Genomic DNA, 72,089 nt, shown 5'->3' on the forward strand with positions numbered 1-72,089 from the left:
AACATAGAGGAAACAAAAATCCTCACAAGTGGACCAATAAGCAACATCATGATAAGCGGAGAAAAGATTGAAGACGTCAAGGATTTCATTTGTCAACGCTCATGGAAGCAGCTGTCAAGAAATCAAAAGCGCATTGCATTGGGAAAATCTGCTGCCAAAGACCTCTTTAAAGTGTTAAAAAACAAAAATGTCATTTTAAGGACTAAGGTGCACCTGACCCAAGCCATGGTATTTTCAATCATCTCATATGCATGTGAAAGCTGGACAATGAATAAGGAAGACCAAAGAAGAACAGATGCCTTTGAATTATGGTGTTGGTGAAGAATATCGAATATATCATGGGCTGCCAGAACAATGAACAAATCTGTATTGGAACAAATACAGCCAGAATGCTCCTTAGAAGCAAGGAAGGGGAGATTTTGTCTCATGTACTTTGCACATGTTATCAGGAAGGACCAGTCCCTGGAGAAGGACATCATGCTTGGTAAAGTAGAGGGTCAGCGAAAAAGAGGAAGACCCTCAAGGAGATGGACTTACACAGTGACTGCAACAATGGGCTCAGGCCTAATGATCCTGAGGATGGTATAGAACTGGGCAGTGTTTCATTCTGTTGTACATAGGCTCACTATGAATCAGAACCGACTCAACGACACCTAAAAGCAACAACAACAAGAAGTGGTATTTATACCAGGAATGCAAGGGAGTTTAACATTTAAAAGTTACCAAAAAACCAAAAACCAAACCAAGTGCCGTCAAGTCGATTCCGACTCATAGCGACCCTATAGGACAGAGTAGAGCTGCCCCATAGGGTTTCCAAGGAGAGCTTGGAGGATTTGAACTGCCGACCCTTTGGTTAGCAGCCGTAGCACTTAACCACTACACCAGCAGGGTTTCCATTTAAAAGTTAGGTCAATATAATTCATAGAATTAATTTATAAAGGAGAAAAATCATATGATTACCTAAGTATAGTTGGGAAAATTATTTGATTAAATTCAACAGCATTTTGGATAAAAACTTTCCATAACTAGAAATAGAAGGGTACATTGTCAACCCGATAAGGGACATCTATGAAAAACATACAGTTAAATAATACTTGAAGATCAAAGACTGAATGCTTTCCTTGTAAGATGAGGTACAAAGGCAAGGGTGTCTGTCTTACTACTTCTCTTCAACATTGTGTTGGAGGTCTCAGCCAGTGGAATAAGACAAGAAAAAGAAACCAAAAATCATACCCCAAAATCTATTTTTATTTTTTAGGAATTAGCACATTGAATCTAAAATTTATATGGGAATGTAAAGAGCCTAGGATAGCCCTAACCATTGCAGAAAGTACAGTGTTGGCAGACTAACAATACTTCATTTTGAGAGTTTCTATAAAACTATAATTATCAAGACAATGTACTATTGACATAAGGGTAGACAAATAGATTAATGAAACGAAACAGAATTCAGGAGTACATCCACACATAAAGAGTTGATGATTTTTGACAACGTTGTCAAAGCAATTTAATTCAGAAAAGAATGGCTTTTAAACAAAACAATACTTGAACAACTGCACACCTATATGAGAAGGGACCTTGATCTGTACTAAATTGTGATCCATACAAAAATTATCATTTGTGTTGGGTCATAGGCTTGAATTATAAGCTGTATTTATAAAATAAAGTACTAATTATAAACAAAATCGATAATTTGGACTTAAAACTAAAAATTTCTTTTTATCAAACAATACTAGTAAGAAAATCAAAATGCAAGCTAAAAATCAGATAGAATATTTTCACTACATATATCTAGCAAATAAGTTGGATTCAGACTATATAAACAGCTACTACAAGTCATTAAAAATCAGAAAACAATAAAAATAAGCAGAAGAATTGAACAAACGTTTCACAGAAGCAGCTATATGCAGTCAGTAAACATATGAGAAGTTGCTCAATGTCATTAACCATCAGAAAAATGCAAATTAAAAGCACAATGAATAACTTTATGCTTGCTAGAATGATTAAAATGAACAAATAACGCCAACATCAAGGGTTGGCCAAGATATTGGACAACCTGGGAGTAGTCATCCATCACTGGTGAGAGTACAGAGTGGTACTTTGGAAAACCATCTGGCAGAGTCAGTTAAAGTCAAGCATACATCTATCCTGTGATCCAGTAATTCTACTTCTAGGTTAAAAAAATATTCATAGCAGCTTTATTCTGAGTAGACAAAAGTGGGAAACAGCCAAGATGTCCAAAAGGTAAGTGGTTTAGCAAACTGTGGTATATTCATACAATCTAATGGAATACTACTCAGAGATAAAAAGGAAATGCATTTTTTTTTTTTTTTGGAAATTTTACTGATACGCATAATGTGAATGAATCTCAAAAAGATTATGTTGGGCCAAAGAAGTTGGACACAGAAGAATACATTCCGTATCATTTCATTATATGAACTTCTAGAACAGCAAATTGAATCCAAGGTGATCGAAATCAAACAGCGGGGGAGCAGAAGTATCGCATGGAAAGGGGCACAGGGAAGTTTCTGAGGCTGTGAAGATATTCTGCATCTTGACTGTGGTGGTGGTTATACTGCTGTATACATTTGCCAGAGGTAATCATTCTGTACACTTAATGTTGTTGTTGTGTGCCGTTATATCAATGACAACTTACGAGTATAACTGTCTCATAGGGTTTCCTAGGACATAATCTTTATAGGAGCAGATGGCTAGGACTTTCCTAGCTCCTGGTGGGTTTGAACCTTTTGGTCAGCACTGCTCTACCAGGGCCCCTCGTACACTTAATAGATACTTAATATATGTGTATTTTATTTCATATACCTCACTAAAAAAAGTGGTTTAGGAAAAAATTAAAGCCATAGCAAATACAGTCTCAAATAGGATGTAGCCAGTTTTCCTGACTTCTTCTATAAAAAAAAAAAAAAATTTTTTTTCTTTTTTTTTTTAGTTTCGGTTAATTATCTTGGGGAGTAGACTTTATTTGCTAATCTGTGGCCTTGGATTGTCTGGCAACCTGAGAAAATTGAGTCTATTAATCTTATGTGCACTGAGCCCTGGAGTGAAGGAAGAATCACTTAGACGACTTCAGATTAGGTAATCTCGGAGAATGTGGCTTTTCATACCTTTACAAATGGGGGACAGGGCAAGGTGGGCCCTGGGACCTCATTTCTCCTGAACAAGTTAGGTGTCTTTATATCCACAGTTCCTGTGCTTACCCTAATCATAGTAATTTAATTCTGCTTGGCCACTGTGTCCTTATATGTTTGTTTTCTCTAACAGTGAGTGGTCAACTTGAGAGGAGGACTTTTGGCCTCATCAAATCCATACACCTAGATTTTAGCAAAATATCTGACCCACAGTACATGCTCAGTGAATACATCAAAATTCATCTTCCAGAGAACCTTCCCAGAGTGACACTACACTTTGTTTCTTATTCCTTTGCACAGTTTGCCATGATTCTTCTTCATTTCTTGTTGTCTCTATGGCCCATAACTTAGTGTTCTGTCTCTGTCTGTCTTATTTTGTGTGTGAATCCTAGTCAGACTCTGTGCTCACTGAGGAAGGTATCCATGTATCCCTATAAGAGTGGGAATACCTGCCTATGGATGAGAGGTTATTTTGTCAGACCAGTAGCTATATTTTTCTCATTTTACTAAAGTCTCCTGGAAGGTGGGAGACACATCAGAACAGCAGGGTAGGATTCTCTGGGGGGCTACCATCAGGCTGGTGGCCATACTATCCCTTAGTCAGAGGTTCCTTGAGTGTTACACCCATATCTACCTCACAAGTAGGAATCACTTGGTGGTTTTTTTCCCCCATCTGACTTGTGCTATGTCCCCACTGAAGGTGGGTTTCTGTCTTGTAGTCATGCTGGGAACCACAGGTCTCTCAAACATTGTCCAAGGCTGAGGGAAGGAGAGAGTAGAGTCCCAGGGCTGGGTTGAAGACTTTATGACTGAGCAGGGGCCCATTTCAGCAGTCGGATGGCTCCCTCCCGGATCTGCTTGGTCTTCATGCCATAGGTGATGGGGTTAAGCATGGGTGGCACGACGAGGTAGAGGTCAGCCAGGAGGATGTGGATATGCCGGGGCACATGCTGGCCAAAACGTTGTGTGTAGAATGAGAATAGCCCTGGTGTGTAGAAGAGTAGGATGACACCCAGGTGGGAACCACAAGTGCCAAAGGTCTTGGCCCTTGCCTCCTTGGAGGAGAGGCCTAACACAGCCCGCAGGATGAGTGTGTAGGAGGCAGCGATGCAGATGGAGTCAGTGCCCACCACTAGTGTGGCAGCTGTGATGTCATAGATATTGTTTGGCTTTGTGTCCCCACAAGCCAGCTTTACCACTGCCATATGCTCACAGTAGGAGTGGGCTACCACTCGGCTACAGTAGCTCAACCGTGCCAGTAAGCAGGTGAGTGGGGTCATGAGCCCCAGGCCACGAAACACAGCAGTGGCCCCCAGCTTGCTTGCAGTCTCTGGGGGCAATAATGACCCATAGTGCAAAGGTCAGCAGATGGCCAAGTAGCGGTCAAAGGACATTGCTAGCAGGATGCCAGATTCTACAGCTGAGAAGCCATGGATAAAGAACATCTGGGCAGCACAAGCCCCAAAGGCGATCTCGGCAGCATTTGCCCAAAAGAGTGCTAGGAGCTTGGGCATGGTGGAGGTGCAGAGCACCAGGTCAATGGTGGACAGCATGCATAGGAACAGGTACATGGGCTGGTGCAGGGCAGGCTCTGAGCGTACCACCAGCAGCACTGCCATGTTGCCAAGTACTGCCAGAGCATACATGGCACAGAAGGGAAATGCAATCCAAAAGTGGGATGACTCCAGGCCAGGAATTCCCATGAGCAGGAAGGAGGCTGAGTTCTGATGGCTGTGGTTTGTGTGTTTCAAGCAAGTGGACAGAGAAGACCTTACTGCCTTGCTCTGAGCCCTGGGAGGCCCTGAGAGATGAAATAACTGGGATTTATCCTCATGATTTGACTGAAACTAAAATGGCAGAAGGAAATATTTGAGTTAGACCTCATGAAAAACATTCAGAATGAGAAGATTGTAGGACATTGGCAAATGATGCAAGGCACGATGTGGGGTTACCATCACACAGGTTCAAAGGAGCCCTTGCCAATTCTATTTCAGTGATCTCTAGATTGGCAGGCAGCGTGTATGTGTGATGGCCGCAGAAACTTCTCCATGGAGAAGGTGAGGGGCTAGAGACCTTTGCAGGTTTTTCTGTCTGCCTGTAACCTCTAGTATTATTTTCTCCTGATTCATATACCTTTCTGACAATATAAGGATAAGGTAATGATCAAAGTCAGGTATGCTGGGTGTCAGGCTCCAATGTGGAGAGATCAAAACTGAGGGGAAGAAAGGGAAATCTTGGAAGAATTTTTCATGCCATTGCCAGAACCTGGGTTCTGACTAGGAAGAGCCAAGTACATGGTGAGGGACTGAGTCTCTTGCAGTCTGCCACAATCATGAGACTGCTTGGCTTATATTTAGTACTAGGATTCTGTGTTTGCCGCAGGTACCCTATATTGATAGGTAGAAGCAGGTAGAATCATGCATACCTGGTCAAGTAGTGAGGGGTCAGGCTGATCTGGTCATGTTATCTGATAAAAATCATTGAGAGATGATTGTGTACAAAGGTCTGTCAAAAAGGGGATGAAAGGGAATTTTAGTCACTGGGAACACAGAATTATTTCCTGTAAGCAAATACAGAGACCAAGACTGGTCAAATGACAGTACTGAGCATATCTCTACCTCATCTCTTCTGTACACTACCCACACAATCTATCTCCCCGGATCTTCCCCTCATGCATGTGTTCCTTCTCATTTGTCTGTCGTCCAGTAAAAAAAACATGCTGTCATCAAGTCGATTCTGAATCATAGTGACCCTACAGGATACAGTAGAACTGTCCCATAGTGTTTCCAAGGAGCGCCTGGTGGATTTGAACTGCTAACCTTTTGGTTAGCAGCCAAGCTCTTTACCACTGTGCCACCAGTCCAGTAGGCAGTCAGTAATTGAGGATTTGAGAGAGAAGGGAAGAGTAAACGAAAAAAAGTGGAAATGGAAAGGCGACAAAGATAAAAAGGAAAGATGAGAACAAGAATCAGAAACACATAGAAGAGGGTAGAAAAGTAAAGAGAAAGAGAAAAGAACATTTCTTACAGGGGCTTCTAATGGGATGTGACTGGGTTCTGGTTGCCAATTGAAAGAGAGATTGTGGAACCAACTGGACCCTATGAAGACAGAGTATTTCTATTCCTTATCTTAAGCTTCAATACTCCTTGTAATGCCTAGCATCAGGTGCCCATACCCGGAGATCACAGGAAACTGTCTTGGGGACAGAAGCAGGAAAGGAAGGACTAAGGACTGTAATGTGATGTGGGGAAGGAACTCCGGATCAGGATGTCTGGCTGGGTGTCTACTATAGCTGTCACTGGGATATTGAAACAAATCATTTCACCACTTCCTGTCTCATCATCCCCTCTGCCACGTGCTTCCTGTTTTTCCTTCTGTGCTAGGCTCCTCCCTGAGTTTCTACCACCCAGCCTGGGTTCAAAGCTCCCCATAGGGGAGGTGAGCATTGTTTTTGGAGTCATGATTTTGGAAGCATGGGCTTCTAGGTGCCCTTCCTTTGGCGTAGAGAATTGAGAGCTGAATAATGCAGTCATTCCTGGGACAACCATGCATTGTTTCCCTTCCTTTCTCTTCCTCCACCTCTGTATTTCCATAATTGAATCAGGTTTCCTGAGCTCCTGCTGCCACTCAAGGAACTTATATTCCCTCCTTGATCTGGGAGCCATAAACTCCCTTTGCCCTAGCCCCATTTGTACGGATGGGAAAACAGAAGTTGGAAGAGCACATGTTGAGCAGGATATGCCCAGGATCCAGAAAAGAAGTTGAAGTGAGGACTTTGAGGTTCTGACTTTCTCACCTATACCTATACAAACTCTGGAGATCAGACAAGGAAAGTCTTCCAGACTTCTACAGGTTACTCTCACAGAACAATTCTACTTCACATCCTGGCATTTGGTATAGGAAAGATCTTAGTAAAATGTATAATAATAGGAGCTGAAATACCAGGAACAAGGCTGCCTCATAAGGAAATGAACAAGTTCTTCATCACTTTCCCATATGTGTTCATGAACACCCAGAAACCACCTGCCAAGAAGTCAGCATTTATTAATGGAAGACCAAGGGTAAACCAATTCAAATCCCAGCTCTATCACTCTCCAGCTGTGTGATCTTGATCAATTCGCTCAACCTCTCTCTCACCCTGCTTTATTACTTGTGATCTGGAGAGGTTTATTCTTACTTCATAGGCTATCAAGGAACTTCCGTATGAAGATTATCATGGAAGATGCTCATCTGAAGAGCCAATCACATTACATGGGACACACCAGTGGTAAAAAGTATAATTTATCTGTTAAATTCCCTTTATCTGAAGGGGAGACTACCTCAGTGAGAAAATTATCTTAGTGGTGGTCAGGTCTTCGGTCTGCTCACAGTGTGCCTATTGTAGGGTTGAGCACACAGACAGACAAACTTACTATATGTAGGACCAGGGAGTAGTAGTGGAGTCTCAGGTCCTGCAGGGTTTAGAGTGGGAGTGAGTAAAAAAGCTGGAGTATTTATCCTGTTATTAAGGCCCCAGTTGAGAGTGGGGATTCCCTGGGGACACTAAAAAAAGACCTCTGGGATGCTGGAAAGAGTTAGCAAAGTGAGGCCAGGAACTTTGGGCCTTGATGGGGGAGGGAATGATAAGATAGCAAAGATCTTTGAAAGTTTAGTGCAGGTAGGAAGGGGGTAGGCAGATAGATCCCTAAGTATAAATAATCTAAAAGGCTTTTTAGCATAGGAACAAATTTTGGGATATTTTCCTAATTTGGGATATTTTGCTAATTCTCTCCACCCCAAATATTTGCTTCCCTGTGTTTCTTTTGGGCAAACTACTTAATTTCTCTGAACGTTAGCTCTTCATCTGTGAAATGGGAAGGTGATAAAGATAAGATGATATATGCAAAGCATGTACCATTTCGCCTTGTGTATGCCAAGCAGTCAATAAAAAGTTTGAATTATTTTATTATTTTATCCAACCCAGCGATCATTCTACTATATGCAAAGAACTATACTAGATGTTAGGGCAAGGAGATGAAGGATTGTGTCCCTGTCTAATGAAATCACAGTTGGGCTTGGAGAAATGGCAGACATGTAAAAACTAATTACAATTGAATGAGCTATATGTAGACATATGAAAGACAAAGAGGCTCATTTGTCTGAGGAAGAGTTAAGTCTGTCAGAGAGAGTTAAGGATTTAGAATTTAGAAGTATAAGGTGGACTTGGTGGGAGGGACACACCAGAGAGAGGAGATAGCATGTGCAAGGCAAGAGACAATGGGAATGTTCTGGGAACCAATGGAGTCCAGTTCAAAGTCAAAATATTCACAAATCTTTCCTAATACTCTGAGCCCCGATGGCTATCCTTTTTCTCCTCTTGCCCATACCACATCTTATCAAATGCTGTTGTGCTACAGTCCACTTTAAGTTCTGCTGATGTAATGATGGTGTGTAAGTTAAGTAATAGCTCTTAGCCTCTTGTTCCTCATGTGTAAAAACGGGGCATGTATTACCTACCTTGTGGGGTTGTTGAGAGATATCATATGAGAGATTACATAAAAGGCATTTAGCATACTGCCTAGCACATAGTAAGTCCTCAAATAAAACAAAAATTGCTTTTGAGTCAATTCTGACTCATGGCAATCCCAGGTGTGTCAGAGTAGAACTGTGCTCCACAGGACTTTCAATGACTGAGTTTTCAGAAGCATATCACTAGGCTAGACTCAAACCACCAACCTTTAGGTTAACAGCTGAGCATGTTAACAATTTGCACCACCCAGGGACTTCAGGTCTTCAGTAGATTGTTATTATTATTATATTTCAGTTGGCTTCCTACACAATGGAATTTGTGAAGGAAGAGATGAATTAATTTTTCTCTGATAATGCTTAGAAGATGATCATCATGATACTAGGAATTGGGGGAAGAATGCTGAATGAATTGATGGAATTCTAATCAAATGTAGGCCAGGAAGCTTGATGTAAGACAATCAGAAATCAATAAATATATTTTGGTGACTTACTATGTACCTGACATTGTCCTGGAGATAAAGATATTTGAAAAGATTCTTGGTTTTAAGGAGCATTAAATATAGATGGTGAGAGAAGACCTAGTGGGGGCTGGCATGGACCAGATGATAAAGAAGAAGGAATGGGCTTTGTTCTCTGAGCATTTAGCTTCCCTGGTGACCTCACAGAGGACTTCTACTTCAGGAGTTAAAAGTTTCAGGAATCCTGGGTTATGGCCCCCACCCCATTTAGTTCTTCCAGAGACACAACTGGTTCTAATAGATGAAATTTAAGGGTAAGTGGCAATCACAGATCAACGAGACGACTCGAGTTTTCTAGCAGCCCCGCAGTGCTCAGAGCCAAACCTAGACTATCCAATATTCTGATGGGACTCAGAAACAGACATGGCTGCTCAGTGTTAACTTGGGGTACTACTGGATAGATTTTATGCAGCCAACAACATAAATTCTACAGATAATTTTTGATCACCTATTATGTGCCAGGAAACACTGGTGGCATAGTGGTTAAATGCTAAGGCTGCTAACCAAAAGATGAGCAGTTTGAATCCACCAGGTGCTCCTTGGAAATTCTATGGGGCAGTTCTACTCTGTCCTATAGGTCTCTATCAGTTGGAATAAACTTGACGGCAACAGGTTTTTTTTTTTTTAAATTATGTTCCAGCATTTAAGTATTGGAAATGTGGCAAAGAACAAAGAAGACAAAATCCATATTCTCACGGAAATTCTATGCTGGTAAGACAGACTTTCATTAAAAATTAATATATAATATAAAACAGGTATTGGAAAGTGCCATGGAGAAAGATAAACCAGGATAAAAAAAATAGGAAGTAGAAAATGACGGGAAGCACAATTTTAGACAGGGTGGTCATAGTAGGCCTTTCTGAGAAGGTGACATTTGATCAGGCATCTGGATGAAGTGAGCAAGCAAATCATCCAGCTATGTGAAGGACTATTCTCCAGGCAGAGGGAAGAGCGGATGCCAAAGACCTTAAGACCTGGAATATATTTGGTAAACGTGAGAGACCATCAGCCCGTTGCTGAAGTGGAGTGATTGAGAGGAGAGGGTAGGACATGAATTTGAAGGGGTAGCCAAGGTCTAAGTTTTGAAGGGTGTTGTAAACATGATTTAAACAAGATTTTATTTGAAGTGTGATGAAAAGCTACTGAAAGATTTTGAACAGGGTTCTGTCATGCTGTGATTTAAGTTTTAAAATATTCACTCTGGGTTCTTGATAGGGATGTAGGGGGATAAGGGAGAGTGGGAAGCTAGTTGGAAAGTTATTGTGACAGTCAAAGAGTGGTCTGGAGTGGCAACAGTGGAAGCAATGAGAAGTGATTACATTTGGGATATGATTTGAAGGTGCAGCAGACAGGATTTTCTGACAAAATGATTGAAATGTGGGGTTATGAGAATATTATATGATTCAAGGAAGGCTTCATTTTGAGCAAATGAGTGAGTAGAAGAGCTTTACTGCATGGGAAACCCTTAGGGAAGTGTAGATTTATAAGGATGGAAGGATAGGGGAATCAGAGTTTTGTTTTGGACATGTAATTTTGGAAATGTATGTTAGATAAGCAAGAGTAGATGTCTGGTCAGCAATTTATATTTACCAAGCTGAAGTTCAGAGTAGATGTCTGAACTGATAATTTGTGAGTCAGCAAGGAAGAGATAAAGTCATGAAAAATGAGATAATCTAAAGAATGAATATAGAGAAGAGACTCTGACATCAGAGGTTGGGAACAGATGAAGTAGTCAGAAAAGGATATTCGGAAGAAGAATCTAGTAAAGTAGAAAGAAAACCTACATAGAATGTTGTTCAGGAAGCTAGGAAATAGTGAGTACTCCACTCTGCCAAGTACTGCCACAGGGTTGAGTACGATGAAATTTAAGAATGGATTACTGGGTGTGTCAACACTGTGGTCATCGGAAACCTTGGTGCTGCAGTTATTTGTAGTGATGATATCTGTAGTATGGCAGTGGCAGTAGGTGGTTGAGGTAAGGTAGAAGATAATTGGATATGAAGAACTTGAGAGACTGAGAGACCAGAGATTGCCTACATGGATACTGAAATCACTGAGAATGATGACAGAGAAGAAGTGGGAGGCAGAAGTAGAAGCGAGTCTGTTTCTGAAATCTTCAATGGATGAAGAAGAGTGATCAGAGATATGGAGTGGTTTCGACACGATGGGATAGGACATAGTGACAAGGAAAAACAAGGGCAAATCCCCGTCTGTAAAGAACATAGATCAGATCATTGAATTTTAGATGTAGACCTGGGATCTATGTTAACCCTCAAAACTGTGCCTCATTGCTGATGCCTATCGAAAAGAAAAGGAGCAGCAAAATAAATGACCATGTTTCCGCTTAGCCTTAGACTGTGCCCCTCAGTCCTAGCTATATATCTCCTGACTTAGCCTATGTTTTCGGCCCACACTCCTCGGAACCACGGCCTTTACTTATTCTTGCCACTTCTGTTCTCTTTCAACTCTGTCTAGGCCCCTATGACCTCAGTCTGTGTCACCTCACCCTCACTCTTGATCACACGATCCAAACGTGGATCACTTTAATATCAACCATAAACTGCCCAAACCAGCCTGTGTTTTCTCAGCTTTTGTCAGAATCTTTCCCTAACCCAACCTGGGTATCTTCTATCTTGACTGCTCCCAATACCAGCTTGTGGCACCTCAAGTCAAGACTACCACTACCACATAGTGTGTGTCTCCCCAGCCTAACTCAGACATCAACAATGCAGGCCCTGTGAAGAAGCACCACATCAACCCAATGTGATCCAGACTTCAGGTGAGACAGATAAGTACTTATCACTGAGGAGAAGAGCCGGCAATCTAATGCAGGATCTGGATGTCTCTGTGGGATGAGAGGAGGAAGTAGGAAGGGAGGAGGAAGTGACCAGGTACAGGCTCAACAGGAGCTGTTGGGATGTATCTTGAAGAGTAGTTCAGGTCAAAGCGCATAGGGAGTTCCTGTGAAAACTGACTTCCCCTCTCAGGACCTGGCAGAACAGGAGGTGCTGAGATCAGTTGTGGGATGAAAGTATCCACCTTCACTGTTACTATTAATGGTTAATAATTCCGCACCCAGTATTAATGAGTAATAATTAATATTATTTACATTGATCCTCAAGTATCTCACTGGATCCTCTCCCAAATCCTGTGAAATGGGCAAGACCAGAATTATTGACCCCACTTAACAGACAAGGGAAAAGTCCAAGGAGTGCAGATGTTAAATGCATCACCAAGGTCACATATGGGACTCTGCCTACATACCCACCCATAACCTTCACCCACAGTTATGTCTCATATGTCACACCTAAGAAAACACAAAATGAAACAAAACAAAACATGAAAACTCCAAAACAAATCAGACAGAACAAAAACTAATAGATAATAGATAGCCTTGACTAGTTATGACTGAACCCCACCTTTCCAAATCACAATCAGAAAGCTCACAAAACAGTCATGCATTTGTGTATTCTAAGGAGGCTCTATTTTTCAGCAGGCACTGAAAGGAAGGTAGGCGAAGGTGGAGAGAAGCACAGTGATGACTGAGAGCAGACTAAACTCTGTCTCAAGGGAGGCATGATTGAAAGCCATACAAAGGGGAGAGAGTAGACGCAGGAGCTTGGGTCAGGAGTCCCAGAAGACTGAAGACTTGGGCATAGAGGGACCCTAGAATCACCCCTGGAGAAGAGACCAGGTCCTTCTTTTCCTCATGGATGGGAGCTGCTGTTTATTTTTCTTTTGGGAAAGGTAAGAGATTATGAGGATAAAGCCAGATCCTCCCTTTCCAAACCCCTCTTTCTCACCCTTCTCTCACTAAGAGAGGAATACTGCATGCTTTTTTTATTCCTGAAACCCATGGAAAATGCCAAAAATTGAGCCTCATGCAGAGGGGTGAGAATACCTTGGGGCACAGATGGTGTGAAAGGGTCAGGAGAACAGGGGACAATGAAAGAGCGAAGACTGATGAATTATTAGGCATCTAAAACAGAATAGGTAAATTGTGAGATCGAGGTGCGTGGGCAAATAAACTGGAGGGCTGATGAAGTTTAGCAGGAGCATATGGGAAGTAAGGAAGACAGGGGCACTCAGGCAAGATGTGACACTACTTGATAGGAGATGAAGCCAATGATTTAGGGAGGGAAGAAGCTTGTAAACATGTCTAGTGGTTTTTATGTTTCTGGTAGAAATGAGATCCCGTAAATGGTTTTCAGCAGGGAAGTAAAATACGTGTTCTGTCACACTGTAGTGGATGGATTGAAGTAGGGGGGTGAAAAGCTAAAGAGGAGGTTTTTATGCTGATGCAGGTTAAGAGATGTTGAGTTGTGAATTAGGGAAGATACTAAGTGCAATGATAAGTCCACAAAGATCTTAAGCAAGGCCTGGCGTGATACAATTTTCCTGTTGAAGTGGTCTTTGTCTATGGGGTTGCTATGAGTCGGAATCTGCTTGATGGCAACGGGTTTGGTTTTTTTTTGTCACCAGTATAAAGAGTGGATTATAAAGGTCCAAGATTCTTCACAGAGGCTCATTAGAAGGCTTTTGTAGTCCAGATAGAAGATGTTGCTGTTGTTCTTGCGTACTGTTGAGCCAATTCCAACTCATAGCGATCCTATAAGACAGAGTAGAAACTGCCTCATAGGATTTCCTAGTTTGTAATCTTTATGGGAGCAGAACATGAGGTCTTTTCTCCCACGGAGCAGCTGGCTGGATTCAAACTGCTGACCTTTCAGTTGGCAGCCAAGAATATAACCATTAGCTAGAAGATGATGTGACTTAAATAGGAGTAGTTAAAGGGGGAAAGAAAAAGAGTAGGGATCCAAACCAAAGGAAAAAAAAAAAAAAAAAGAAAGGGTGTGAAGGATGAGGTAAGGGTTGAATCTAGGATAACTTTTCAGTTTCTGACCTACCTACTGGGTGGTTGCCAGTAACATTTACTGAGACGGACAATGCATGGGGGAGGAAAAAAATTGAGAGTAGATAATATGATTTCTGTTTGGGGGTATATTTTGTTTGAGATGCCTGTGAGACATCTAAGTGGACAGGTCCAATGTTGCTGTTGTTAGGTGCCATCAAGTCAGTTCTGACTCATAACAACCCTATGTACAACAGAACGAAACACTGCAGACTTTTGCACCATCTTTTTTTTTATAATCATTGCTATGCTTGAGCCCATTGTTGCAGTCACTGTGTCAATCCATCTCCTTGGGGATCTTCTGCTTTTTTGCTGACCCTTTACTTTACGAAACATAATGTCCTTCTCCAGGGACTGGTCCTTCCTGATAACATGTCCAAAGTATATGAGATGAAGTCTCCTTATCCTCACTTCTAAAGAGCATTCCGGCTATACTTCTTCCAAGGTAGACTGGTTTGCCCTTTTGGCAGTCCATGGCATATTCAATATTCTTTGCCAACACTATAATTAAAAGGCATCAATTCTTCTTCATTCTTCCATATTCATTGTGGTGATTGAAAATACCATGGTTTGGGTCAGATGAACCTTAGTTCTCCACTTGCTTTTTAACACTTAAAGAGGTCTTTTGCAGCAGATTTGCCCAATGCAGTACATCATTTGATTTCTTGACTGCTGCTTCCATGGGTGTTGATTGTGGATCCAAGTAAAATGAAATCCTTGACAGCTTCTATCTTTTCTCTGTTTATCATGATGTTGCTTATTAGCCCACTTGTGAGGACTTTTGTTTTCTTTATGTGTAATGCATACTGAAGGCTGTAGTCTTTGATCTTCATCCGTAAGTGCTTAAAGTCCTCTTCACTTTCAGCAAGCAAGGTTGCATCATCTACATATTGCAGGTTGTTAGTAAGTCTTTCTCTAATCCTGATGTAGTGTTCCTCTTCATATAGTCCATCTTCTTGGATTATTCGCTCATCATACAGATTGAATAACTATGATGAAAGGATACAACCTTGATGCATACTTTTCCTGATTTTTAGCCATCCAGTATCCCTTGTTCTGTTCAAATGACAGTTTCTTGGTCTATGTACAGATTCCACATGAGAACAATAAAGTGTTCTGGGATTCCCATTCTTTGCAATGTTATCCATAATTTATTACAATCCACACAGTCGAATGCCTTTGCATAATCAATGAAACACAGGTAAACATCCTTTGGTATTCTCTGCTTTCAGCCAAGACCCATCTGATATCAGCGATGATATCCCTCATTTCATGTTCCCTTCTGAATCTGGCTTGAATTTCTGGAAGGTCCCTGTTGAGGTACTGCTGCAACTGCTTTTGAATTACCTTCAAATTTTTTCTTGAGTGTGATATTAATGATACTGCTTGATAATTGCCATATTCTGTTGGATCATCTTTCTTTGGAATGGGCACAAATATGGATTTCTTCCAGTCGGTTGACCAGGTAGCTGTCTTCCACATTTCTTGGCCTAGACAAGTGAGCACCTTCAGTGTTCATCTCAGTTGGTATTCTGTCAATTCCTGGACCTTTGTTTTTTGCCAATGCCTTCAGTGCAGCTTGGACTTCTTCCTTCAATAGCATCAGTTCTTGATCATATGCTACCTCCTGAAATGGTTGAACGTCGACCAATTATTTTTGGTACAATGACTCTGTGTATTCCTTCCATCTTCTTTTGATGCTTCCTGTGTCGTTCAATATTTTGCCCACAGAGTCCTTCAATATTGCAACTTGTATCTTGAATTTTTTCTTCACTTCTTTCAGCTTGAGAAACGCCGAGTGTGTTCTTCCCTTTTGGTCTTCTAACTCTAGGTCTTTGCACATTTCATTATAATACTTTACTTTGTCTTCTCGAGCTGCCCTTTAAAATGTTCTGTTCAGCTCTTTTACTTCATCATTTCTTCCATTAGCTTTAGCTGCTCTACATTCAAGAACAAGTTTCAGAGTCTCGTCCAACATCCATGTTGGTCTTTTCTTTCTTTCCTGTTTTTTAAATAACTTTTTGCTTTCTTCATGTATGATGTCCTTGATATCACCGCACAACTCAACTGGTCTTCAGCCACGAATGTTCAATGCATCAAATCTATTCTTGAAATGGTCTCTAAGTTCAGGTGGGATATACTCGAGGTGGTATTTAGACTCTTAAGGACTTGTCTTAATTTTCTTCAGCTTCAATTTAACTTGCATATGAGCAATTGATGGCCTGTTCTGCAGCTGACCCCCAGCCTTGTTCTGACTGATGATATTGAGCTTCTTCATAGTCTCTTTCCACAGATGTAGTCGATTTGATTCTGTGTTTTCCATCCAGTGAGGTCCACATGTATAGTTGTCATTTATGTTGTTGAAAAAAGGTATTTGCAAGGAAGAAGTCACTGGTCTTGCAAAATTCTATCATGAGCTCTCCTGCATTGTTTCTGTCATGAAGGCCATAGTTCTCAAGTACTGATCCTTCTTCTTTGTTTTCAACTTTTGCATTCCAACCACCAGTAATTATCAATGCATCTTGATTGCATGTTCAATCAATTTCAGACTGCAAAAGTTAGTAAAAATCTTCAACTTCTTCATCTTTGGCCTTAGTGGTTGGTGTGTCAATTTGAATAATAGTTATATTAACTGATCTTCCCTTGTGTGTGTGTGCAGGTGTATCAATATTATCCTATCACTGACAGTGTTGTATTTCAGAAGAGATCCTGAAATGTTCTTTTTGATAATTAATGTGATGTCATTCCTCTTCAATTTTTCATTTTCAGCATCCTAGACCCTATGATTATCTGACTCAAAATGGCCAATATCACTCCATTTCACCTCATTAATGCCTAAGATTTTGATCTTTATACTTTCTGTTTCATTTTTGACACCTTACAATTTTCCTAGTTTCGTACTTCGTACATTTTTTTTTATTATTATTAACGGATGTTTGCATCTGTTTCTTCTCATATGAGTCATGCCACATCAGCAAATGAAAGTCCTGAAAACTTTACTCCATCCATGTCATTAAGGTCAACTCTACTTTGAGGAAGCAACTCTTCCCTAGTTACATTTTGAGTGTCTTCCAACCTGAGGGGCCCTTGTTCTGGCACTATATCAGACAATGTTCAGCTGCTATTCTAATAGTCAGGTGGAAATAATAGCCTGGAACTCAGAGTAGAGTCTCTACATTTGAGAATTGCCTGACTAGAGATGGTATAAAAGCAAGGGGGAAGGAATGAGAACACCTCGGGGACTGTGAGTATAAAAGAAGAATAAAGGAGGAGAGAAGACGAGGAGAGAGTGAGGGAAAACAAGAAGAGATAAAAGGTCAGTACAAGGGAAGTAGTGGAAATGGAAGCTAGACTGAAAAGAACTGAAAACTAAATGAGAGATGAAGAAATGGAGATTAAATAAGGTTAAGTTTTTAAAGCAAGTTTTTCTGAGAAGGGGAATAGAATCAAGGAGTGTTGCAGAGGAATAAATAAAACTAAGGAATAAAGGATTGTATTGATGTTAATCAAGATGAACTTTTTAAAATAAGCTACAGATTTGCATGGGAGGAGGGAGATGGTAAAGCCTAATAACATTTGTAAAATGCTTTACAGTTTACTAAGTCTTTCTCATATATGACCCATCTTTTTTCACTAAAACTCCATAAGATGGGCATGGGAGATATGGTTATTGCTTTCATTTACAGGTGTGGAAGCTACAACTTTACACATATAAGTGATTCACATCAGTTTCTACAAGTACAGAGATGGCACAATCTTGAACGCAAGGCTTCAATTCTAAAACCTTTCCCTACACCAGGATAATTAGTCTGAGTTTTATTTCTTCTAAATTTAGCATGCTGGACATGATGAAGACAGTAGGGTGTCATGATTTACGAAATTGAATTTGAAGGGAGGAAACTAGAGTTTCCAGGCTGTTTTCCTAGGCACCTTTAAGTAGGTTTAAACCACCAACTTTTTAACTGGTTTTTCAGCGCTTAACCATTTGTGCCACCACCCAGGCACCCACAGTGAATTTTCCGGATAAGGATTTAACTTAAGCAGTGATCTACATCTTTTAAAAAGCTTCCCTGGGTGACATGAAGACCACAGAAATCTCTCTTTCCACTGTATACTCCCTAAAGGATTGCTGTATTGGTAATTAATATCCTGATCACCTAATTACTTTATAAGTGCCTTGCAGGCAAACAACAGGTATTATGTTTCTCCATGTATGTTGCACCTATTTTCTAATTTCTTTTAAGGTCTAGATATGGGAGCAAGGGCTAATACCCCCACATGGGTGATCGGAGTTTGGACTTGAATCCTGTACTTCTCCTGACCTTGGATGCCCTTGAGAAGGGATCCTGTGGAAGCAGACAAGCAAGAAGAGAATTCTCCGTGGATATGTCAGCCTCCAATACGACCTCAACTCATCCAGCTGTCTTTTTGTTGATGGGGATCCCAGGCCTGGAGCACCTGCACATCTGGATCTCCATCCTCTTTTGTTCAGCCTATACATTGGCTCTGCTGGGCAACTGCACCCTCCTCTTTATCACCTGGGCTGATGCAGCTCTACATGAGCCCATGTACCTCTTCCTGGCCATGTTGGCAGCCATTGACCTGGTCCTGTCCTCTACAACACTGCCCAAAATGCTTGCCATATTCTGGTTCAGGGATAGGGAGATCAACTTCTATGCCTGCCTGGTTCAGATGTTCTTTCTCCATTCCTTCTCCATCATGGAGTCAGCATGGCGGCCTTTGATCTCTATATGGCCATTTGTAAGCCACGGCACTACACCATGGTGCTGACCAGGCACCTAATCACCAGGATTGGCATGGCTGCTGTAGCCCGAGCTGTGACACTAATGACTCCACTCACCTTTCTGCTCAGACGCTTCTATTACTGCCGGGGCCCAGTGACTGCCCACTGCTACTGTGAGCACATGGCTGTGGTAAGGCTGGCCTGTGGAGACACATGCTTCAACAATGTCTATGGCATTGCTGTGGCCATGTTTATTGTGGTGTTGCATCTGCTGTTTGTTATCCTATCTTATATCTTTATCCTTCAGGCAGTTCTACAACTTACTTCTCAGGAGGCTCACTACAAGGCATTTGGGACGTATGTCTCTCACATAGTTGCCATTCTAGCCTTCTATAAACCTGCGGTTCTCTCCTCAATCATGTACCGTGTGGCCCGCAGGGCTGCCCCCCATGTCCATATTCTTTTTGCCAATTTCTATCTGCTTTTCCCACCCATGGTCAACCCCATCATCTATGGTGCGAAGACCAAGCAGATTTGTGAGTGAGTCAAAGGACTATTCCTGAGAAATCATGTGTAAATGGAGAGTACTGAACGAGTGGAGAAGTGTTGGACAGTTTAAATGTTGGAGTTGGAGCAGTGGTATAACAGGAAGTGGCTGCCCTAGTCTCCTTGTTTACTTATTTCCCAGTATAATTAAAACTATTAATGGTGTCCTGAAACTCACAAAGGCACGAGTCCTATCAGGGCTCATAAGTCTATATCTCTTGGTAGTCTCTAGATTCAAACTGGTGCCTTTGCTGTATCCTCACAGAATCCTCACTTTTATCAAATTTTAACAGTGGCTTGACTCACTATCCTCCTGGTGACCTCACCTAAGTACACAAAGATACTTCAAAGTTCATTTATTTAAGAGAAGACTGTGAGAATTTGAGCTTCTATTCCCAAATTGAGAATTTGATGAGTTATCCACTCAGAACCTGGGTGAGGACCAACGTTACATCCGATGCAGGAATCTCTCCTTAGCCACACTGACAGGTGGGGTTCAACTTCTGCTAAACACTCCATTGTTGGGGATCTTATAATCTTCCAGTGCTAGAGGTTCCAAGTTGGACAAATTTGCTTGTAGGAAAGTTTTCTTCACCAGAATCAACCTACGTATTCTTTGATTTCTTCTTTTGACCTCTTTATCCACATGGCCAATCCCTTTCACTAAACACGTTGAATAAGACTCTTTTTCTGACATCTCTTTGTACATTATACAACTCTTTATTTGCGTATAGATGTATCTCATGTCTTCAACAAGAAGGTGAGTACCTCATTTATTTACTAACTCACTAACAAAATATTGAGCACCAACTGCACGCCAATTTTCTGCTAAGGACTGGGGATACACAGTTAAGGGAGAGATGTGCACTTATGTTTCTGCTACGAGAAGAGAAAGAAAAGATAATTACAATAGGTTATGATCTCTGAACTCCCCACCTTGAGGCCCAGCACAGCGGAAGAAATATGAGGAAGATAAAGCAAGTGGGTGGTGGGAATATTGATATGTGTTTCTTTCTCTTTTTCATGCAAACTCAGATGCAAGAAGATTCCCTTAGTAGTGATCCTGACAAATACACCTCTGCTGCTCACAGAAACCCCATAAACCATCTTCTACAAATGTATCCTTCTACTTTATCTTGTAACTCACTCTTTCCTCAGAGACTACTGTTTAGGAATTAGAAGAAAACTATATCTGTGTCTACGTCTCTATCACCTCTCTGTCTATATTATTTAGCCTTGAAAAAAAATCTGTAAGCCCATGTCAGTTGGGGTGTGGAAGGTTTTGGAGTTGTCCAGGAAGGAAGGGTGTTGTAAGAACCTAGAGTCTTACTCCCCTTTATTTCCCACCTCTGCTTTCATGATTTCTTCTGATGCCAACACAAATCCTTCAGGGAAATGATATTCTACTTTTAGCTCCCATGTAGTCACAACATCTTCCTTGTTTCTTATGCACATAGCTTAGGTTGGGAGCTTAAAATACTTTTAAATACTAAAACTACATAAATGAATCAGACGGTAACATGCATTAAAAGAAGCTATGTTTAACAAGACAAATCTTCTTATCCTGATGATTTATACTACGAGTAACATCAGCCTTCAGATTATTTCCATCTCCAGTAAAGAAGGAATGGCTTTGTCCCCAGTACACATCTAATAGTATAAGGATCCCATAACCAGGTAATAGATCTAACATCAGCATTACTCAAAATAAGTATAAGGCAAGTTACTTCCTGCCTTAGCTCATTTGAGTTTGATACACAAACAAAGCAGAAATAAGAACTACGAGCAGCCTATAGACGCCTAAAATTTTAAGCTTACACAGAGAATACAAGATTAGGAAAAAAGAAAACTTGATGCATTAGTCTAGGCTTAGTTAACATATTTCCAAAAACCCAATAACTAGGACTTCCCAACATCTCCAGTTAGGGTTCATATCTGCATGCCACCCAGGGAATAGAAGGAACAGAGTTTGAGTGTAGGATCCTGTTCTCTTAGTGATGCCTACAACTCCTTGTTGTTGTTAGCTGCTGTTGAGTTTGCCCCAAGTCATGGCAAACCCATGCACAACAGAACAAAATGTTCCCAGTTCTGCACCATCCCTATGATTGGTTGCAGATTGGTTTCTGGTAGATCACCAGGCCTTTCTTCCTAGTCTGTCTTAGTCTGGAAGTTTTGCTGAAACTTGTTCAGCATCACAGCAATGTGAAATTGACCACTGACTGATGGGTGGTGACTACACATTTTGGTTCAATGGTATAATTCTCACCTCTCATGCAGGAGAAATCCCTTACTTCCTTTCTATTGCTCAAGCCAAAAATCTTGGTATTATCTTTTATTCCTTTTTCTTTCACACCGTTCATCTAATCTGTCAAGAAATTCCATTGGCATTTTTTTTTTTTAATCAACTATATCCATAATCTGATTACCTCTCACCAAGTACACTGCTACCACCTTGGTTCTGAGACACCAGTCTCTCTTCTCTGGATTATTGCAATAGCTTCCTTAATCTTCTTCCTGCTTCTACCTTCATTCTGTCACACCATTCTCATCACAGAAGCCAGAAATAAACCTTTAAAAACATATCAAACCATGTCACATCTCTGCTCAAAACTCTGGTTTTTACTGTCAGATAAATGAAGAACATTTACAATGTCCTTACAATGGCCTGCAAGGCCCTATGTGATCAAGAAGCTCAGCTAACTCCAAACAGGATAAATACAAAGTAAACCACATTTAGGCACATTACTATAGAAGTGAGCAAAATTGAAAAAAAGAAAAGAGGTCTTAAAAGAAGCCCAGCAAGGGGAGGGAACACATTACATACCAGGGACCAACAGTAACACTGACAACTGATTCAACATAAGCAATGCAAGGCAGAAAACAATGGAATAATGTCTAAATGGGTGAAAAAAAAGAGATTCCTATCTAGAGTTCTATACCTAGTGAAAATATCCTTCAAAAATGAAGCTGTGGAAGGCGGAGCCAAGATGGTGGAATAGACAGATGTTTTCGGCCAGCCCTCTTTACAACAAACACCTGAAAAAACAAGTGAAAAGTATATTTATGAGAAGCTAAGAGCCCAGAGTATCAAAGGCAAGCTTAGAAAATGAACCGAGGGGCAATGGGAGGAAGAGTGTTCAGAAGCGGAGAGGAGTTACTGGACCTGAATTGTGGGGAGCCCTCAGACACCATTCCCGGGAGCAGTGGAGGTGGGCTGGTACTAGCATTTGGCTGCAGTTTCCTCAGGGAGAAGCAGGCAGCCACACAGCCTACTCACACCTCGGGAACCAGAGAACAATGCTCTCAGCAAAAGCTAAGTACTTGTGTGTATTTTACCATGCCCATCCCCCGCTACCAAGCTGGCTTCAGCAGTTGACTTCCTTGGGTCTGAGATACACCCTGTTTAGCACCTAGAGCCACCCTCCCAGCCTTGGAGAAGGAATAAATTTGCAGTTGGAGGAAACGTTAATTTGCCAGCTCCACTAACTGGGGGAGCTCAGAACAGAAGTGGCTCCTATCCAGGTATAAATGGTCCATGGACTTTGAGTACCTTTCCCCTCTGCATGGCCCTGTGTGGGCCTATTTCAGGAGAATAGGCCCTTGTTGGCAGACTCTAACCATTTCAGCTGTGCGGCAGAGAGGTGGGCGTTTGATGTTTGACATTGCTTTGGCTATTAAGTAAGGTCTTCACCTACCCACAACAGGGGCCTAAGGACTGGTAGCTCCACTCAGGTCACCCAGCCACCCACGACAGGGGTCCAAGGATAACTGGTACCTCCCAGTCCTTACAACCAAAAACTTTGGGTGCCCATGGTCTATTTGCAGAGCCCACCCACCTGTATGCTCTAAGGAACAGGGGCATGCTTTCCTCAGAGACACACGGGGTGGGAGGGGATGATTCTCAGCCCCCTGCCCTGTTCAGAGTGTTTTACTTCCTGCTGCAACCAGATACCAGTACCTACACCAATCACCTCTGCCCCTCTAAGACTGTAGGACAGGGCCTGTACCACACACTTGGTGTTCAGCTACCTGGACACCTGAGCTGAAATCATACAAGAAAAATGAATGAACTCCTAGACCGATATACCTGGTAACAGCTCTATCCATCTGGGGACAGGATGTCAGGGCTCCAAAGGTGAAAACAATCAAGCTAACTCACTCAAGCAACCCATCTGGGCATATCAAAACAAAACAAAGCAAGAAGCTACGACACAGTAAGCAAACATAAAATAAACTAATACAATAACTTATAGATGGCTCAAAGACAACAGTCAATATCAAGTCACGTAGAGAAACAGACAATGATCGCCTCAAAAAGCTCTCAAAGGGATCTTCTAGATGAAAGTTCCTTCCTGGAATTACCAGAGTCAGAATACAAAAGATTAATATATAGAACCCTTCAAGACATCAGGAAGGCAATGAGGCAATACACAGAACAAGCCAAGGAACACACAGATAAAGCAATTGAAGAAATTAAAAAGATTATTCAGAAACATAATGAAAAATTTAATAAGCTAGAAAAATCCATAGAAAGCGATCAGAAATCCAGACTATTAACAATAAAATTACAGAAGTAGAGAACTCAATAGAAAGTCAGAGGAGCAGAATTGAACAAGTGGAAGGTGGAATTTCTGAACTTGAAGATAAAGCACATGGCACTAATATAGTTGAAGAAAAATCAGATAAAAGAATTAAAAAAAATGAAGAAACCTTAAGAATCATGTGGGACTCCATCAAGAGAAATAACTTATGAATCATTGGAGTACCAGAATGGGGAGGGATAACAGAAAATACAGAGAGAATTGTTGAAGATTTGTTGGCAGAAAACTTCCCTGATATTGTGAAAGATGAGAAGATATCTATCCAAGATGCTCATCGAACTCCACATAAGGTAGATCTTAAAAGAAAGTCACCAAGACATATTATAATCAAACTTGCAAAAACCAAAGATAAAGAAAGAATTTTAAGAGAAGCTAGAGATAAATGAAAAGTCGCCTACGAAGGACAGCCAATAAGAATAAACTTGGACTACTCAGCAGAACCCATGCAGGCAAGAAGGTGGTGGGGTGACTTATATACAAAAAATGAAGGAAAAAAATAGCCACCAACAATCATATATCCAGCAAAACTGTCCCTCGAATATGAAGGTGAAATTAGGACATTTCCAGATAAACAGAAGTTTAGGGAATGCATAAAATCCAAACCAAAACTACAAGAAATACTTAAGGGAGTTTTTTTTTTTTTTTTTTTAGAAAATCAATAATATCAAGTATCAACCCAAGACTAGAACACTGGGCAGAACAATCAGAAGTCAACCAAGACAGGAAAATCAAGAAAATAAATCAAGATAAAAAAATGCTGAAAACAGAGTCACACCGATGTTATTATGTAAAAGAAGACAACATTAAAACGGTAAAGAGAGACTAAGAACTGTAGTCATAGATCCTCCATATGGAGAGGAAGATAAGGTGATACAAAGAAATAAAAGTTAGGTTTAAATTTAGAAAAATAGGGGTAAAAAATAAGGTAACCACAAAGCAGACAAACTATCCTATGCGTCAAACTAAAACCCAAGAAAAAAATAGAGACTGAGCAGAAACAAAATCAACAACAATGAATATGAGGAAAGGACAATATATAAAGATAATCTACTCAGCACAAAAAATTAAGTGGGAAAAAAAAGCTGCCAACAACACATAAAAAAGACATCAAAATGATAGCACTAAATTCATGGCTGTCCATAATTACCCTGAATGTAAATGGACTAAATGCACCAACAAAAAGAAAGAGACTGGCAGAATGGATTAAAAAACACGGTCCATCTATATGCTGCCTACAAGAGACGCACCTTAGACTTAGAGACAGAAAGAAACTGAAACTCAAAGGATGGAAAAAATATATTAAGCAAACAACAATCAAAAAAGAGCAGGAGTGGCAACATTAATTCTTGACAAAATAGACTTTAAAGTTAAATCCATCATAAAGAATAAGGAAGGACACTATATAATGATTAAAGGGACAATATACCAAGAAGATATAACCATATTAAATATTTATGCAACCAACGACAGGGCTGCAAGATACATAAAACAAACTCCATCAGCATTGAAAAGTGAGATAGACAGCTCCACAATAATAGTAGGAGACTTCAACACACCACTTTGGGTGAAGTGAAGGACATCCAGAAAGAAGCTCAATAAAGACATGGAAGATCTAAACGCCACAATCAACCAACTTGACCTCATAGACATATATAGAACACTCCACCCAACTGCAGCCAAGTACACTTTCTTTTCTAGTGCACATGGAACATTCTCCAGAATAGACCACATAATTAGGTCATAAAGCAAGCCTTAGCAGAATCCAAAACACTGAAATATTACAAAGCATCTTCTCTGATCATAAAGTGATAAACGTGGAAATCAATAACAGGAAAAGCAGGGAAAAGAAATCAAACACTTGGAAACTGAACAATACCCTGCTCAGAAAAGACTGGATTATAGAAGACATTAAGGATGGAATAAAGAAATTCAGAGAATCCAATGAGAATGAAAACACTTCCTATCAGAAACTTTGGGACACGGTGAAAGCAGTGCTCAGAGGTCAATTTTGTATCAATAAATGCACACATTCAAAAAGAAGAAAGGGCCAGAATCAAAGAATTATCCCTACAACTTGAACAAATAGAAAGAGAGCAACAAAAGAAACCCTCAGGCACCAGAAGAAAACAAATAATAAAAATTAGTGCAGAACTAAATGAAACAGAAAAACAATTGAAAGAATTAACAGGACCAAAAGCTGGTTCTTTGAAAAAATCAACAAAATTGATAAGCCATTGTCCAAATTGACAAAGGAAAAACAGGAGAGGACGAAAATAACTTGAATACGAAATGAGGTGAGTGAGATTACAACAGACCCGGATGAAATTAAAAGAATCATTTAACAAATTTGAAAACCTAGAAGAAATGGATGAATTCCTAGAAACACACTACCTAACAGAACTAACACAAAGAGAGGTAGAACAAGTAAATAGACCCATAACAAAAGAAGAGATTGAAAAGGTAATCAAAAAACTCCCAACCAAAGAAAGCCCTGACCCGGACAGCTTCACTGCAGAGTTCTACCAAACTTTCAGAGAAGAGTTAACACCACTACTACTAAAGGTACTTCAGAGCATAGAAAAGGATGGAATACTCACAAACTCATTCTATGAAACCACCATATCCCTGGTACCAAAACCAGGTAAAGACACCACAAGAAAAGAAAATTATAGACCCATATCCCTCATGAATGTAGATGCAAAAATCCTCAACAAAATTCTAGCCAATAGAATTCAACAACATATCCAAAAAATAATTCACCATGACCAAGTGGGATTAGTACCAGGTACGCTGGGATGGTTCAACATTAGAAAAACAGTTAATGTAATCCATCATATAAATAAAACAAAAGACAAGAATCACATGATTTTATCAATTGATGCAGAAAAGGCATTTGACAAAGTTCAACACCCATTCATGATAAAAACTCTCCGTAACATAGGAATAGAAGGAAATTCCTCAACGTAATAAAGGGCGTTTATACAAAACCAATAGCCAACATCATCCTAAATGGAGAGAGCCTGCAAGCATTCCCCTTGAGATCAGGAACCAGACAAGGATGCTCACGGTGCCCTTTATCACTGCTCTTATTCAACATTGTGCTGGACGTCCTAGCCAGAGCAATTAGGCTAGATAAAGAAATAAATGGCACCCAGACTGGCAAGGAAGAAGTAAAATTATCTCTATTTGCAGATGACATGATCTTATACACGGAAAACCCTAAGGAATCCTCAAGAAAACTACTGAAGCTAATGGAAGAGTTCAGCAGAGAATCCAGATACAAGATAAAGATAAAAAATTAGTTGGATTCCTCCACACCAACAAAAAGAACATCGAAGAAGAAATCACCAGATCAATAGCTTGTAGTGTAGCCCCCAAGAAGATAGAAACACTTAGGAATAAATCTTACCAGAGATGTAAAAGGCTTATACAAAGAAAACTATAAAATGCTTCTGCAAAAAACCAAAAGACTTACATAAGTGGAAGAACATACCTTGCTCAAGGATAGGAAGACTTAACTTTATAAAAATGATCTATACATTTAATGCAATTCTGATTGAAATTCCAACAACATTCTTTAATGAGATGGAGAAACAAATCACCAATTTCATATGGAAGGGAAAGAGGTCCTGGATAAGTAAAGCATTACTGAAAAAGAACAAAGTGGGAGGCCTTACCCTACCTGATCTGAGAACGTATTATACCGCCACAGTAGTCTAAACAGCCTGGTACTGGTAGGTACAACAACAGATACACAGACCAGTGGAACAGAATTGAGAATCCAGACATAAATCCATCCACGTATGAGCAGTTGATATTTGACAAAGGCCCCAAAACAGTTAAATGGGGAAAAGACAGTCTTTTTAACAAATGGTGCTGGCATAACTGGATATCCATCCGCAGAAGAATGAAACAAGATCCATACCTCACTCCATGCACAAAAACTAACTCAAAATGGATCAAAGACCTAAATATAAAATCTACAAGAATAAAGATTATGGAAGAAAAAATAGGGACAACGTTAGGAGCCCTAATACATGGCATAAACAGTATTCAAAACATTACTAACAATGCAGAAGAAAAACTAGATAACTGGGAGTTCCTAAAAATCAAATACCTATGCTCATCCAAAGACTTCACCAAAGGAATAAAAAGATTACCTACAGACTCGGAAAAAAGTTTTAGCTATGACATTTCCGATCAGGGCTTGAGCTCTAAAATCTACACGATACTGCAAAAACTCAGCTGCAAAAACACAAATAATCCAGTTAAAAATGGGCAGAAGATATGAACAGACACTTCACTAAAGAAGACATTCAGGTAGCTGATTCATGAGGAAATGCTCCTGATCATTAGCCATTAAAAAAAAAAAGAGAAATGCAAATCAAAACTACAGTGAGGTTTCATCTCACTCCAACAAGGCTGGCATTAATCCAAAAAACACAATAAATGTTGGGGAGGCTGTGGAGAGATTGGAACACTTATACACTGCTGATGGGAATGTAAAATGGTACAACTGCCTTGGAAATCAATTTGGCGCTTCCTTAAAAAGCTGGAAATAGAACTACCATACGATCCAGCAATGCCACTCCTTGGAATATATCCTAGAGAAATTAGAGCCTTTCCACGAACAGATTTATGCACACCCATGTTCACTGCAGCACTGTTTACAATAGCAAAAAGATGGAAGCAACCAAGATGCCCATCAATTATGGTATATTCACAAAGTAATACTACGCATTGGTAAAGAACAGAGATGAATCTGTGAAACATTTCATAACATGTAGGCACCTGAAAAGCATTATGCTGAGTGAAATTAGTCAGTTACAAAAGGACAAATATTGTATAAGTCCACTATTATAAGAACTTGAGGAGAAAATATTCTTTGATGGTTACGAGAGAGGGGAGGGAGGGAGGATGGGAGAAGGGTATTCAGTAATTAGATAGTAAATAAGAACTACTTTAGGTGACGGGAAAAACAACACACAATACAGGCAAGGACAGCACAAATGGACTAAACCAAAAGCAAAGAAGTTTTTGAATAATCTGAATGCTTCAAAGGCCAGCATAGCAGGGGGAGGTATTTGGGGACCATGGTTTCAGGGAATATCTAAGTCAATTGGCATAATAAAATCTATTAAGAAATCACTCTGCATCCTGCTTTGGAGAGTGGCGTCTGGGGTCTTAAACACTAGCAAGCGGTCACCTAACATGCATCAATTGGTCTCAACCCACCTGGATCAAAGGAGAATGAAGAACACCAAGGACACAAGATAATTATGAGCCCAAGAGAAAGAAAGGGCCACATAGAAACTTCATCAGCCTGAGACCAGAAGAACTAGATGGTGCCTGACTACAACCGATGATTGACCTGACAGGGAACACAACAGAGAATCCTTGAGGGAGCAGGAGAGCACTGAGATGCAGACCCTAAATTCTCATAAAAAGACCAGACTTAATGGTCTGACTGAGACTAGAAGGACCCCAGTGGTCATGTCTCCCAGACCTTCTGTTGGCCCAAGACAGGAACCACATTCCCAAAGCCAACTCTTCAGACAGGGATTGGGCTGGACAATCGGTTGGAGAGGGATGCTGGTGAGGAGTGAGCTTCTTGGATCAGGTGGACACTTGAGACTATGTTGGCATCTCCTGCCTGGAGGGGAGATGAGTGGGTAGAGGGTGTTAGAAGCTGGCGAAATAGACACGAAAAGAGAAAGTGGAGGGAGGGAGCGGGCTGTCTCATTAGGGGGAGAGCAATTGGTAGTATGTAGCAAGATGTGTATAAGTTTTTGTGTGAGAGACTGACTTGATATGTAAACTTTCACTTAAAGCACAACAAAAATTAAAAAAAAAAAAGTTATGTTGAAGTCCTAACCCCTGGTATCTGTGAATGTGAACTTGTTTGAAAATTGGTCTTTGAAGATGTTCAAAGCAGGGTGAGCATTAATACCACCTTAAAACCAAGAACCAAACCCATTGCCGTCGAGTCGATTCCAACTCATAACGACCCTACAAGACGAAGTAGAACTGCGTCATAGGGTTTCCAAGCAGCGCCTTGTGGATTCGAACTGCTGATCTCTTGGTGGGCAGCCACAGCTCTTAACCACTCCTCCACCATCTTAGTGGTATCCTTATAAAAAAGCGACACAGAGGGCGACAAAAGAGTTATGCTGCAGCTGCTAGTCAAAGATGTTTGAGGATACCAGATTTTGGGAGAAACAAGAAAGGATCTTCCCCAGAAGCATTTGGAGAAAGCATGTCACCACCAAGTCTGGTTGGGTTTCTAATCTCCATAACTATGAGGCAATAAATTTTTGTTCTTATAAGTCACCTTCTTGATGGTATTTTGACGCGGCAGCCCTAAGAAACTCCCATATGTATTTAATATAGTATAAATGTCTTACCAGCAGAAATGTTCACTGGAAGCCTTATTTCTGCTTGAATCGGATCCTACCACCGATTGGATCCTACAGTTGGTGGCTGTAATCCTCCAATTAAAGCAGTGCTTGGTCAATCAAAAATAGAAAAAAAATGAAGCCATAAGAAAGAGTTTTACAAACATACAAAAATTGATGGCATGTGTCACTACCAGGGCTCCACCAAAGTAAAAACTAACAGTACAGTTGATCCTCATTGTCATGAATTCCATATTTTTAAATTCACCTATTAACTAAAATTTATTTGTGATCCCAAAGCTAATACTTGCAGCACTTTTTTGGTTATCTGTGGACATGCAAATGCACAGAGCAGCCAAAAATTTGTGTTGCTTGATGTGCATATTCCCAGCTGAGTTCCAACACGGCTGGTTCAGTGTTTCCTAATTCAGCATTTGTGGAGAATTTATAGAACACAATTACCATGAAAATGAAAATTGATTGTAGTCCTTCAGGCAGAAAGAAAATTATGTGGATCAAAACATGGAAATGCAAGAAGAAATGAGGAACACTGGAAAGGGTAAATATGTGAATACATATAAATGCATATTGACTATACAAAAGATAAGTAGAATTAAATAGAGCTGAAGTGTTTTAACATTCTAGCAGTTAACGCCAACATGGTTATTTAAGACCCGATAACTCACAATCTCATGGGCTTTTCATCACTGCCCCCATGACTTTATACCCTCAGACTGGAGTTAGGGAACGAGTAAGGTGCTGTTTTCCCTGGCACTGACTGCTTTATCTGACCCTTGTCTGGATGCTTTGACGCTAATCTATACTCACTTAATTTAGTGTATATCACTTTAGCCTTCCCTGACCATGACCCTAGATCCCTGTTTCCTACAAGCATGATCTGGCAATTTAGCCAGTATATTCTCTGTTCTATTACATAATGCTCAACCATGAGATTCTCCTGACCCCAAGCCTGTTTTTTCTTTGTATTGCCTCTGCCCTGATGCAGACTTTTAAAAAATATTATTTTATTATGTTTTTGGTGAAAGTTTACACAGCAAATTAGGTTCCCATTTAACAATTACTACATGAATCGTTCTGCTGTAAAAGCTCTTTTTAAAGTGTTAACAAGCAGAGACGTCACTTTGAGGACTAATGTGCGCCCAACTGAAGCCATGGTATTTTCAATTGCCTCATAATACCTGTGAAAGTTGGACAATGAATAAGAAAGACCAAAGAAGAATTGATGCCTTTGAATTATGGTGTTGGTGTAGAATGATGAATATACCACGGGCTGCCAGAGAATGAACAAACCTGTCTTGGACGAAGTACAGCCAGAATGCTCCTTAGAAGTTAGGATGGGGTGATTTTGTCTCACATACTTTGGACACGTTATCAAGAGGGACCAGTCCCTGGATAAGGACATCACGCTTGGTAAAGCAGAAGGTCAGTGAAAAAGGAAGATCCTCAAGGAGACAGATTGAAACAGTGGCTGCAACATAATGGGCTCAAACATAGCAACAATTGTGAGGACGGTGTAGGACCAGACAACATTTCATTCTGTTGTACATAGGTTCGCTATGAGTTGGACTGACTTGACACCTAGCAACAGCAACAATACAAATTGTTCAGTAACATTGGTTACATTTTTCACAATGTGGTAACATTCTCGTTCATTCCAGTCTGGATATTTCATTTCCAGTAATCTGGTTTCCCTGCCCCCCATACTCCTTCATCTGTGCTTTAGAATAAGTGTTGACCATTTGGTCTCATATAGATGATTTTTTTTTTTTTTTAAAGTGCACAGTACTCACTGGTAATATTCTTCATTTTATGAGCCAATCTGTTATTTAGCTGAAAGGTGACTTCAAGGGGTAGTTCTGGTTCAAGGTTTATGGAGTACCTCAGGGCAATAGTCTCAGGAAGTCCTTTAGCCTCAACAGGTCCAGTAAGTGTGGACTTTGCAGGAATTTGAGTTCTGTTCCACATTTTTGTCCCCTTCTATCAGGATCCATCTATTTTGGTCCCGATGAGAACAGTCGTTAGTGGTAGCTGGGCACCATCTAGTTCTTCTGGTCTCTGGGTAGTTCTGGTCTCTGACTGTGGTTTGTGTAAACTGTTAGTTTCTTCTCTGAGTCTTTGGCTTCCTTTTTTCTTTTTTGATCTGGACAAGAAGAAATTGATAGTTGTATCTTAGATGGCAGCTCACAAATGTTTAAGACCCCAGACACTACTCACCAAACTAGAATGTAGAACACAAACTTTGTGAATGGTATATGCCAATTGACCAAGTTGTCCCAAGAGACTATGGTCCTAAGGTTTCAAAACCATAATACCAATCCTGCGAGGTGTTTGGTTATGTCTAAGAAGTATCTGTAACTGTGCTCCCTATGTGCTATATGAATATACATGCATGCACACACATGTATATACATATAAAAACATACATTTATATATGCACACGTATATACACATAAACAAACCTATACACATATATGCATACATACACACATATGTAACTACACATATATTTTTGGTTGTTATTGCAAAGCATTTACCAAAAACATTCTTTTGTGTGTGTGTGTGTGTGTACTTCTGAATGACATCATTTACTTTGGTAAGCTGTGTGTGCATTTCCCACATTCAGTGGTACATTTCCAAAACAACAAGTGCCTACTAACAAGTGTCTGTCTACTATCTAAAGAGTGATTTCCCCTCTCCCCACTCACCCATTCCTACTAACCACCAAGGAACACTGGTTTCTGTATGTATACCTATTTTTGTCTTTTTTATACATGTGAGATCATACAATATTTGTCCTCTTGGGATTGACTTATTTCACTCAGCATAATGTCTTCCAGATTCACGCACATTATGAGACTCATCATTATTCTTTATGGTAGTGTAGTATTCCATTGTATGTACCGCATTTTGTTTATCCAGTCACCAGCTGATGGGCACTTAAGTTGTTTCCATCTTTCTGTTTTTGTGAATAGTGCTACGATGAACATAGGTGTGCTGACACCAACCTTTGCCATTTAAGGTCTATCCCAGGTTCCCTTCATATTGCCTGAATCATCAGTCTGGCTGTGCGTAGTTAGTATAGGCTCTACTTTTAAAGGTCCTATGTAGGAACCCCACTTTTCCAACATTCCAAGAGCCCCAATTTATCATGGGGGTGTGCTGAGTCCACATTCCCTCAGGACCAAGAGTTAGGCAATATGCAGATAGGTCTAGGATACTTCTTGGGTGATGAGTGAGTGTGACTAGGATACACACACATACAGTGCCCTGAAATTCCTTCTATAAAGTATTATTGGCATTAGGGCAGGCAAAGTCCAAAAAGCTCCTGGTAAAACTAGCTTTCTTCTCAGGTCTTTGCAAAATATCAGGCATTGAGGTCAGTTTTAGGTAGAAAGAGCCTCTTTATTATTTCTATGTTTTTAAAAATTATAAACCACATAAATAATGGCTTCTCAATTATTTATTTAGGTCTTCCCATCCACTCTGAGTTAGGAAGAACTGAGGTTATTATTCTCACTATAGGGATAAGGAAACAGATCAAAGATCAGGGAAGTTAAGTGTCATGCCAAAGTTACAAGCTGAAATCAGTTTGTAACATGTATGGAAAATAAAACTCTTAATAAATGACCTTGGTCTGGTTAGGCTGGAACTCTTGCCCTTTCAGGTCACAGTCAGGATGGGTGTTAGTTGCAGTTTATATGTAATAATTAGACTCTTTCTTAGGAGACACTGCAGGACAGAGGCTAGGGGTAAGAAAAAGCACAGCAAAGACTAAGGCACAAGGAAGCCCTACCTGAAGTGCTCACAACCCTGAGAACAAGGCATGACCTTGGGAGGCATGAATTAGTGCCACTAAATGGGGATATGGCATGGGCTGCAGGAAACCCTAGGGAAAGGATCCCTGGGATAGGGGCATCCCCTTGAGTCAACTACTAAAGAAGAGGCCTGAGCCTATCATGAGCCCCTGAGGACTCTTCTAAAGTGCAGCAGTTTCTGCTTCCAAATCCTTTTGAGAGAAGAGCTGAGATATATGAGGATAAAGCCAGCTGCTTTCTTCCCAGCTCCCTCCTTCTCAAACTTCTCTCACTGTAGGTGGAAAGCTGTGCTGGAGTTGCAAGAAGCTAGTGGAAAGGACCAAGAATTGTACTTCAGACTGCGGACTTTGACCAGAGCTGGAACTGCAGAAAAACAGGAAATATGTGACAGGTGTGGTGAGGGAGAAATGACGAGGGCACTGTCAATAACCTCCCACACCCTGTCCTGTGCCTAGATATCAGCCCCACCCTCTTGCCCCCAATGCAATTTCCTTCTTGCCTGTATTATGGCTTTTCAATGGAAGGAGAAGTCTTGACAGTCCCATCCAAATGTTTTATCTACAAATTCAGCCCCTCCTCCTATCATAGAGGATGCTTGCCTCATTTTTATGCCAAACAATGTGAGCCATCTCCAAGAAGTCTTAGCTGGATCCTATCACTTCTCACCTCCTATCATTGCTCCTCCCAGCCCCCACAAGAATCCCCATCCCATTTAGGAAGTTGCTACAGTATTCAGGAAAGAGATAATGAGGCCTGTACGAGGAAGATGACAAGGTAAGGTAGGAGATACATTTCTTAGCGATCCTTCTGCCACATGCCACATCCTTGAAGCACCTTGGGTGAGTGACCATCTTCCCTTATCTGGGTATTAATTTCCCAAATCTATCATTTTTTTTCATCATTTTCATATCCTCTTAGGATAAACGTGTAGGCTATCAAAGAGCTGCAAGTGTTGACTGAGTACTTTCTGTGAATGGGGCCTGCTTTTAAACACTTTTGGGAGAGGCAAAAAACCTGAAGACAAATCCTGTCATCAAGTGTGAGCGTCTTGGCTCTGGAAACGGGATATGGGTACAGGACAATGACTCCTAAACACTGGACTAAACATTTACTGCAGAGAAGTTTCTTGGGTTCTATCGATAAGAGGAAGAAGAATGGCTCTATTCACTCTCTTACTCTGAGATTCTGATTCCGGGAGCAGAAGATCTTGCATGAACTTCAAAGGAAATAAAGCTTACAGACTGATGGACTCTTTGTGCTTATGTGGGAAGAATTAGAACAGATAATTTTTTCTTTGTGTGAGGTTGGGTTGGCAGGTCACAGGATACTTAGTGATGTTCAGAAGAAGCATGCAGGAAGTTGGTGGACATGGAGATTCAGAGATAAAGTGAAACATGTTTCGATTTATGGAAAATGCATATTCAGGATGTTAAAGGTGAAACAGATATGTGGGATCATTTCACAGTCATTAATAGAGCTCCTGTTATCTACCAGGTGCTGTTCTAAGTACTGGAGATATAACAGTTAAAAAAAAAAAAAAAGCCCCTACTGTCATAGAGTTTGTTTGCTATACATCCACTTCTCATTCTTGGAAAAAATTCACAAGTATTAGTAAGACTTGGCAAAAATACTTTCCAATGAGAAGAAGCTTTTATTCTGATGCAAGTAACCAAGGCTTGTGGGGAGTTTCTTAGAACTTCCACCCTGGATACATTTTGAATTAGGAGCTAACCAACCAGTCTAAGTCCATATCAGATGGGTGGAAGGGAGGGTCTTCTGCAAAAAGTCTTAAGGTTTATTTTTCAGTAGTCTGGTAGTTGGTGAAATGTTCAACACCTGCTGTATATGCTAGAGGCTGGGGATATAGAAGTGAATAAAGCACAATCCCTTTACTTCAAGTCCCTTCATTTCAAAATATTGTGGGCATTTGTGGGAAGGAATAGATATTGGAGAACAAAAGGGTGACTCTATACTCTTGTTAGGTGGTTTTTGTAGCAGTAACAGATGAGAGAAGATGGTGTCAGTTTGATGACTAAGGTGTGACTGACCCAAGCCATGCTCTCTCCAATAGCCTCATATACATGAAAAAGTTGCATAACTGAAAAGGAATATAGAAGAATTGATGCATTTTGACTGTGGTGTTGGCAAAGAATATTAAGTATAGTGTGGACTGCCAAATGAGTGAACAAGTCAGTCTTAGAAGAAATACAACCAGAACGTTTCTTGGGAGCAAGAATGGTGAGATTTTGACTGACTTACTTTGGATACATCGTCAGGAGAAACCAACAGCTAGAAAAGGACATCATCTTTTGTAAAGTAGGGGCCCACAAAAATGAGGGGCATCCTCAGTGAGGTAGATTGACACAATAGCTTCAACAACGGGCTCAAACATACCAACAATCACGAAGATGGTACAGGACTGGGCGATGTTTCATTCTGTTACACAAAAGGTTATTGTGAGTTGGAGCCAATTCAATGGCAACTAATAACAGCAACAACAAAAAAGAGAATAGAGTCTGGAAAAAACTGGTAAACTCAATGTTGAAGGATTAGACAGAAGAAAAGAAAAAAAATGAACAAGAGAAGAGGGAAAGATTAAAATATTGTTAAGAAAAAGGGTATTTGGTGTGGAAGCCAGAGGTCAGTATTGCTGAAGAGGTGAGAGAGTTCTCCTGTGATGAAAATTAAGGAGTTGAGAGATGTGTGGAGGAAGAGTCATATGAACAGAAAAATCAACATGAATATTAATGAAGAATCAAAAAAAGAAGCTCCTCATTTTCTCAGTAAGCTGGCAGCAGGGTTGTATTTAGTGAGATTTGTGGGTGTGGAAAGGACCTGGAAGGTATATTCTAGAGCACTGCTCTCCAAAAGAACTTTCTGCTATGATGGAATTATCATGGATCTACATTGTCTAATATGGTAGCCACCAGTCACTTACAGTAAGTGAGCACTTAAGAAGTGTATTCAGTGAGTGAGAAACCAAGTTTTTTATTTTATTTAATTTTAATAAATACACATTTAAACTTAAATAGCCACATGTGGCTCATGGGAACTGTATCAGACAACATAGTTCTAGGGAAACTGTAGAGCTTCTATGATTAATTGAGAATGGCAGGCACTCAAATCTGAGATTTCAGAACAGAAATGATTGAGAGTTTGGTCTGATTGGCATGTAGGATGGTGCCAGTGTATGTTTGACAGAAATATAGTAAACATATTTTTACTTCTTTTATCGTGGTAATCCTGACATCACTAAGAACACAGAAAATACTACCTCTTCTCCATTTCTTTCTGAATGCTGTCTTGTAGTATGAATCCTATCGAGTATTCTATTTATTCAATGAGACTCCAAGTTCCCTGAGTGCAGGAAACATGGACTATGTTTCTCCATGTCTATGAGGACTCCTAACTTATTTTAAATAGGGTTTAGGAATGCAAAAAAAGAGCTAATCCACCCAGGTGGGATATCAGAGCTTGAATTCTGTAATTTTATGTGCCTATTTTTTTTAGAAGGTGTACATAGAAGGTGAAGGAACCCTGTGAAAATCAACAAGGAGAATTTCCAGAAGCCATGTCAGTCTCCAATATCACAGCAACCCATCCGGCTGCCTTCTTGTTGGTAGGGATTCCAGGTTTGGAGCACCTGCACATCTGGATCTCCATTCCCTTCTGCTTTGCCTATACACTGGCTCTGCTGGGCGACTGCACCCTGCTCTTCATCATCTGCTCTGATGCAGCCCTTCATGAGCCCATGTACCTCTTCCTGGCCATGTTGGCAGCCATTGACCTGGTCCTCTCATCTACAACATTGCCCAAAATGCTTGCCATATTCTGGTTCAGGGATAGGGAGATCAACTTCTATGCCTGCCTGGTTCAGATGTTCTTTCTTCACTCCTTCTCCATCATGGAGTCAGCAGTGCTGCTGGCCATGGCCTTTGATCGCTACGTGGCCATCTGCAAGCCCCTGCACTATACCACGGTGCTGACCAGGGACCTGATCACCAGGATTGGCATGGCTGCTGTACTCCGAGCTGTGACACTAATGACTCCACTTCCCTTTCTGCTCAGACGCTTCCACTATTGCCGAGGCTCAGTGATTGCCCACTGCTACTGTGAACACATGGCTGTGGTAAGGCTGGCCTGTGGAGACACACGCTTCAACAATATCTATGGCATTGCTTTGGCCATGTTTATTGTGGTATTGGATCTGCTGTTTGTTATCCTATCTTACATCTTTATCCTTCAGGCAGTTTTACAGCTTGCTTCTAAGGAAGCTCGCTATAAGGCGTTTGGGACATGTGTCTCTCACATAGGTGCCATCCTGTCCACCTATACACCTGTGGTCATCTCCTCAATCATGCACCGTGTGGCCCGCACAGCTGCTCCCCATGTCCACATACTGCTTGCTATCTTCTATGTGCTTTTCCCACCCATGGTCAACCCCATCATCTATGGTGTTAAGACCAAGCAGATTCGTGATCAGTTGCTCGGTCTATTCCAGAGAAAGGATGTGTAGATGGATAGCTGTTTTCTCACACACATGTCCAGTACTATGTGGATGCTGGTTTGATGCAGGTGAGAAAATCTAAAGTAGGCAAATTGCATAGTTTCCATGTTGGCAATTCTCAAATACGATAAGGAAAGAGGTCCCATTTCTCACAGAGCCACCAGTTAGGTCAGGCCTGGTTTGTCCCTATCCTCTGGTCTGATAGCAAAGGTTTGACCTCCCAATTCTCATTGACTTCTTGAGTGATTAAGGAAGGCATAAAGAATCGTCCAAAGTGATATACTCTGAGCAGGCATTGTCATCTAGGTGAAAAGACAGTGGAAATACTGGCTAAGATTGGTCCAATTGCATAGATTTTGGTGAGCTCTTCATCTAGGCTGTGAGTGAAGAATTCAACCCCAAATCCTGTAATCCAAAGGCCAACACTGAAATTACCTGTATATATTTTCTGAAGAGTGGCCTTCCGTCTCTGCCTGAACATAGCCACTGTTCGTTAACCTACCACCTCACAAGACTATTGGCTCTACAGTTAGAGTTTCACTTACAAGGAGACTTATTCCTTCTGTTAAGTCAGTTCCTTTTTTAATTTCCTTTCCTGGCTTTATCCATGCTCATGGCCAGTTTATTTATGGAACACTTAGCAAAGGAGCCCTCTGACATCCCTTTATATTAATGTATAAGATCACTGAACTAACTGTTTACATACATATGTATTGTGTCTCCAAAACTTCTCATAGTATCTAGAAAGAATAAATTTTTGAATGAGGAGGTAACTATCATCTTTGAGTTATAGGCTGGGAAGCACACTTCTCTCTTGAAATTGAGACTTTTGGAGATAAATAAGAAAATAAATAGTTACAATATGTAGTTGTGGTAGACTATATTATTGTTGGGGCTCTGGTGGCACAATGGTTGAGAGGTCGGCTGCTAACTGAAAGATTGGCAGTTTGAATCCACCAGCCACTCCTTGAAAGCCCTATGTGGTATTGGAATTGACTCAACGGCAATGGGTTTGGTTTTTGGTATATTATTTTTACAGATATTCTTTTGTTCTGGGAGGAGTATTTCCTATCCCCACTGATGTTAAACCAGGTCATGTCACTTGCTTTGGCCAACAGAATTTTAGTGGCCTTGAAATGTGTCATTGTGAACAGAAAATTTAAAATGTGATTGCATAGCTTGGGTAAGTTTGTCTTGGTCTTCTGCCACAAGAATTAGAATGTCCCACATCAGGGTTTCTCTTTCACTATGGACCCAGGATGGAGAAAAGACATGGAGCAGATGTGAATCTGATTCACAGCCTGGAGTATAGAACAGATGGCCCAAAGTGTTCATACAGCACAGGTAAGGCTTTGTTGTTGTTGTTGTAAATCACTGAGATTTTGGGGTTGTTTGATAACAGCATAACTCAGGGAAAGCCGATTGCTGGAGCTGTGAGCTCTATATTGCACTTCAACTTAATACAGTTCGAGGCTGTGTATTTGAAGGAAAATGAAGAAAATGCATTATTCCTTCTTCTAATCTATTCTACAAATGATACTGGATTTCCCTCATGTTTCTGCTTCTCTTTGTCTCCTTCTTATGCAAACGCTCATACCCGAGCATTCTTTTAGTTAGTTCTTTTTCACAGGTGCTTTCATATAACTCCTTCTTAAAGGCTTACTTACGCTACTATGTTCTTCTACTATTCATTTTATGACCATATTGTGCCCCTAGTAACAATTCTGAAGAAACTCGTCCAATTATAAGGAAGAGAGAACCTGGTAGGCTCTGTAAAAGCATCTCCAGACCTCGGTTGTTGTGTCACAGCTTGCAGCACAGGCCCTGTGAAAGGTGACGGGTTCAGTGAATGCCTGGACAGTTCCCGGGGACGTCAGTCCTCCTGCCAACCAGTTCACGGTGCTGGACGGCGAGGAAGAAAGTGGTACGGACAAAGGGCCTCTGACTTTGTGCCCTGAGGCCTAGCCACCCCTGCTTTTTTGCCTTTCCCTCTATGATTCCAGCTGACACCAAGAAGCTAAACTGGAGGAGATGCTGCTGTATTTTTAACCCATATAGAGACACAAAACTCTTGTCTGTTTTGCCTCAGCAGAGTTGGGATATTTTGTGTGACAGATTAGATTACTGTTTAAAAATTTCACTCTCTTCCCTCCCTACCTGGAGGTGGCTGCAGTATACTTTCTCACATACTGACTATGGGCTTGGCTAGGCGCCCCAGTTTGGCCAATGGGGTATTAGCAGATTTGGTGCAATCAGAGACTTGAAATTTGCTTATGCAGTTGGGCTTTGTCTTTTCTGACTCTACAATCACAATGAGAACAATGTGCCCTGCTTATCCCGCTTGTCCAAGGAGGGTGAGAGTCATGTGGTGCAGAGCTGCCTGGACGACTGGCAACTTGAAGCAGAGCCTCACAGCCAAGCCCAGCTTCAACCAGCCAATACTCAGCCAATCTGCAGATGCTGAAGTGAACCCAGCTGAGATCAGCAGTCATTTCAGGCAATCTCCAGATGTATGAGAAATAAAGGCTTATTGTTGTGTGCCACTGAGGTTTTGTGGTTATTTGTTCCACAGTGATAACTGACTCTTACATTTAGAAGTTAATTATTAATCTATCATTATTATTTAGTAAATTTAAAACAGTATAATTCATTAGACAAATGTCTCCAGGCTGCAAAATTTTCTTTTCCCTTATGTTTGGTGCCAGAATAACCTTGCCTATTAGGTGATACTCATACTCTCCCATAGAGAGTGATTTTGTCCCCCATACAAGGCTAATAGCACATGAACTCCATTAACTTGTAATAAAAATACACATTCTTAGCTTTACTTAAAAATAATGAGTTATTTCCCATCTTTTATGAACATTGTGTGCTTAAATGAAATATAGCACCCATGAAAACAAACACAGATAATACATGCATGTTATTTTTGAACTGGAAGTTCAACACTTACATAAACAATACAAGACTATGTGTGTGCAGTAATTCAAGCTTAATTGTAAAATGTCCAGCCACTCGTGCACTCTAGTTTTGCATGGCCCGGAGTCTGAGTAATTTTTAGTGAACACATTGCTTAGCCAGTGCCTGAACATGGATTCCTGATTGACACAGATACTCATTTTAGCTAGGACACCCTCAGCTTGATGAACATTTCATGGGTGCTTTGCTCAGGATAACTACATGCACTAGCTTAGAAAAGAAGTTTTGACTCCATTGTTCTAGGGTGTAACAGGATCTGGAATTTATAGAAGATTCTCAGGTAATTCTAAAGTGCAGACATTTTGGGGAACTAATGCCCACCCAGAGGCCATATTACAAAGGTGCGGTATTGCTAAGATTTGGTGAAATCTACTTTTATCACACTGTATGAGAAAATGAAATAAATATATTGTGAGACGTTTGGCAGACATATCCCTGGCTATTATATCCTTTTTTTTTCTATTTTACTTATGATGTTTATAATAAGCATAATATTTTAAAGCCAAGTATATGAGCTTTCAATTTTATAAACTATTTTCCTGCCATATTCTGTATCATAGTTGAATTACTTCTAACAATAAAAAAAAATTGCAATCAACAGAATTCTCAGATGTAAAATCATCATGCATGACTTGATTATTACTGAATTATGACTGATTCTGTAATAAGGCTCATTTTGTTTCTATTCTAGATTATTATATCATCTCAGTTTTGGCATCTGGGTAGTTGAAGATTTATTTTTTTGTGTTTTTTTCAAAAATTTCTAAGTTTCTTCAGTTTGTATTTCTTTTGCAGTAATGTCATTTATAACCTTGTTAGTATTGAAGATCTTAGTAGTTATGGGCTTTACAGATTGTCACAGTTAATAAAGACAGATTTAAGCTTTGCAGATAAAGTTTCTTATATAGTATTCCCATCTTTCCATTTCAACTTTTCCTGACACCATTCTAATTTGTTTCATGGCTGTCATTTCCATGTAGAAGTATTTTATTTTAATTAGTGTCTTAGTTATCAAGGGCTGCTTTAATAGAAATACCACAAACAGATGGCTTCAACAAACAGGAGTTTATTCTCTCACAGTCTAGAAGTCCAAATTCAGCCCCAGGGGAAGGCTTTCTCTCTCTATTGGCTCTGAAGGACGGTCCTTGTCATCCATCTTCCCCTGGTCAAAGAGTTTCTCAGCCCAGGAACCGTAGGTCCAAATGCTGTGTTGTTCCCTTGGCTCTCGTTTCTTGGTGGTATGAGGTCCCCATGTCTCTCTGCTCACTTCTCTCTTTTATATCTCAAAAGAGATTGGCTTAAGATGCTATCTAATCAATATAACTGCCACTAATCCATGTCATTACATCATAGTGATAGAATTTACAACACATGGGGAAATCACATCAGATTGCAAAATGGTAGACAATCATACAATACTGGGAATCATGGCCTAAAGAAGTTGACACATATTTTTGGGGGACACAATTCAATCCATGACAACTAGTTGACAAATTTATCCATCCAGCAGGATAATTCAAATATTTGATCAGGTTATATATCATATTATTAAGGATATCGAACTCTTTACCCAGTAGCAATAATTACAGGACTCTTTTTGTTTACCAAAGTTGTCAGTGCTGGTTTGCCCATTAAAACCAAATAAAGGGAAAAATGATATACTGAGAGACAAATTTATAATGGTTCATAAAATCTTAAAATTTCTAAAGCAGTCATAAATATTTTAAGTCCTACAGAAGGTCATGAACATGTAAACAAATGAGTGGGGTTATCATCAAAATTGAGTAAACGGCCCTGAAATGGACTGGCTATCCCAATACCTCAAGGAAAGCAGCCCTCTACATGAAGTTCTAACATGTCCTCTCCCTCTGGATCTTACACCACTAATCATGACTCCCTGTTATTTAGGCTGGGCTTTCAACCTCTTCTCATTTTTTCATCTAGATCACTCCCCAGGATAGATTGAGATTTTGTTTGGGGTACTACCTGTATAAAATTGGAAGTAAGATTTAAGTGTATGCAATCACATAAGTAGATAGTAGAGAACAAAACAGAGACCACAATCAGCTTCCAGCATTTCTACCTCCATGGAATAGGACAAAAATGAAGAATGACATGAAAGAATTTGCCTCCTTCTTAAAAGCTTTTTTTTTTTTTAAAGCTTAGTGTGCTAAAGCAAAAAAAAAAAAAAATAGAGACTTAAAAGCAGGGTTGGCCACAAGCCTGAGGAAATGTGGAATTTGATAAAAGTTTGAAGAAGCCCGTGAAAGTTACAGGTAGGCTGTCTGTCCATAAACAGTAGAAGCAGAAGTCTGAATTAAAACCATTAAAGGGGACGAAGTCATGCATATATTGCCTCTAAGATTGCAAAGCTCCCAATTTTCTAAAAAGGTTAGTCTACAAAATGTACTTGTTGTTGTTAGGTGCAGTCGAGTCAGTTCCGACTCATAGCGATCCTATGTACAACCGAACGAAACACTGCCTGGTCCTGTGCCATCCTCACAATCATTGCTATGTTTGAGCCTATTGTTGCAGCCACTATGTCAATCCATCTCATTGAGGGTTTTCCTCTTTTTCAATGACCCTCTACTTTACCAAGCATTATGTCCTTCTCCAGGGACTGGTCCCTTCTGATCACATATCCAAAGTATGAGAGATGAAGTCTTGCCATCCTTGCTTCCAAGAAGAGCTCTGGCTGTACTGCTTCCAAGACAGATTTTTTGTTCTTTTGAAGTCCATGGTATATTCCATATTCTTCACCAGCAGCATAATTCAAAAACATCAATTCTTCTTCAGTCTTCCCTATTCGTTGTCCAGCTTTCGTATGCATGAGGCAATTGAAAATATCATGGCTTAGTCCTCAACACTTTAAGGTGTCTTTTGCAGCAGATTTGCTCAATGTAATACATCATTTGATTTCTTGACTGCTTCTTCAATGGGTGTTGATTGTGGATCCAAGTAAAATGAAATCTTCGAGAACTTCAATATTTTCTCCGCATAGAATGATGTTGCTTATTGGTCCAGTTGTGAGGATTTTTTTTCTTTATGTTGACCAGTGTAATCCATACTGAAGGCTGTAGTCTTTGATCTTCATCAGTAAGTGCTTTAAGTCCTCTTCACTTTCAGCATGCAAGTTCATGTTATCTGCATATTGCAGGTTGTTAATGAGTCTTCCATCAATCCTGATGCCATGTTTTTGTCATATAGTCCAGCTTCTCAGATTATTTGCTCAGCATATGGGTTGAATAAGTATGGTGATGGATACAACACTGATGCACACCTTTCCTGATTTTGAACCACGCAGTATTCCCTTGTTCTCTTCAAACAACTGCCTCTTCGTCTATGTATAGGTTCCGTAGGAGCACAACTAAATGTTCCGAAGTTTCTATTCTTAGAATTGTTATCCATCATTTGTTATGATTCACACAGTTAAATGCCTTTGCATAGTCAATAAAACACAGGTAAACATCTTTCTGGTATTTTCTGCTTTTAGCCAAGACTCATCTGACATCAGCAATAATATATTTAAAAGCAATATACCACCTGGAGAGCAAGAAAGGGTTTCTTCAAATAATGGTGGAATGGGAGGATCTAAAGTTTGGAGTAGATGAAGTATTTTGAAGAAGGTTGGAGATAGATAGAAAGAAGGTCTCCTGTTAAACAGGAACATCAAAAATTAGAAAGATAGAAGAATCGAGAGGGAAGTACTGCCTGAGACCACGATAACTGGTTTCTTTGGGCATGAAAGGTACATGAGAGCCGGATTCTGCCTTGTGCACTCTGTAGCTTATGCCCCAACCTGCCCTATGCCCTCAAAAATTAAACACTCTTCCCCCATCAGGTCTCTGCTGAGCCTTGGGGTATTCTCCGTAGCAATTACTATTTTCAATTTGTTCTCTGCCATTATTCTGGTTATGCCAGTTGTCTCTGCCAGCCCTTATCTCTTTCCATTGACCTGTGCCACTGTGTTCCCTTTTACCTCTAAGTATTGCCCTGGTGGTGCAGTGGTTAAGAGCTAAGGGCTGCTAATCAAAAAGTTGGCATTTCGAGTCCACCAGTCACTACTTGGAAACCGTATGGGGTAGTTCTATTCTGTCCTATAGGGCTGCTATATGCATATATTTTTCCCCTGCACTGTAACTTTTGGTTATTCTTCCCAACTCTGTCTTTCAGTCCTGTCTGGGTTCCCACAGCCTTAGCCTATGTCACCTTACCCTAATACTTGGTCATGTGATCTAAACTTGGGTCTCTTTTAATGTTAACCATAAACTGCTTAACCCAGCATGTGTTTTCTCAACATTTGTCATGGTCTTTCCCTAACCCAGCTTGGATATCTTCCTCCTTGACTATTCCCAAAATCAGTTTGTGGTACCTCAAGTCAGAATTACCACCTCCACATGTTCTGTCTCCTTAGCCTAACTCAGACTTTAATAAAGCAATCCCTGTGTAGAACCCCACCTGAATCCAATGTGTTACACTTCAGGCAAGAGAGGTGAGTTCTTATCCCTGAGAGGCAAGAGCTAGAATGTCTATTGCAGGATCTGGGTATCTCTATGGGAAGACAGGTGGAAGTGACCAGAGACAGACTCAACAGGAGCTGTCGGGATGTGTCATGAAGAGTTAGTTCAGGTTAAAGGACGTAGGGGTTCCTGTGAAAACCAGCTTCCCTTCTCAGGACCTTGGCAGAATAGGTGCTGAGATTAGTCGTAGGAGGAAAGCATCCCCCTTCGCTATTATTAGTAGTAGTTGATAATTTCTGAGTAAACAATAATGTCATTGTTCCTCAATTATCTCATTAGATCCTCCCCTAAATCCTGTGAGGTGGGCAGGACCAGTATTACTGACCACACTGAGTAGATAAGGAAACAGTCCAAGGAATCAGAGGTTAAATGCCTCATCAAGGTCACAAATGGTACTCAATCTAGATTCCCACCCGTAGCTTCAGCCACAGCTCTGTCTAGTATGCCACACACCTATCAGAACATAAAATGAAGCAAAACACCAAAAATCAAAACAAAAATAGATTATAGATAGCCTTGACTAGTTATGATTGAAATTCACCTTATAAGCCACAATCAAAAAGTACACACAATAGGCATCTGTTTGTGTATTTCTAAGGAGACTCTATTTCTCGGTTGGCACTGCAAGAAAGGAAGGTGAGGATGGGGAGAGGCACAAAGATTACTGAAACCAGAATACTTTCTGCCTCAGGGGAGGCATGACTGAAAGGCACACAATGGGGAGAGAGTAGGGTCTGCAGGCAGTCAGGGGCTGGAACCCCAGAAGACTGGGGCACAGAAGTCCCCTGGAGTCACCCCTAGAGAAGAAACCAGGCCCGTCAGGATGTTCTTCAGGGACAGACAGTACTGTTTTCTTTGTTTTGGGAAAAGAATATGATAATAAATCAGGCCTCTCTTTTCAACTCTCTCCTACCCTTCTCTCACTAAGAGAGGTACAGCGCATTCTTTTTTTCCTGAAACCTACGCAGCATGTCAAGAATTAAGCCTCACGTCCAGGGGTGAGAATACCTTGGGCCAAGGGTGGTAGGGGAGTTGACACAGATGGGAGAGGGACAAGCAAACCAGGAGTAAGTACTGATGCTGGGATCCAATGGCTCCTACAAAAAAGCAAAAAAAAAAAAAAAAACAACAAACCCTTTGTCTGTTGAGTGGATCCAAACTTATGATGACTGTAAAAGGTAACATAGTGGCACAGGATCAACGGAAAGAGATAAGGGCTGGCAGAGAAAACTGGCATAACCGGAATAGTAGCAGAGAACAAGCTGAAAATAGTAATTGCTATGAAGAATACCCCAACGCTGAGCAGAGACCTGACGGAGGAAGGGTGTTTAATTCTGAAGGCATATGGTAGCTTGGGGCATAAGCTACAGAGTGCACAAGGCAGAGACCAGCTCTCATGTACCTCTCATGCCCAAAAAAACTACTTATCCTGGTCTTAGGCATTGCTTCACTCTTGATTCTTCTATCCTTCTAATCTTTGGATGTCCTTATTTAACAGGAGGCCTTTTTTCTGTTTATCTACAATCTTCTGCAAATACTTCATCTTCTCTAAACTTCACATCTTCCCATTCCACCATGATGAGAAGAAACCTTTTACTGCTCTCTAGGTGGTATATTGTGCAAAGGCAGGGGATGAGCACATTTCTCCAGAATGGAAGTCATTCATGCATTCATTTAAAAAATCACCTATTGATCGCCAACCACATTAAGTGAAGTCTGTGAATACAGAAATGAATAAACTCAGCCTTTGTATGCAAAGCGCCCACGGGCCAGTGAATGGACAAACACATGCATTGGTGGGTAACACAGATCTACTCTCATTGTGTTACTGAGTGTAAAGAATTAGTGACCCTTCATTGAGATGAATGAGAAAATCTGCCAGGAGGATTCTGAGAGAGCTTCACCAAGAAGATGACAGGATCTTGGCTAGGTAAGAAAGGGGGCAGAGGAAAACATTCCAGAGAAACAGCTACAAGCATGGCTACTTCAGGAAATGGCAGGCAAGCCACTGTGGTTCAACCTATGATGCATATTAGGGGAATGGCAGGAAGTGAAGCTAACATTTAGTCAGGAAGAAGTCTGCAAACATTTTTAGTGGTTTTCATTTTTCTTGTAGCAATAGTATCTCATAAATAGTTTTTAGCAGAGAAGTAAAATATGTGTTCTGTCATACTGAAGTTCGGGGGGGTTGTTGGCAAAAAACTAAAGCTGAAGTTTTTACAGTGACACAGGCAAGGGATGATAAGATGTGAATTAGGGAAGGCACAAAGGGCACAAGAGAAGTATGAGAGACAATTCAGGGACAGGATCAAGGGGCATCATCATTGACTAGAAAGGAGCTCCTCAAGCTCTAGCATCTGTCAGAGGGCGGTTTGGCTGCAGCAGAGTGAAGAAGGAAGGTGGAAGATGAGGCTGAAGAAGTGAGCAGGACCTATACTGTAGGAGATTTTCTAAGCCAGTGTTGGGAGTGTGCGTTCCATTCTAAGTGCAACGCTAAGTCCATAAAGATCTTAAACAAGGCCTGGCATGGTATAATTTGCTTTTTAAAATGGCCTCTTTGATTGTAAATGTGGAAGTTATTGTGTTGGTGAATGTTTTGGTATGTTTATTTTCACCACAAAAAAAAAAAAATAAAAATAAAATGGTCACTTTGGCTGCAGTATAGAGAATTGATTATAGGACCAAGATTCAGGCCACAGAGACCAATTACGAGGCACTGTACCCTGGCTGTGCAATGGTTAAGAACTTGGCTGCGAATCAAAAGGTTGGCGGTTTAAATCCACCAGCTGCTCCTTGGAAACCCTATGGGGCAGTTCTACTCTGCCCTATAGGGTCGCTATGAGACAGAATTGACTTGACGGCAAGAGTTTTTTTTTTTTGAGTAGTTGAGATGAAAGACGATGAGGACTTAATTAAGAGTAGTGGCAGTGGACAGGAATAGAAAGGGGAGTAAAACATATTTTGCAGCTTGACAGGATTTATTAATTAATGGATGTGAAGAATGAGGGGAAGAATGAAATCAAGGGTTACTCTTAGGTTTCCGATGGGTGGCAGTAATATTTGAGATGGGAAAGGCAGGCGATGAAAGAGTTTGTGAGTTAAGGGATGTTAGCTAGAGGAATAGATAAGGCCGAGGAATGAAGGACTGTGCTAATGTTAATCAGCATAAATTTTTACATCAGCTGCTCTGACAGGAATCACAGTAGAGGGTCCCAGACGGAGTGGAGAAAAATGTAGGAGAAAATTCTAACACATACACACACGCACACGCGCGCGCACACACACACACACACACACACCAAGACCAGACTTACTGGTCTGACAGAGAGTGATGAAACTGAGAGAGCATGGCTCCTGGACATCCGTATAGCTCAGTAATAAAGTCACTCCTGAGGTTCACCCTTCGGCCAAAGATTAGACAGACCCATAAAACAAAATGAGACTAAATGGGCGCCCCAGCCCAGGGGCAATGACAAGAAGGCAGGAGGGGTAGGTAACCTGGCAACAGGGAATCAAAGGTCAAGAAGGCCAGAGTGTTGACACGCTGCGGGGTTAGCAGCCAATGTCTCAAAACAACATGTGTATTGTTTAGTGAGAAACTAATTTACTCTATAAACCTTCATCTAAAGCACACCCACATACACACACACACAAAAAGATAGACTTTTTAGAAAAAGAGACAGATTTGCATGGAAGGAGGGTGATAGTAATGACAAATAGCATTTGTACAATGCTTTACCGTTTACTAAGTCCTTCTCACATGTTTTATCTTTCCTCACTAAAACTCTGTAAGATGGGCATGGGAGATGTCCTTATTGATTATATCTATAGACAAGGAAGTTGAGACCTTAAACATATAAATGGTTCATGTCAGTTTCTACAGAGAGAAATGAATTTGAACTTTCTTTCTTCCAACTTGAACACGTTGGACACGAATTGTCTGTGAAACTACAAGATTGAGGCAGCAGGTGTATGATTTATGACATTAAGGCAGGAAATCAGAGTTCTCAGGGTTCAAATCTAATCTGTGATATTTACTTTACCAGTCATGTGATTGTCAGTAAGTCACTTAACCTGTAGTTATCCCAATTCAGAAAAGTGCCCAGCATGTACTAAGTACTTTCTATGTCCCAAGATTTGTCCTAAGTTTTTTTTCACAGCCATTATTTTTAGAGCAGTTTTAAGTTTACAGAAAAATCGTGCAGAAAGTATAGCAAATTTCCATATATCCCTTCTGTCTCCTGAACTCTGTTTCTCCTGTTGTTATCTTGCATTCCTGTGGTACATTTGTTATAATTAATGAACCAATTTCAATATGTTACTATTAAATAAAATCCATAGTTTATATTAGGGTTCGCTCTTAGGGGTATACAGTCCTAAGGATTTATACTGAAGTATAATGTCATGTGTCCACCATTACAGTATCATACTGAATAGTTTCAGTGCCTCCAAGGTGCCTGTGCTTCACCTGTTCATCCCTCCCCACTTCTCCCCTGAACCCTGATCTTTTTACTGTCTCTATCATTTTGTCTTTTCCAGAATATCATATATTGCAATCGTATAGTACATAGCCTTCACAGATTGTCTTCTTTCACTTAGCAATATGTATTTAAGGTTATTCTGTGTCTTTTGGTACTTTAATAACCGGTGTCTTTTTGTAGCTGAATAATACTCCATTGCACGGATGCTCCAGAGTTTGTTTATCCATTCACCTTCTGAAGGACATCTCAGTTGCTTCCAATTTTGGGCAATTATGAATAAAGCTGTTATAAACATTTGTGTTCAAGTTTTTATGTGGACATACATTTTCAACTCAATTGGGTAACTACCTAGGAGTGTGGTTGCTGGATCCTATGGTAGGTCTATGTTTAACTTTGTAAGAAAACACCAGATTGTTTTCCACAGGGACTGTACCATTTCATATTCCCATCAGAGAATTCCTTTTTGTGTACATTCCCACTAGGAGCGAATCAGAGTTCCTGTTGCTTCATATCCTTGCCTGCATTTGGTGTTGTCAGTATTTTGAATTTTAGCCATTCTAATCAGCGTGTGGCATAGTGGTTAAGTGCTATGGCTGCTAACCAAAAGGTCGGCAGTTCGAATCCACCAGGTGCTCCTTGGAAACTCTATGGGGTAGTTCTACTCTGTCCTCTAGGTTTGCTATGAGTTGGAATCGACTCAACAGCAATAGTTTTTTTTTTTTTTTTTTTAAAAGCTTGTTTATTTTTACGTACAGCTTGACATTTCAGGACAACCCCCTGCCCGAAAACACACGCCTCCTTTCAAAATCTGGACTATAAGTTGAGTTGGGAGGCAATAGGGAGACCATGAATATTTTTGGATAAAAATTTAACTTAAGCCAAAATTTACCAGTTTTATAAAGCTGCCCTTGGCATCATGAAGAAAACAGAAAGCTCTCCCTCCATTCTATTGTATTGTGGTTCTAGCTTTATTGGGATTTAATATCTGAATCACCATATGACTTCATAAGTACCTAGAGGGCAGGAAACATGACTTATTACATTTCTCCGTGTACACTGGGATTATTTTCCAATTTCTTTTAAGGTCTAGAAATGGGAACAAGTGCTAATACTTCCACATGGGTGATGAGAGTTTGAACTTGAACCCTGTGCTTCTGCTGACCCTAGATACTCTCTAGGAATCCTGTGGAAGTAGGCAAGAAAGAAGAGAATTCCCAGTGGATATGTCAGCCTCCAATATGACCTCAACTCATCCAGCTGCCTTCTTGTTGATGGGGATCCCAGGCCTGGAGCACTTGCACATCTGGATCTCCATCCCCTTCTGCTCAGCCTATACACTGGCCCTGCTAGGCAACTGCACCCTGCTCTTTATCATCCGAGGGGGTGCAGCCCTCCATGAGCCCATGTACCTCTTCCTGGCCATGTCGGCAGCCATTGACCTGGTCCTGTCCTCTACAACACTGCCCAAAATGCTTGCCATATTCTGGTTCAGGGATAGGAAGATCAACTTCTATGCCTGCCTGGTGCAGATGTTCTTTAATCACTCCTTCTCCGTCATGGAGTCAACAGTGCTGCTGGCCATGGCCTTTGATTGCTATATGGCCATCTGCAAGCCCTTGCACTACACCATGGTGCTGACTGGGCACCTAATTACCAGGATTGGCATGGCTGCTGTACTCCGAGCTGTGACACTAATGACTCCACTCCCTTTCCTACTCAAACGCTTCCACTATTGCCAAGGCCCAGTGATTGCCCACTGCTACTGTGAACACATGGCTGTGGTAAGGCTGGCCTGTGGAGACACACGCTTCAACAATATCTATGGCATTGCTGTGGCCATGTTTATTGTGGTATTGGATCTGCTGTTTGTTATCCTATCTTACATCTTTATCCTTCGGGCAGTTCTACAGCTTGCTTCTCAGGAGGCTTGCTATAAGGCATTTGGGGCATGTGTCTCTCACATAGGTGCCATTCTAGCCTTCTACACACCTGTGGTCATCTCCTCAGTCATGCATCGTGTGGCCCGCCGGGCTCCTCCCCATGTCCACATTCTTCTTGCTAACTTGTATCTGCTTTTCCCACCCATGGTCAACCCTATCATCTATGGTGTCAAGACGAAGCAGATTCGTGAGCGAGTCATAGGACTATTCCTGAGAAAGGATGTGTAAATGGAGGGCATGGGATGTGTGGAGCCGTATAGGACAGTTTGAATGTTGCATAATAGCAAGTGGAGGGTTGCCAGAATCTCCATATTTAGTTATTTCCCAGTATAATGAAAAAAATAAATGGTGTCCTGAAACTCACAATTTTCTAATCAGGACTCACAGGTCTGTGTCCCCTCATAGCCTCTGGACTCGAGTTGGTGATTTTGCTGTCTCTTTACAGAACCCTCCCTTTTGTCAGATTCTTGACCCAATATCTTCTGGCGAGCTCACCTAGAGACACAAAAATATTCCCAAGTTCATTTATTTAAGAGACTGTGAGTTTCTATCCCAAGTAACTGGGAACTTGGTGAACTACCCACTCACCACCTGGGAGAGGACCAGCATTACATCTGATGTAGGAATCTCTCCTTAGTCACTCTGACAGGTGATGTTCAACTTTTGCCTAAGCACTCCTGTGTTGGGGGAGTTTACAACCTTCCAGTGCTACCGATTCCAAGTCAGACAACTCTGCTTGTTGGGAAGTTATTTCTTCACTTGAACCAGCCTACAGAGTTTTTGATTTCTTCTTTTGAGCTCTCCATGTTCATGGCTAATCTTTCTCATTAAACACTTTGGATAAGACATGTCCTTGACATCTCTTTGTACATCATGCAACTCTTTTTTTGCACATAGACATATTTTATATCTTCAACAAGGATGTGAGTCCCTCATTTACTAATTCTCCACTAAATATTGAACATTAAGAATGTGCTAATTCCTTGCTCAGTACAGGTGATACACAGGCTGCTAAGGCAGGGATGCCACACCTATGTTTCTGTTCTGAGACAGAGAAAGAAATGATAATCACAGTGCATTGTGATCTCTGAACATCCCAGCCAGAGGCCCAGCACAGTGGAAGAAATGTGATGGAAAAGCGAATGGGAGATGGGAATATTGACATGTGTTTTTCTCTTTCTCATGCAAAACCAGATACTAGAGAATTCTTAATGTTAATGCTGACCAGTGCAGCTTTACTGCTCACACAAGCCCTCATACACCATCTTCCACAAGTGCATTTTTCTACATTTATCTTGTGACCTTTTTGTTTCTAAAGAGACTACTGTTTATAAGTTATAAACTTATGTCTATGTCCATATGTACATCTATATCACCTCTCTATTTTATTTAGCCTTGAAAGAGGATCTCTAAGCCCGTGTCAGCTGGGGTGTAGAAATTTGGGAGTTGTGGAAGCTTAGGAGGCAAGAACCTAAAGTTCTCCTTTCCCTTGTTTCCCACCTCTGTTCTCATGATTTCCTCTGACACCAACACAAATACTCCAGGGTAATGATACTCTACTTCTAGCTCCTTTGTAGTCACAATCCCTTGCTTGTTTCTTCTGTGCATAGCTGGGGCAGGTTGGAAGCTTACAAAGCCTTTACATACTCACAACATATAAGCATAGTTGTTAGCTACCGTCTAGTCAGCCCTTGACTTATGGTGGCCTCATGCACAACAGAATGAACCACTGCCCAGTCTGGTGCCATTCCCATGAACGCATGTGGATCAGACTGTTGTGAGCCATAGGGTTTTCTTTGGCTGATTTTTGGAAGTGGATCATCAAGTCTTCTGCCTTTCTTCCTAGCCTGTCTTAGTCTGGAAGCTCTGTTGAAACCTGTTCAGTGTCATAGCAATATGGAAGCCTCCATTGGCAGACAGGTGTTGGCTGTGCGTGGGGTGCATTGGCCGGGAATCAAATGTGAGTCTCCTGCATGGAAGGCCAAAATTTTAAAAAAGTTAACAATCACTGCCCCCTGATTTTCAATCCTTTACCCAATTTCCTTAATATCAATATTTCATGGTTACCTTCTTCCCTCAGTTTCACGTATGCCATTCAGATCCTCTGAAATGAAATTTCCTAAAGTCGTTCCCTTGTCTCCTCCTTCCTGCTCCCTGTTAACCCTATTATTAGAAGGAGATATGGGATATCGCACAGCCATTTGTCTATTTAGATTGGAGAATAACCTGGTTTGAGGACTTCAATTCCATTGGACAGTAAGGTCTCATTTCAAGACTCATTAGATTAAGATTTATCACATATTGCCTCCATGTTTTTCTGGGGAAAGTAAAAGGACTGGAAAAGCTTACCAACAAGATTGAAATTTTCCAGACCTTTACTAACAGAATTGTAGACTGTCTTCAAGAAGGTGTTAGAGTATAACATAACTTCTGGAAATTGTGCTTTATGACACTGTCAAAGAGACATTAGAAATTATCTACCAAAAGGGTCGAGGATAGAAATCTTACTTCTTGTGGTCTGTATGCTTGTGCTTATTGTGCTTAGTTTTATGAAGTTAAATAGGTATGGAAAGGGATATTGTAGTACAAAGCTCATGCCCTGATTTTCCCTCTCCATTTCCTGAAGGTGGGTCTACACTGCACAGAAAACTCATGATCAAACAAAATAGGCTCTAACATTTCACTTAGACTCTTATCCCCACAGATCAGGTAAGACCCGGGGATTGCAGAGGCTTCCACAGTCAAGCCTTTTCTGCCATTACTAAACATTTATATGTGCCATAGATGCAGAACAGTCACCTGGGTTGAGCCCCTGCCTTAAGAATGTGTACAAGTCTCTCTCGGATCTGCTTGGAATGGACAGCATATACAACTGGGTTAAGGAAAGGTGGGATGAGGAGATAAAAGTTGGCCAGAAGGATATGGATATGGGGAGGCACATGATGGCCAAGGCGGTGGGTGAGAGAGGAAACAGCAATGGGGATATAGAAAACAAGGTTGGCGCAGATGTGAGAACCACATGTCCCCAGGGCTTTAAGCTTGGCTTCAGGGGTTGCCAGACCATCACAGCCCTGAAAATCATCACATAGGAGGCAGTGATGGCTATTGAATCCAGGATCAATATCAGGAATCCAATTCCCATTCCATATAAGTTGTTGACTGTTGTGTCACCACATGCCAAGGGCACCACAGCCATGTGCTCACAATAAGAATGGGCAATTATTTGAGTCCAATAAAGGGACAGCTTAAGGCGGATCATCAGGGGCAGGGGTCCAATGTAAAGTAGCCCCTGGAGGAGTACAGCCAGCCCCAAACAGCCCACTACCTCATGGGTGGGCACTGATGTGTGACGTAGTGGGTCACATATGGCCACATAATGATCAAAAGCCATGGCAAGGAAGATGCCTGACTCAATAGTGGAGAAACAGTGGACGAAGAACATGTGGGTCAAGCAGGCGTCCAGGCCAATGTTGCAGGCACCAAACCAGAAGATGGCCAGTAGTTTGGGCATGGTAGAGTTTGACAGGACCAGGTCAATGATGGCCAACATGCACAGGAAGAAGTACATGGGCTGGTGCAGGCTTCGTTCCACCCTTACCACCAGTAGAATGGTCACATTCCCCAACACGGCCACAAGGTACATGGAGCCAAAGGGAATGGAGAACCAGATGTGCAAGGATTCCAGCCCTGGGATGCCAGTTAGCAAGAAGGAGGTAGGCATTGAGCAGACATTATTAGAGGTAAACATGTTTGGGAATGTGATGTATCCAGGAGGCAGGAGGTCTTAGTTTTAGACTTCTACGCCTGTGTAAGACACTGCCTCTGGCAACTGTAGACTAGCTTCTCACTTCTATCCTGGGCAAGTGGTGGAACCTATAATGAAGAAGATTTCTGAACGCCAACTTGAAAATCAATATATTAAATATTTGGAAAAGAAACTGTCCATGATATCACCCCCTTGTTAAATGCAGACACAGGAATTCTCTTTATTTCTACTGTGAAATTGTCCTTCTACAGTGTAGAAGTCCCCCAAAATGTTTATCCCCATTGACCTAATTGATTTGCTTCGGGGAACTTTTCTTAAAGGAAATTGTAAATACATACAAGTTCTATGTTCAATGATTAAACGCAAACCCATATAATGTGCTTATCCCGGTATCTGCATATACTTCTCTTTTCACTGTATCAATAACAATAACAATAACATTGATAACAAACACTGATTAGCTATTTGCAACTGCTGATTTTTATAGCAATAAAAAGTTGGAAACAAGATGTGTTAAAAAAATCATTGCTTAAATTCTAGTACATCCATTCATTGAATTATAATTATTGATAACTTTTTTAGAGTTATGTGTTTACCTGGAATAATGCTTAGATCATATTATGGTAAGAAAGGAGATGGCAGGAGGCAGATTAAGCTATGATATAATTCCATTAAAATATATATGTGTGTGTCACATAGATGTGGTGTGACACACACATAGATATTTGGTGTGGTCTTAAATAGAAAAAGAAAGATTTGTACCAAGTTAGTATTTGTTGATTTTGGGTAGGTATGATCATTGGTGCTTTTAATTTTCTTCCTTTATTATACATGTATATTCTATCATTTAGAAACGACCAAGAGTTTTAAAAATAAGCATATAAATAATAAAGTCTAGTCAAAAACATGTAAGGGGACAATTTACTAAGGAAAATATTAAAACAACAAAAAAAAAACCTGTTGCCATCACGTTGATTCTTACTCATAGTGACCCTGTAGGACAGAGAACTGCCTCCACCCCCAATTTTTTTTTAGACCAAAAAAAAAAAAAAAAAAGAGAGAAAGAAAGAAATGTGCATGGGCTTGTTTAAGACAATTTGGGGGGATTTTGTGATTATGTTCTTTCCCTCCTTATCTATCCACTAGGTGATCTAAGATGGGCCTTGAAGGATGGGGAAAAATTGCCTAGGTAAAAACCTAGGAGGTAGGGAAGGTTCTCAGCAGAAATATGGCTGTGTGAAGAAAAAGCCTATAAAGATTCCTTAAACCTTTATAGAAGCAGACCGCCACATCTTTTTCCCACAGAGCGGGTTCAAACTGCTGAACTTTAGGTTAGTGGTGGAGTGTTTAACCACTGCACCACCAACCAAAACCCAAACTCACTGCTGTTGAGTCAATTCTGACTCATAGAGACCATATAGGACAGAGTAGAATTGCCCCACGGTTTCCAAGGAGCAGCTGGTGGTTTCAAACTGCCAACTTTTGATTAGCAGTCCAGCGCTTTAACCCCTGTACCACCAGGGCTCCTTGAATATCATGTTGGTGAAGTACAATTTCCCCTTTCTCTAACTGGGTTCGTACCAGTTTGCTAAGATTGTCAAATTAATGGACTTCTTCAAAGATGACCACATTTAGCGTAGGTCCTAATGTCTCAAAGAAAACCCAGGTTTCATGGATAAACAGAATGAGGAAGAATAAATGAAGTTCCTTAAGAAAAGTGTACTCTAAGGAAATATTAAACTTTTTTGCTGAGAGCTTGAGAATCACCTGTAATTGAGAGAAGTCATACATTAAGTACATTGTTTTATGAGCAAATCTCTGGACATTTTGCCCATTGTCTGGTAGCAGGGATTCAAAAGAAGGGACTGCTATAAAAGTCAACGAGATCTTATTAACCACAACCATCTTCGTTTCTATTCTTTAAAGAGATGGGGAGGGTTGGGGAAAGGATGTGGGCGTGGGGGTGGATCAGCACCTTCTTGCCCTTCTGCCCTTCGGATACCTCCAACTAAGAATCTAGCAATGACTCCTATGGCTTCACTCCTTCAGCATTTAAAATCTGAGAACACACAACATAGCCTGATTGAGGCCCTCCCCGCCTCAGGCCTACCTTCCTGATCTCTCCCATCTGGTTTCTGCAGGGTCAGCAAGTCTCAGAAACCCCATACTTGCCATAGTGACTTTCTTCACACAGACATGTTTTTGTTGAAAGGCTTCTCCACTTCCTTGGTTTTCACCCAGGCAAATTTCCCCCACTTTTCAAGGCCCATTCTAGATAACCCTTCTAGATAAGCCCATTCTAGATAACTCTTCCAGAAAGCCTTCTGTGTTATCTCTAGTCTAAACCATAGTGGATAGGTTAAGGAGGGAAGAGAACATAATCACAAAATCCTCCTAAATTGTCTTAAACAAGCCCATGACATTTCAATTTTTTTTTATCTAAATTATAAGTAGTAAATATATTTCCATATCATGTAAGCATAACAGATACCCTAATGTAGCCTCAAAACAAACAAACCCATTGCCGTCGAGTTGATTCCAACTCACAGCAACCCTACAGGACAGAGCAGAACGGAGAACTGCCCCATTGGGTTTCCAAGGAGCGGGTGGTGGATTCGAACTGCTGACCTTTTGGTTAGCAGGCAAGCTCTTAACCATTGCACCAGTGTAGCCTCAAAGGAGATCCTTAATTCAGGCTTCAAAACACAGTTCATGTTTTTATGAGTTTGCTTACTTCTTGGTCAGGTATTGACTAGGTACTGAAAAAGAATAAAAGCTTTATAAACTTTAAAATGGTTCATAAGTGCTTTTTTACGTTAACTCTCACTGACTCTTCAGAAATTCCATGAATAGGGTACTTTACTGTGCAAATAAGTGATAACTTCTGTAAAGTCAGTTCCTCAGGAGTCAAACATAAGGTTATGCTGAATCTGTCAGATAAAGATGGCAAAGAAATAGAGGTCTTTGGAGGCAGCACCACAAGACAATTCAGGGCACTAACTTTGTGGTCTAACAAATCAAGATTTCCTATTTCTGATCTTCATATTGCTCTGTGAGTTTTGTCAAAGTGTTTAACCTCTTGAAGTCTCAGCCTTTTTCATATATAAAATGGGGATAAAGGTACTGCAAAGGATTAGAATAATGACTGTATGAGATAAATGTGGAACCCTTATCACATGGCAGTAGCTTCCCTTTCCTGAATTCTTAGTGTTAAGTATGAAGATTAGACCAAAAATGTACAATCTACAAATTGAAATAGTTTCCTTGTATTTGTTACATGGGCCATCTTAGAGGATACATCAAAAGTCCAGGAATTATAGGAATGGGGCAGGGGTTTAAGGTGAACACTGGTCAATAAACAATTTGATCACACATCAGGGGGGATGTCTGAAGTTTTCTGTAAAAATGTCATGATGGATCATAATCTTAAAGCAGAAAGGGGTTTAATTACTCAATATTGGGGACAAACCACGGTAGTGGCTACTCACCACAAAAAAATCGGTGTCCAGAGGATAGCCTTAAACCCAGGAGCCTAACTTTGATTTGTGTTACCCCAGTTAAGCCAATTATACTCTGATTAAGTTATAGGCTGGAATGAAGAGAACAAGAGCATATGTATACAAGTAATATCCACCAAGTTGACAATTGGCACCTTAAGTGGTGGTTTGAATGTCAGAGAAATATTTTCTGCATCAACCTACTAAAGGGGATCCTTACCTGAACACTGGTGACATGCCTACTTGTCCTGGGAGAGACATTATGAAGGTGGGTTTGAGGCTCCAGGAACAGACTTTTCGTTATGGTCAAATAAGCATGGATTAGAAGCAAGACAGACAGACGTGCAAATACTAACTCCGCCATTTCCAGCTCTGCGACTGTAGGCAACTTAATCTCTCAGTCTCCATTTTTATTCAGTTTCCTAGTCTGTGAAATGAGAGGAGTAATAGCACCTTAGGGTTGTTTCATGTATTAAGCAAACTGTATATAAATGTGTGTGTTTGTGTGTGTGTATACACAGAAGGCCAAATGTTCCGATGCCTGGCTTCTGGAAAAGGCACAGTTTCGCTTCCTCACCTACTCCTCTCCTCTGTTCTTTGCCCTCTTTCACACAACACAGATGCACAATCAGGGATGGATTATCCAATACACAAAGTAAGCACGGTGCTTATCCCGCTTACCAGGTCAGCTGTAGTGAACGATTTCATATTTTTTCACCACATCAAAGATTGTGCTTCTAGGTATGGCTGGCATCTGTCTCTCTCCCAACCCCACAGCACCTTCCTACAGGATCAAAGCCACTTTTCAAATTTACAGCCCTTGACAGCAAGGTATGCACAGGCTTACTTGTGCTTACTTACTGGTAGTGAACAATTTCACGATTTTCACTACAGAAAAGATGTGATGAAACCCACTTATATTGAGCTTGTTTCCTATACGTTTGACTAGATCTTTGAAGATCAGTCCCGCATGGATCAAAGGAAAAATGTAGCTTCTGGAAATTGAAAACTGCTTCCAGTGACTTTGGCCCCCTCTCTGGAACGTCCTTACCCCTTGGGGTGCTGTTTACAGATGTCTAGGCTCAGCTCTTTACAGGGGTCAACTCTTTGGAGGCTCAGACACTTTCAGCTCATAGTCAAAGAAGGCTAGGATGTTGGTCTCTTCACCACTTTCTCCTATGCCCCCTCCTTATCCAGTCCTGAAAATAGCTAGTTATTTCCCAAGGGTTGCACAGAGAAACCTGCCTCCTTCCCTCTGGATGTTTAGTTACCCCCTTAGGAGGAGCCTTCACTGTCTATCCCACTCTACCTCGCAGAACTAGAACCCAGAAGTTCATTCCTACTCCCTTGTGTGGCTATTGGCTGGGCCAGGTCTCTGTCTACCCTCCTCTGGGCCTGAGGTACTCAATGGCTCCAAAGAGAATATCAGGATAGAGTTCACAAGAGAAATGTGGGGGGAAAAAAAAAAAATCAGATATTGGTATGACCAATATAGACACTGTTTTTTTGGAGGGGGGTTGTTCATTGCTTCTAATACATATATGTATATACTCAGAACTTAGTATAAAACTAGGCTATCCAAAGAAGGAGAAAGAAGACAATTACTTAAATATAACCTTTATCAGTACTGTAATTTTTCATTCTATTTCTGCTTTTTTTCTACTCATGGTTGCTTAAAAATAATTATTTATAACCACAAATCACAGTAGCTGTTTGTCCATTCCTGTGGTTTACTTTACCTAAAAATCCCAGAGTAGTGGGAAGCCTAGTTTGAGTTTTCCCTCAGAGCAAAGTGGCACAGACATATTTTTCAGTATTCTTTTCCTGCCCGACCTTTGGCTAGGCTCCCAGGAGGGAAATTATCAACCGTTGTGTAGGCTCAGTAATTCTGTTGTCAAATTGTTTTCCCAAAGCATTTTTCCAGTTTGTTTTAACCCAGCAATAAGTGAGTTAGTTTGCCAAATTTCTGTGTAGTAATTTTAAAAATATTCATTATGTGGATTGGCAAAAAAAAAAAAAAAAGGATCTTGTATGAACACTTTTTACATTTGAACAATTTGTAGCCAATTGTATTTATTTAGTTTTAACAATTTATTTCCCCATTTTCCCTACTAAAAAAACCACACCAGCTGCTGTTGTAGCAACCCTATAAGACAGGGTAGAACTGCCCCATAGGGTTTCCAAGGAGCTCCTGGTGGATTCGAACTGTCAACCTTTTGGTTAGCAGCTGTACTAGATACCTAATATTCTTAAATGAAAGTGGGAAGAAAAATTTCAGGAACTATGTCAAAGATTTTAATGTTTTCTATAGGAAGTTCTGAAATATGTACAGGGAGATACATTTAAAATCACTTCGCATGACTCATAATATTCTATCTTGATTATGAGTTCCCTCAATTAGATTTCTTAATTATGCACAGAATATTTTCTCTCATCTGTAAGTTACTGTCATTGTCTTACTTTCCTCCTATTCATTCTCCTCTCTACTGCTGAAGTGCCATTTTGAAAGTGTAACATTGGTTGTTTCACTCCCCAAATGTTGATTTTTTCCATCCAGCTATATAATTATTTTCCCACCATCTCTGGGAAACAGCTGCCTTAACACAAATTAACATCCTCAGGTAATTCTGGAAGATTATTGCTCTCTCCCTGGAGCAGGCTCAAGCTAAAAGAGTTGTCAACACCTCAAGTAAAACTGTAGGGATATAGAAATTTAGATTCAGGATAGAAGAGTTGAATCTGACTGTACAACTCCTGCTCTTAAGTTATAATCCTTGCTTTGGAACTAACTAATTAGAATGGTTAAGAATCATATGACCATGGGAAATTGATCTATCTTTCTAGTCCATAAAATACTTACTGTGAAAAATGGACCTATTTTTTAGAACTTTTTTTTAAAGAGTTAGCACATTGACAAATAATAATTGCCTAATAAGTGTCAACGTCAATGACAAAAATAGTAAGAAGGCTGCCCCAAAATAGTTTCTCTGTTTAATCCATCATTGTCTCATACTGAACCCTAGTCAATATTTGAATCAGAACTGATCTGTGGGTGTCCTAGTTACTTGTCCTAGCCTAATAAATCAGTCTTTATTCTCTCTGTCTGGGTGATCAGCTTGGCACATTTCCATAAAGGGCAAATGATAAATAAGTTGGGGCAGCTTGTTCTTTCTTTTGTGAATCCTTAGCTTTGGTCTTAGCCTTTACCACAGCTTCTTCAAAGCTCCCCATTCTCTCCCTTCATGGACATTTTTAGAAAATTCAGCATGAATCTCTTGAAATCTGAGTCTTGAGTCTTCTATTTACAAGTAATTTTTTGGATAAGTCACCCTTTCTCTTTAGGTTTTGTTACAAAACAGGGTTACAATTTCTGCTCTACTTATAACATCAAAATAATATTAGACAGTATAATAAGTAAATAAATTTGTGTGTGTCGTGCCTTAAGATACAAAAAAAAAAAAAATTTAAGAATAATTGTATTCAGTTTCCATATAGATGTGTGACTTGGAATAAGGTCCTTAATCTCCAAATATTTGTTTCTACAGCTTGTTTTGAAAACACATTAAAAAAAATCTGACACATGTTGTTGTTATGTGCTGTTGAGTTCATTCCTACTCACAGAGACCCTATATGACAGAGTAGAACTGCCCGCAGAGGGTTTCCTAGAGTATAATCTTTACTGGAGCAGATTACCATGTCTTTTCTCCCATGTAGCGGCTGGTGAGTTCGAACTGCTGATCTTTTGGCTAGTAGCCATGTGCTTTAACCATTGCTCCAGGAGGTTCCTTATCTGACACATAGTAAAACCAAAAAAAAAAAAAAAAAAAACCCAAACATGTTGCTGTCGAGTCAATTTAGACACAGCAAGTACTTCATAAATCAGAGCCTTAATGTTGGAAGTATCTGTTTTCACATTTATCTTCTATACTAGAGACTGTGAGAGCAGAGACCCCATCCCCAATGGACAGTAAAGGACTTGGGCCACGGCCGGTACTCAGGAAATGTTTGGAGAAGTGAATCCTGGTCTCCAGTTGCTGCTTTTTTTTTTTTTGCTTGCTTAACTTTCAAAAGAATAGCTGTTCTCTTCTATTCAGATTCTTGCTTTGCAAGACTTCTTGACACTCTCACCCTTACCCTACACACATCAGCTCCTAAGGGCCAAATGGAGTACTTAAACTGGAGGGATCTTAGAAGCTCATCATCCCTGTTTACTTTGATCTTTGAATGATGGGAGCTGTTGTTTCAGTTCCTCCTCTGATATAGAAATATTGGAAAAAGTAGAGTGGGGGTTGGGAGAGAAATTGGACAAAAATTATCACAAGAATATCTGACAGCTCCAGTCCAAACAATGGCCATAGAAGCTATTCACTTAGTCTATAGGGTTTCTGCTGTGGGGTAACGGCAGGATAAGGAGACCTAGAAAAGATGGGCTTTAAACATCTTCTTGAAGCATTGGAGAGTTAATATAATAGTGAAGAATTATTAGGCTGAGCTCTGAGACAAGACAAATCCAGAGTGGTAAAACTGGCATTTGGGAGCACATTTCACCTGGTGGCATTTGTTAATTCTGAAGAGGTAGCTGGGAGGCTGAGCTATGCTTTTGACAGCCAAGACAGGCTAGGGAAAAAGAATTTGCAGCCCAGGGCTTGTTGAAGAGAAAGTGGCCTTGGTAAAGATATGCCAAACCCCACTCCTTCACACACTTTAAGTTTGGATTCTTAAAGGCTGCATAGTGAGAATAACGGTAAACTGGAAATACACCAAAATTTGCAGGGATTGAAGCTCAGCTTCATATCTTCTTAATCCCTGACTGAGATTACTAATATCCTTTGTTACCTGGCAGAAACCAAACTAAGTCATCTCTGAAGGAAAATTACATTATCTTAGACCTTATATCATTAAAAAAAATTTTTTTTTTTAACAAAATATCTAGTATACAGAAAAAATAAGCAAGTACAGAGGAGAAAAGGCAACATGAACGAGAACCAGTATGAACATATCTGCAGAGGCCCCACAAACTGAAGTTATCAGGAAGAGAATTTTTTTTTAGTAGTACTATTTCACATAGGTAAATGAAAAGATTTAGAATTCCAGCATAGAACTGGAAACTATGCACAAGGATTAGTAGATATGAACAGGAACACTAATTTATGTTAAGAACTCAATGGATAGATTTGGTAGCAAGTTAGGCAAACTGAAAAAAGAGTTAGTAACACAAAAATTAGTTCAAAATATGTAAAAAAAAAAAAAGCATGGACAGATAAAAATGAAGAAAAATAAAGGAAAAAATATTCTGAAATAGAGGATAAAATGAGAAGGACTAACATGCAATTAAATGGTGTCCTAGAAAGAGAGGAGGAGAAGGTAAGGCAGAAGCATTATTGTGAGAGACTGTCTGAGAATTTAAAAAATGACTCAAGATATAAAGCTACAGATTCAAGAAATCCTATGAAAACCAAACTAGGTAAATTAAAAAAAAGAAAAATTCCCACACCTACACCTATCATTTCAGATTTGATGAATACCAAACATAAGGCAGAAAAGATCTTAAAAGAAGCCAGAGGACAAAAAACTACTGAAAAAGGAGCAACATTTAGACTGACAGCAGCAGTATTTTCAAAAGAAACAATGGAAGCCAGGAGATAATGGAACCATATCTTCAAACGGCTGAATGATAACAGCCAAATTCTAAACTCAGATAAAATATCTTTCTTTAAAACAAACACTAAGAGAATTCAACATCAGCACACCTACACTATTTGTGCCCATTCCAAAGAAAGGTGACCCAACAGAATGCAGAAATTATTGTACAATATCATTAATATCACATGTAAGTAAAATTTTGCTGCAGATCATTCAAAAATGGTTGCAGCAGTACATCGACAGGGAACTGCCAGAAATTCAAGCTGGAATCAGAAGAGGACATGGAAAGAGGGATATCACTACTGATATCTTGGCTGAAAGCTGAGATTACCAGAAAGATATTTACTTGTGTTTTATTGATATGCAAACCATTTGACTGTGTGGATCATAAAAAATTATGGATAAAATTGCAAAGAATGGGAATTTCAGAACATTTAATTGTCCTCATGAGGAACCTGTACATAGACCAAGAGGCAGTTGTTCGAGCAGAACAAGGGGATACTGTGTGGTTTAAAATCAGGAAAGTTATGCCTAAGGATTGTATCTTTTTGTTATAATTATTCAATCTGTATGCTGAGCAAATAATCCGAGAAGCTGAACTGTATGAAGAGGAATGTGGCAACAGAATTGGTGGAAGACTCATTAACAACTTGTGTTATGCAGGTAACACAACCTTGCTTTCTGAAAGTGAAGAGGACTTGAAGCACTTACTGATGAAGATCAAAGACTAACAGCCTTAGGATAGATTACACCTCAACATAAAGAGAATAAAACTCCTCACAACTGGGCCAATAAGCAACATCATGATAAACAGAAAAAATATTGAAGTTGCCAAGGACTTCCTTGTACTTAGATCCACAATCAATGTCCGGGGAAGCAGCAGTCAAGAAATCAAATAACACTGAGACTGGAGGGACCCTGGATGACATGGCTATGGACTCTATGTTAGCCCAAAACTAAAGCTATTCCTGAAGCCACCTCTTCAGACAAAGATTAGACTGGACTATAAGACATAAAATAACACTCGTGAACAGTGTGCTTCTTAGTTTAAGTGGATACATGAGACTAAATGGGCAGCTCTTGTTCAGATGTGAGATGAGAAGGCAGAAAGGAAGAGAGCTGGTTGAATGGACACGGGAAATCTGGGGTGGAAAGGAGGAGTGCCCTGTCATATTATAGGGAGAGCAATTAGGGTTGCATAATGATGCGTATATAAGTTTTTGTATGAGAAACTAACTTAAACTGTAAACTTCCACTTAAAGTATAATAAAATAATAAAAGAGCAAAAAAAAAAAAAAAGAAAAGAAAAGAAAGAAAGAAATCAAACAATGTATTGCATTTGGCAAATCTGCTGCAAAAGACCTCTCTTAAGTGCTAAAAAGCAAAGACGTCACTTTGAGGACTAAAGTGCACCTGACTCAAGGCACAGTATTTTCAATCACCTCATAAGCATGAGAAAGCTGGACAAAGAATAAGGAAGACCAAAGGAGAACTGATGCCTTTGAATTACGGAGCTGGCAAAGAATACTGACTATACCATGGACTGCCAGAAGAATGAACCAATCTGTCTTGGAACAAGGGCAGCCAGAACGCTCCTTAGAAGCGAGGATGGCGAGACTTCATCTCATGTATTTTGGACATGGTTTCAGGGGGTACCAGTTCCTCAGAAGGACATCATGCTTGGTAAAGTAGAAGGTCAGCAAAAAATGAGGAAGGCCCTCCACAAGATGGATTGACACCATGGCTGCAACAATAGGCTCAAACATAGTAACGATTCTGAGGGTGGTGCAGGGACCAGGCAGCATTTCATCCTGTTGTACATAAGGTGGCTATGAGTCCGATCTGCCTCCACAGCACCTAACAACAACAACAACACCTACACTAAATAAGATACTAAACAGTGTTCTTCAGGTGGAAGAAAAATGACCTGAGACAGAAGCTCAGGGAAGCAGGAAGGAATAAAGAGTAATGAAAAGAATAAATGTGGGCAAATCTAAATATCAACTGTATAGATTAATTTTAACATGAGGTTTAAAACGTATGTAATTTTTGTGGAGTGTGTGTACATATCATCATGAAGGGAGTAAATTGAGCTCATACTCTCTGGAGAGAAGATAAAAGAAAGATATTTTGAAGTGAAAAAAGAAAAATGAGTAATACAAAATAAGTAAACAAATAAAAATGAATAAAAAACAAGAGACAAGATGGGAAAAGTGTCATAGAACACTAGGCAAAAACAGACATATTAAATGGTAAACTGAAACTTAAATATATCAGTAAATACATCAAATATAAAAAAAAAATCCTATTAAAAGCAAAAACAAACAACACCAAAAAGACAGCAACAAAAAAAACAAATGCCAAAAAAGAAAATCAAACTGGGTTTTAAGAATACAAAAATTAAATTCTGTTTACAAATGACAGAGCTAAAATATGAGTATACAAAGAGCTTGAAAGTAAAATGATGTAAAAAGATACACCACGCAAACACTAACAAAAAGAAGCCTGAAAAAGTAGACTTGAAGGCAAAGAGCTTTACCAGCACTTCCTGAAATCAGCAGAGACGTTCTTTCTGTAGTATACTGGGTGTACTATTACATCCTCATAGAGTACCAAGCAGCCATTCTCAGGGCAACCTCAAAGGACAGGGTCTGGGCTCCTGTATTACACTACTCAGGGCATCAGGAACTAGGGCAAGCCCTCCCCTGGCCCCCAGTGTAATGGAGGTGGGGCTGTAGGGAAAAAAGTCCAGTTTCCTACTCTACAAATTGGGGGTCTTGGAGTGGATGATCCCAAGGTTTCCACAGGCTCAGAGGAGTGTCTATTGGCTACAGTCCTCCATCGATGAATCATACTCCACGGCCCTTAGAAAGTGTTTTCCACTCCCTGGAGGTCCGTCTGGGAAAAGAGGTTTGGGGCTTGAGGTGCTGAGGACTTGGGGTAGGGCAGAGCATGACAGAACACTGGAACATAAATCCGGGGTCAATGGGCAAGACCAGTTTTTGTGGGCGCCATGGGCTTCTCCTCTGGGAGTGGGGCTGGAATCATTCTCCTGGCTGTGGTGAGGATACCTCCAGAGTGAACTGGGCATGACAGGGCCAGTGGAGGCAAAGGTGAGCAAAGTTTCCAAGGTCTCTCACACTGGTGATGTAACCTGCAGGTTCTGCTCCTTTACGTGCCTTGAGACCGGGAGAGCCCTTGATGACACCCAAACAAATATGCTTTGCTTTTTGGTTTTCCTGCGTGGAGTGTCAGTGCTACTTTGGGCCACCAAGGTGGAGAGCAGCCTATTCTTCATTGGTGACCACTAAGCTTTACTGGTGCAAGAAGAACCAGGGAAGAGTCATCCAGAGGTCATTATGGTTTCCCACCTGTCTCAGACTTGCACTTCCCATTAGTAGCAGCCATCTGATAATCTGAGATGGTCAGAGGAGAAAAGGGGGACTCTGAGATCATCCCATTTATTCATTCAAAAACTATGCTCCAAACATCATATAACAGGAGCTATGTTAGGCTCTGGATGTAGAAAATGACTAAAAATGATTGAAGAGGTCTCAGCCACACAGGCGCACATAGTCTGGGGTGGGGGTGGGGGATAGGAAAATCATGCAAAAAAATTCACGTGAAAGAAAACAGCAAGGGCTATACTGATAATAAAGCAGCATGCTGTGAGGGAGGCCTGGGAGGCCGCTAGGTGGCTGCTGCTGGAGGCTGAGCTGATGCCCCAGGTCTGCACACCGCAAACCAGAAGAGGCTGACTCCCTGAACTGTGAGGGATGGTGAGATCTGCAGAAACCCCAGAACTCTCAGGGCACCCCAGGCAGACATCCAAAGGACGTGCTATGCTCCCCGTGCTTCTTTCTTGGTAGTGTGAATTCCCCCCATGTCTCTCTGCTCGCTTCTCTCTTTTACATCTCGAAAGAGATTGACTTCAGACAAAATCTAATCTTGTAGATCTCATCAACATAACTGCCGCTAACCCATCTCATAAACATCATGGTGAGAGAATTTACAACACATAGGAAAATCACATCACATGACAAAATGGTGGACAATCACACAATACCAGGAATCATGGCCTAGCCAAACTGATACACATAGTTTTTGTGGGACACAATGACATTGCAAGAGTAAAATGTGCACAATCGTAAAGCCTTATATTTTTGTCACCTCTTTTTCTGCCTCCAGTGTCCCACATTCTTATCCTATCCTATGCGTGCAGTCCTTCAATGATCTTCACTGTCTTCAAGATAAAATCAAAACTCTTCAAGATGCTGGAATAGGCCTTCAGCATCTGCCCCATGCTTCCATAGTATTTCATTGCTCACAACTACCTCTCACTCTCTACTCTCTAGGGTTTTACATATTCTGCTTCCCCTTTATGGAATATATTCTGCTGCTACTCTTTTACCTGAATCTCTCACTTTTCATGTTTTAGTTGAGATATAACTTGAAATGACATCTTGGGTCAGGGTTGCTGACAGTTCACAGGCTGCGCATCTCTGAAATAGTTCCTAGGTGTGAAACACTCAAGTTGTGCTTCCCTGTTATTGTTGTCCTTGCTTCTCCTCCCTATGCCTGTATCACAGTAATGCCCAGGATTTCAGCGTATTCTAATTTTCCTATGCAGGATGGATACAAATATGGTAAGACTAGGTCAATGTGTAAGCAAAGGAGAGTAAGAAACCAGATGAATTAGCCTTCCTCTAACCTCAAGATCTTGGACAGCAGAAGGCTTGCTGAGGCTGGTGAGGATCACAATCAGGAGTCTAAAATATGTGCATGCCTGCTATAACTCTACCATTAAGAGTGGTAGCTTTGGGCCTGTTCTTTATATCCTCAGATTTCAATATTTTTATCTTTAAATAAAGGCATTGATCTTTTGTTCTCTATAGTCACACAGAGGCCTGATATTGACTCACATTCTATCCAGGACTAGAAACACACAGGCAACACATATCAAGACTATATAGTAGTCATGCATTATCAGGCAGTAGTCACAGTAGTAGGAAACCCTGGTGGCATTGTGGTTAAGAGCTATGGCTGCTAAGAAAAAGGTCAGCAGTTCGGATCCACTAGGTGCTCCTTGGAAACTCCTATGGGGCAGTTCTACTCTGTCCTATAGGGTCGCTATGAGTCAGAATCGACTCGATGGCAACAGGTTTGTTTTTTTTTGGCTTAGTCACTGTAGTGCAGTGGTTAAGAGCTCCAATGCTAACCAAAAGGTCAGTGGTTCAAATCCAACAGCCACTCCTTTGAAACCCTATGGGGGCACTTCTACTCTGTCCCATAGAGTCTCCATGAGTTAAAAGTGACTCAGTGACAATGAGTTTGTTTTTTCAGTCATGATTCCAATATGACACCAGTAACAAGAAAATTCTTTATGTCTAATATGCTTGCTTCTGGAGAAGGGAAAAGTAACATGCATCAGATCAACTCAAGGTCTGTAGTCTGGCAAAGATGGGTTGCCTTAGAAATCTAGTAAGGTTGACTCGACTGAAGTGATTATATTTGAAAAGTGGCTAGCCCATATATTTCAGAACTTGAGGAATGTTGCAACACAGACAGCTCATTCTTTGTGGAGGAGTAGAGAGGGGAGAGCCAGAGGCATACCTTCTCTGAAAGTTGCAGGCCAAGGATAAAAAAAGTGTTTCAAGGTAGAGCCAATGAGCAATGTGAGGCTGGAGAATATGAAGTTATGAGGCACAGGGGAAATGAGGGTGTTAATGTGAAAGTCATTCAGGCAATTAGCCATACTTGACTCAGATAGGTAACTACATCTGACTGAGAAAATTGAAATTAGTGGGCGTAAGGACAGAGGAAATGAGGGAGTGAGAAAGCAGAAAAGATTGTAACTCCTAGTCAAATAGTGAAATTTTATAGTGAAATGTAATGGAGATGAAAATGAAAGACAGTGGATTTGAGAAAGTCCAGGAATCAGACAGGGAGTTGAGTGGCTTGTCTTCATAGAAATAAAACCTCCACCATTGATGTCAGGAGCTGGGGTAAAGTGGCAGATTGATGGAGGTTGAAAAACCCTCAATAAATTATTTCTGTCCACACACAGCCTCAATAGGTCCTTCACGTGAGAAGGAGGGCTAGAGAGATGGTGTCACCTTTATTTGCAGCTTATACCATCTGGTCGTGAGTCTCTGACAAGCTGAAAGAATAAACCCTGGAAGTACTAATGGGCAACTCCAAATTTGTCTGCTTTGCTTTGAAGTGCATGGGGCGTGGAAGAATGGTTAGCCACCATTACTGAGGGCTAAGGTAAACAGCGCCCTCGGAAGACAGCCTTTTTTAGTCATAAGCTAAAGATCTGGGAGAGTAGTTTTCTTGGAAAGTTTGACAAGTTAGGATTATTTATTTATACAGGATAAGAGCTCCAAAAACTTGAGGATACAATATACTTAGTATATGGAAGATGTAGAATTTAAACCTAAGGCATCTGAACACAAAACATTTGCTTTTAACCAGTTTATAAATCTCAGGCAAATTACTTAGCCCTTCTGTGCCTTAGTTTTCTGATCTGAAAAGTGGGGATTAT

At 40.5% G+C, this 72,089-nt stretch overlaps 2 protein-coding genes and 3 pseudogenes across 2 annotated transcripts; 3 read left to right on the top strand and 2 right to left on the bottom strand.

Moving 5' to 3' along the window:
- Window positions 1-3,952: 3,952 nt before the first annotated feature.
- On the bottom strand, window positions 3,953-4,894 carry LOC126079171 (olfactory receptor 52P1-like; annotated as a pseudogene).
- A 13,579-nt stretch (window positions 4,895-18,473) lies between these two features.
- Window positions 18,474-19,408, top strand: LOC126079151 (olfactory receptor 52K1-like; annotated as a pseudogene).
- An 18,372-nt stretch (window positions 19,409-37,780) lies between these two features.
- Window positions 37,781-38,725, top strand: LOC126079137 (olfactory receptor 52K1-like). The gene has a single exon (XM_049890065.1). The coding sequence runs from the start codon at window positions 37,781-37,783 to the stop codon at window positions 38,723-38,725; it is 945 nt and encodes a 314-aa protein (XP_049746022.1).
- Window positions 38,726-51,919: 13,194 nt separating this feature from the next.
- LOC126079131 (olfactory receptor 52K2-like) lies at window positions 51,920-52,864 on the top strand. Its single transcript, XM_049890060.1, has one exon. It carries the CDS (start codon window positions 51,920-51,922, stop codon window positions 52,862-52,864), a length of 945 nt encoding a protein of 314 aa, XP_049746017.1.
- A 2,567-nt stretch (window positions 52,865-55,431) lies between these two features.
- On the bottom strand, window positions 55,432-56,443 carry LOC126079113 (olfactory receptor 52M1-like; annotated as a pseudogene).
- Window positions 56,444-72,089: the final 15,646 nt, after the last annotated feature.

Source organism: Elephas maximus, chromosome 7 (assembly GCF_024166365.1).
Source record: "Elephas maximus indicus isolate mEleMax1 chromosome 7, mEleMax1 primary haplotype, whole genome shotgun sequence".
NCBI lineage: Eukaryota > Metazoa > Chordata > Mammalia > Proboscidea > Elephantidae > Elephas > Elephas maximus.

Excerpts from the sequence above, each read along its gene's own strand:
- LOC126079137 (XM_049890065.1), top strand. The coding sequence starts at position 37,781 with ATGTCAGTCTCCAATATCACAGCAACCCATCCGGCTGCCTTCTTGTTG.
- LOC126079131 (XM_049890060.1), top strand. The coding sequence starts at position 51,920 with ATGTCAGCCTCCAATATGACCTCAACTCATCCAGCTGCCTTCTTGTTG.